This window comes from Amphibalanus amphitrite, unplaced genomic scaffold, assembly GCF_019059575.1.
Source record: "Amphibalanus amphitrite isolate SeventyFive unplaced genomic scaffold, NRLGWU_Aamphi_draft 000833F_arrow, whole genome shotgun sequence".
NCBI classification, from domain to species: Eukaryota; Metazoa; Arthropoda; class Thecostraca; order Balanomorpha; family Balanidae; genus Amphibalanus; species Amphibalanus amphitrite.
The window spans coordinates 102,821-163,768 of NW_024882327.1; the positions used below are offsets into that span (position 1 = coordinate 102,821).

The window sequence follows — 60,948 nt, forward strand, 5'->3', positions numbered from 1 at the left end:
CCCGCCCAACGGCCGGCGTAAGAGCTCGCTCCGTGATCAGGCGCGGTTTACGGCTCCACTTCGGGTGCCAATCACCGACGGGAGGGCTGATACACTGTATACTGGGTCACCGGCGGAGGGCTGACACACTGTATACTGGATCACCGGCCAAAGGCTGATACACTGTATACTGGGCCATCGGCTAAATGTTTCTTTCTCCACTGAAATGTGACTTTTACGCTAAAAAACGCTAAATGCATCAAACTCAAGACCACATATCAAATTTAATGACGTCATGCTTCGTCTTTGAACGATCAATCGTTATTTACTCCCGCCATTGTTTTACGTCTGCAGTATGCCAGTTAGATCAAAAGCAACTTTGTTTTGATAAATACTGAACCCGTAGTCCGGACCTTTGTGAATGTCACTAATATCACAGACTGGAACATTTGCACTGACATTGCAAAAAATTCTGTAAAATGCACATTTATTTATGGACGGGAGGCACCTTTCATGCTTATTTACTAGTAAATACATAGTTAAAAATCTGCTATCTTCTATTCGATGCTGTCTATAAACGAGTGCAAGGTGAGGAATGTGATATTTAACCCGGCACCGCCTGGGCTATTTCCGTACCCACGACAGCCTGGGGGGGGGGGGTCGGATCCGACCCCCCCCCCCTGTTATCTCGAGCACCAATGGTCGTATCGAGCCCCGCGAGGCGGCGTCCGAAAGGTCTCTACGAGACCTTCCCAAAGCACTCTTAAGATTTTAAGATTGAGGTCAACTTTCGGGTCAAGGTCAGGTCAAAGGTCAAATTCAGGGGTTTTGCATGAATCGGCTTACGGACAGCGGAATCGATAGCTGCTGCTCGAAACTCACCAAAAATGACCTCAAAGGCCTAGTGAAGGTACCATGTGCGTATAGGGGTCATACTAAGTACAGGTCAAGGTCAGGTCAGGTCACGAAAGGTCACAGTTTTCACTTTCTGCTACATGGGCGTGCGACACATGTTTTATGGCTTATTTTTCACGCCGAATCCGATGGTAATGGGTATATGTGACCCCAAGTCACTGTGCTGGTGATAAGTGTGCATTGAAAGCATAAAAAATCGTTTATACTATACATAACTAAACGAGGGCTAAGAAAAAAAGTCAATTTTCAACTTTTTATTATTGACATAAAAATGCACTTTTCTAGACGAGCTTTGTCCCAGGAATCTAGTGGTGCCATTTGTTTTCACATGCAATGTTCAGAAGTGCCTCTAATTCACGAAAATGCTTATGACGTCACCATTCCCTATGCATGTTGGAGCTATTTTTTTTACAATTTGGGAGTCAAAAATCAAGATAGAAAGTTGAAATTTGGGGAATCTAATTTCCTAATACAGCTCTACAACATATATTCCGGTTTTTTGGAAATTCCCCAAATTTTGGATTTTATTAGCTGTTTTCCAAAAAATATAGTTTTTTGAATTTTTAGGGGTAAAAAATGCATTTTATGGAAAATCCGAGATAGCCATTTTAAAGAACTCGTTGAGCTGCGTCTTTTCATGTCCTTAATTTGCAATTTGCTTGAAACCCTGATTTTTGGCGATTTTTTAAACATTTACCACTTTTTGACTAAAAACGCCATGTAGTTACATCACTAAAATCGATATATCTCAAAAAAAAATTTGAAATTTTTTCTTAAAAATTGCACAGGAGACGTCAAATTGATGGGGAAGAAGGTATGCCAAGTTTCAAGTAGATAGCGAAAGTGGTTCATGAGTTATTCAAGAAAAACGGAGGGGGGGTCGGATCCGACCCCCCCCCAGGCGGTCGCGGGTTAAAATGTTGCTTCCTTACGCGATGAGAAGGCGAAAAATTAGTTTTATTTCCTTTTGAACTGTTTGTTCAGTTCATCTGTAATCATTTGAAAACTAGTGTTTCCATTTCCATTATCTTTGAAGCATATTGTGCCTACAAATCCTTTTTTTAGTTACGCCGTCGAGCTTCATCAATAAAAAGCATGTGTGTATTTCGAGCATTATTGGTTGCAACACTTTCACGAATACATTTGCTACGGATGGATTATGGGTCTTGGCAAATGAGTTTGCTTTTACGTGATTTTCAAACATACTGAAACATAGCTCGGGCACCAGACAGCATCTCCAACCCATAATCCGTTGGAAAGAAAACGGGCACGGTCCAATAAGTCATTGGATGCGTCGCGTCGCCACCTATCCTGTAGCCACTAGCCATTCTGTATACCTATAGCCAAGCGGTCGATCGCTCGGCGTTGACCTGACCTCGCCAGCCGCCGGAAAGTGGCCCTCAGCGGCGCGAACAGCGCTCCCAGCCGTGTATTGCCGCCGCGCGGCGCTATTGAGCGGCTCAGCCTTGCGCCACGCGCGATTGGACGACGCGATCGAAGGTCGTGTCAGGTGGGACAGGGGCGGGGGGGATCAGACTCACGGCGAGGACCTGACCTCGACCCGGCACGGGTGGACGGTCGGCCGAGCGAGACAGGGGGGGGGGGGGGGGCGATTGATCATGATCAGCGATTAGGGACTGGGGCCGGGGTGTTACTCTGCTGGATGTGAGAGAAATGAGGCTTATTATTGAGTTCTGATGGCGGAAAACAGCTGAGCTCCGGTCTCAGGGAATGAAAAGCAAAAACATTGAATATGGATGGTCCTGCAGGGAATACGAGTTTTGAATGTGATTGTAAAAAAATTCTCTTCATTTTGTTGTAACGGTTTATATGCGATACCATATTGACGGAGCTTACTCAAAATATTTGATGGAATAATATCCAGGGATAGCTTCCTGCGAGGGCTTGCTGCTTGCTATCAATCAAGGGTAGCGACACCGTATTACGGACTATTTTTTACTTAGTTATCTTTCGAGCCAAGGTGATGCTTACAATGTGTCGGCACTTATATTTGTGATGTTAGGTTCTGGTCCCTGATACTTGCTCGTCCTGCCCGTTCCCAGTGGTGAAAGGATGCGAAAGATAAACTTGTTTTTTTCTGAAACAACAATCTACTGGAAACAAAACGATTTTCCAAACCACGTGAATCCGACGGGCTGGTTCAACACCGCGAACGGCAGCCAACACTGGTAATCCAGAGTCCGCCGCTGGTGCGGGCTTGTTTCACAGCCATCAATCATTCAGTTGGCCAATATGAGGATCAATGGCGGATTCCGTGCCCGGCTGGACAGGTCGTATAATACCCTCCCCCTATCCCATCCCACCCACCGAGCGTCCCCTCCCCCCGGCTACACAGCCCTGACCGGGGTAGTTCCAGACTTTCTGACGCAGCGAGCGTGTCGACTCACTGAAAAATGACAGCAGAGGTCGGGTGGGCGCTATTTTCTGTCGCGCTGGGTTCAAAAGATAGATTGTAAAGGGCCCTTCACTAGAGTGGTCCTCTGGAACGGCGCGGTAGTCACAAAAGGCTAATGGACTTTGAACAGTTTGCAAGTATTTTATCTGTTCTGCAGTTCCTCCTCCGCAGAATCATTTCGTGCAATCACTCCAATGACTTAGAATTTAGGAGTCAATAAATGAAAAGGCTCTAAAGAGCTTTGCTTTGTAAACTTATCTAACCAACACATTTACGGGTCGTAGTTCCACCGTAATGGCATATTCAAGAGGCTAGAAAAGAGCAGAATTACGTGACTCTGACAATAAGCAGAATGCAACTTAAAAATCAAAGCTAATGATACTATAAATTATCTTCAAAGCAGCAGTCTACATACTTGTTGCTGACGGGGTCTGAACTTTTTGGTTGATCATTAAAAGCTGTCACGACTAATGGCGAGACTCCAATTTCAGGCCGAAACAATCAACAGGTAGTTGATGTTAAGACATACAATATGGCGGAACAACGGACCTCTTTTCATAATGCTGAAGATTAACAGTGCTGAACAGGTTTTCCATCAATGCTTATCGTTTCTGACGACAATCTTGAATGTTACGTTCAGAAACAAGACAAAGACATCAAAAAGTAATTTAGCAAATTACGTTTGTAGCAATTTTTGTAACTAGTTAAATGAAATTTTTCACCAATTTCAAACGTAACTGAAGTGTCTTTGCCTCTCTGCTCCTCCCCGAGATCTGCCAGTTTCTGCGGAGTTCGTTTTGAAGTCGGGTCTGAATCTGGTCGTTAAGGTGCCTGTCTTCCCTGTGTCTGGCTCCGTCAGACACACATAAAAGACCGCTCCAGCAGGTTCGTCTCCTACCTCTGTGGAGACGACTCGCTTCATCAGACCATCGTCAGCCAAAAACCAATCACAGGCTATTCCCGCACGAACTGGCGTGAACAGAATTAAATGGGACTCCCGTTTTGCTAATCAGACACAAAATCGCATAATGCATAGGTTTACATTTTGTTCGGATGCTACGAATCATCGAATCTTAATGATCGATGGCTGAAAAATCCATGTTTGATGTGTACTTAAAAAGGGAGAAATATGTAATATCATGCGCTGTCCCATAAATTTCACACATATTTTAGTTTCGCGCTGTACTTGGATAAATCAGACGACTATGGTATCATAAATAGAAAGCAAAAATATCGTTTCTATTCTCAGCACGCCAATTTTGATTAATGTGTCACAATACATCCTCTTTTTCCGGCTGTTGAATTTAAAAACCATTTTAGAGAATGCATTTGTGGAATGTATGCGGCCCACGCCAGCATGCGTATTTCACTCCTCCGAAAGCTCAGTGCCAGATGTCAGTTTTGGCAGAACAATGCCAGTAACGGAAGACAAATGTGTCATGAATCTGCAGTTACGTGATTATTTTCCAGACATGATTACGTGCTTACGTACATACGATGCCATAAGTAATCAGAAAACCTATTGAAAAGCGATTTGCTGCGAACAGGATTCCCACCGCGTGGATATTGTGTTTCGGCACGGTGTAGGCGCCTTGATCTCAGCTTATCAGGCTAGATTACGCTTTCCATGATGTCCTGAATTGGGATATAATTGGATGTAAATGAGAGAAAGATGGCATAAGGGAGAAAGGATAGGACAGAAAGAGGAGAGAGAAGAGCAGGCAATTGGGTACGCGATCGAAAGTAGCGTCTATTTACATATACATATCTATCTGATCTGCTCTGTGAGAGGAGACACGTTTGATGTGTTCACGCTGTCGATGCGATTCTCGCCGGCCCGTTTCATCTGTTGCCGGTGCACTGACTCTCTAGAAGTCTGCGATGAGCCGGCTGACCTCCAGGGCCCCTCAGACCCTGCCCTCAGCGGCCTCGGCCGCGGTCCGGTGCCCGCCGGATGTATGGGTCTTCCGGCGCCGCTCGCTCGAGCCGCCGGGACTGTCACAGTCGGCGCGGGTGGGTGGTGTGTGGGCGCCAGGGCGATCAGTAGGGCCCCCAGTGCACGGGCATCCCACCCACACAACAGGCGAGCCTTGGGAGCGGCGGACTACGTCATGGATTGATGGCAGGTCACACGTCGAGCCAGGTCTCCAACTGTCATTGACATGACAGCAGCAGAGCGCATTTAGTGCTGAGTGGATCAGGTTACCGCGGACGATGACAGGCCAACACTTATCGTTACGCCCGCAGACAATGGTGGTAAACACGCGATCAATGGTAGTAAGCACGCGACCTCTTTGTTGTTAATAAATGACCTAATCGCTGAGCAGGCAACTCATGCTCGTATTGTACATTGATGGGCTATAATAATGTGCTGAGTACCATGGGATACTGAACATTCGACATTCATATTACAAACACTTGGCTACAACCTCATGTGTCGCCGACGGCCGATGTGATGAAAGCCATTGCCAATCGAAGGCAAAAGTCGCCTTCTTCAAGCGCTGATATCTCAGTATATTTGCCATGTCCTGTTTTGATTTCCGATTGCCTGACTATCCGAAAATATCTACATCTGTCAAACGTTCACGGTATCCGGTAACTCACATTGGCAGGGCTGACATTTCCATGCCGTTTTCCGGGCCGGCGGCCGCTCCGCTCCTCAGATAAGACACGACAGCGCCGTAAACACAGTGGATTATTTGTGTGACGCAGAGGCACGATCAACGGCCCCATGCATCAGACCTGCACAGTCTGTCAGAGTTTTTCAACAGGCAGCCGCCATTTCCGGCTGGATCGCCCCGGGAGTGGCGAGGCGGCCGGATGGAATGCCAGTAAGATATCAACCCTGTTTTTGTTCCTTAGAACTCTGTTTTCGGAAATGTTTGACGGTTTCCTTTTCTACCAATCACCGATGAAAACTTAGCTTTACTTCTGACACCGCTCGTCCGTTCCCATGAAGGTCCATTGTCCGGCTTCTTTTGGTTCCGTTTCTACCAAGATTGATACGGTTTCGATGTCGGGCCAGGCGTCGAGGGGGTGGGGGTGGGAAAAAGGGGCGTGAGAATCGCCGGAAGCGGCGGCGTGGGTCCAGGGAGCCGGTGAATAAATCACAGTCGGTGACAGGACGGGGCGCTGGTCGGCACCTCGCCGCTGACGGCGGGCACCGCTCCAGCCTGCACGTCACACTTCCGCCGCCGCCGCCGGCGATCTGGCAGGCCGGGTCGGGTTCAGCGACTCTGCAATCGTCCCGGCGCCGCGCAGCCGATCAGCTGACACCTGACGCAAGGTGCTCCCACGTCACACCCATGGGGGTATCCGACCCGGCCCACGGAATTCACATGTGATGGCTCCAACGGGCCAGCGAGGGCGGTCGGTGGGGAGCGGTGTCTGTTGGTGAACTTCCCCAGACTCCGGTTGACAGCTGCCACCCACAGTGCTCAGGTAAGCTGCCCCGAGGCCCGGAGTATCAATGTGCCGCAGGCGTGGTTCTGAGATATAGCAATGGGTCGTTGAGCCAAGATAACAATCTTGGTGAGCTATACCAACGAGTCGGTGAGCTATACGAGCGGTCCGACGAGCTATAGTAAGAGGTCTATGCGCTATTTTACCAATCCAGAGAGCTATACCATCGGGTCAGTAAGCTTTACAAGCAGTGAAGTGAGCTACACCACTCCGTGGCCTGTGCCAAGCTCTGTGCTGTGAGCAGTGTCACCGCCCCACAGCTGAATGGCCGCCCGGCTGTCGTCCAGACGGCCACCGCAAAATTAGTGTCGTCGTACCAGCCGTCCCGGCTGAAATATCTCCTGCCCAGAGGACCAGTCTCGGCTTGCCGGTGGGCAGGGAGATATGGGAGGCTCGACGCACTATTTGTGGAATTTATAAAATTGATAATTATTTAGAGCTCGTAGAATATCGCACTCCGTGTAAGAATACGCTTGGGATTGCAGTTAAGTTGTTAAGTTGGTTCTTTACGACAGAATAACCTTGATGAGTGCAGGCTGCAGCTAGGTGTGGACACAGTTTCGTGAGCATTCTGATATGTAGATATGCATCCGATTCACGAGTGCTACATCATGCACGTACTTACAAAGCACAGTGCTTTTTCTAGCTGTGTGCGACAATGGACTCTAATTATCTTTCCGCTTACGCTTGTCTGAATTATTAAGTCCAAGCTGCAAAATAAATCACACTGTATGCATGCCACGCTCATTTCGATCCTGTCCGATCGCTTCTGCCGTGGCCGGGATGAGGGCTGTTTCTGGCCGACTTTGGGCCACATTTGGGGCCGTTTTACTGGTGAGCCGCGGGTGGTCGGTGGTTCCCTAGCCAGTGTTCTCGTGACGTCGGTCGAGCCGGCAACGGCCCGCCCGGGGCCAGTAACAGCACCAAAAGCGCCGCTCAACATCCGCCCGTGGAAGCCGGTCTGCGCACTGGCGGCGTTCGATGGCGCAGCCACTCAGATCCATTACGATTCCTCGGTAAAATCACCAGACGCCGCCACTGATTGGGGCGTTATTGCTACAATAGCGCTGGGAGTTCCGATGGGCTAATGCCCGTTTTCAATTTCTTTCTGGGTCGGATGCGAATGATGGCACCAATTTATCTGCAAGACAATTTAATTATATTTCAATATGGGACAGATTTGTTGCAGATCAGGTAAAAATCAGTTGCATTGAACTTATAATGTGAACAAGGTCATTTTCAAATGCATAGTTGATGTGTTGATACAGAAAACTTCTTGGGAATACGGGCCAAGCATACAAAAATATGTCCGGAACACAGAATCTATTAGCTGCCGGCGGAAATTCGGGCGCTCGCAGATGTTCCAACTCTCGTTTACCATCCCGTCATTACATACAGTGCGTCAGAGCGCTGCGTTCACCCGACCAGAACAGTTTTACTACCACTGCCCCGATTATGTCTGACTGTGCGCCATACCGCCACAGGCCCCATACGTCATCAGCAGGGTTAATAGTAATTGGGCGTGTCAGTCGGCTGTGAGCGATGACCGCGTGTTGCGGAGTCACTACCGGAGTCGGCGGCCACCGCGGCGTCAGCAGCCGCCTCCGAACAGGGTAACTGTGAGCGAACCTGTTCGGCCGAGAGCTGACCGCCGCAGAGACAGTGAGAACACGGAAACTGAAATAGCTGAAAAGGTGCCGGGAGACACAGAGCAGACATAGCTCAGCGAGTCTCAAATAAGCCGACAGAAAATGATTTATAAAGCCACAGACACGGAACTCTGACCGCCTCGACCGGCCGGGGGGTGGCGCGTGACGAATGGTGCTCGATTTAACCGCCGACTCATCGACTCTCGACCGGACAGGCGCCGTCGGTCGACGATCCACCTCCATTTGTCGCGCCGGCCGGACGCGCTGGCCGCTGACCGTCGATCCCAGTCGCGTCGGTAAGCCGGCGAGCGGCGGAAACCGGGGGGGGGGGCGGACCCCCGCTCTCTGTAGATGGAGTATGGACTATGGTTTGTATGGAGCGGGGACACAGACTTCTTATGGGAACAAAATGCACATAGATAATAGAAATAAGTGCATGAAATGGCTTAGGAACTGATAAATCAGGTTAAGTGGATTGAAGATAGACTTTAGCGGCATGCAGCAAGCAATTGATTTTTCAATCCCTGCTGGCTGACAGAGATTTACTGCAAGATATCGACATGTTAGCACGTTTCCTAGCAACTTGACAGACAAGAATCACCAGCTGTTTAGAGGCTCTAATGCAGGCTCTTCCGGCGGAACATGCCTAGAATACATAAAATGCTCCCAGGGATGCAGAAATGGAGTCAGCAGTAGGAAACCACCTGCGAACAAGTCTCAGTTTCGCCAAGAATGCTGCTCTTGGAACCAGTCCAAGCAAATCTGTCGGCTTTCTAGCATACATGCTCGAACACTGTGAAACGTATAGTTACATCTAAGTAAGCGTAAGAAAACCCGTTATGTAGTAAATGAAATGTAGTATGGTATTGGTAAGCCATAAACCTTTTTATAGTCGTAACGTGGCCCCCTGTAGCCGATGCAGCGTCGTGTCGCATGCAGTGCGGAGTTGGACACAGTTGGTGCTAATCAGGGGCGTGCTAGTCCCATTCTGTCGGGTCACGTCCCACGACCTCTAATTATCACCGTCCTGAGTCACACCCGGCCCAACTCCGGCCCACCGGAGCACGCCCTGTCACTCACTGTTGACGGCAAATAGCTGCATACCGGGACTAGATTGGACAGCTACAGAGCCTGCATGCCTAGACTGTACTGAACTGACGGCCGCGGCTGCAGAGGATCGATATATTTGTCTGAACTATTGTGTCCCGTTTTATTTTTCCCAGTTTTGAACACCCATGTGCATTTTTTAGAAGTAAGATTATAGGCATGCAATTTACATAACACATTGTTCGACATAACAATGTTTTGAACTGAAAGTTCTAAATGCACGTTGTGCACTCTGTTAGTGTCAGTTTTCCTTTAGACTCGAGAACCTCCTATACCTCCTCAGAGTACGGCGTTCAGCCTCTTGGCTCTTACTACCCTACTACGTCCCTGGGTCGGTCTTTTATTGCAACTGGCAACTTAAATCAGTCCCCAAGGTTCTCCACGAGCTCCGACAAGTGTTGGCGACACTTGAGAGCGGCATGCGCCCGCAATAGCCCCCTCTGTGCCGGCGGGATCGGGACGAGAGCTCTCGTCCTCTGCGGCTGCGGGTGCTGAGGGGCCGCGCTAATGCGTCCCGGAGCGGGACGAGCGGCCCACGCCATCAGCGGCCACGCCCACTTCTAACCACCGGGGGGGGGGGGGGATCTGGGAGGGGTTGCTGACCGTACAGATGGGAGGGCACCCCCGTCTGACGGATGGGGTGGGCGGGCTGCACACATCGACCGGTCGTGAGTCGGCCGGACGCCGGGACGGGGCGGAGGGCGAGGGACAGTCAGCCGGGCACATGGCGGGCGAGGGACGGTCGGACGGGTGCATACCTTCATGGGGGTGATGGACAGTGTCGGTAGCCAGCCCTGCCGGCCATTTCGGGTACACAGAGTGGGAACGGCGCCCAGCACGTAAACGCAGAAACCATTACACTGCAGGGTGCGCGTTACACATTTGCAGCGGTTCAGGACAGGCCTCTATTGTGGCGGATTTTTGCCGTCATTGTGTCAAGCATCCGAATGTTTCCAGCCCCTGCTCTTTTCCTTCGCACTGTTCTCGCATTTTACCGAGCGATTCTTTCCTATGTCTCCCATTTTTCAGCCGACCACCTTAGTGGATAGGAAATCCGCACCGGCGCACGGAATCTCGCGGCTTCCATTTCAAGCGGGTCCGCTCATAAATCTCGTATCCGCGGCCATCTGAATAATTGAGTCATTCTCGTCTCAGAGCGCCGTGAGATGAGCTCAGTGGAAGAAATGGGCCGTGCGATATCACGCTGCTCGCTGGTTTAGCCAACAATGTGCTCTCAGATAGTTCCTATTGAGATTCCGAGACCGCTACAGATGGTTTTAGTTCCGGAAATGTGAGCTTCGGACATGGTTTGAATGGCATATCTAGACATGATAAATGTAGCTACCAGGTAACCGAGTTATCGCTGCTCTTGGGCTGGATTAAGAAGAACATAAAATGCTCGCAAATGGGTGAGCTCTGTTCCTTTAGATTAGGTATATGTACTGGCAACAATCCATGATTTCGAAACTTATCCATCTGGAACGCTTGGAAACCACGTGGTCACTGATTGTGATATACGGGGCACAATGACGAGTTGTATTTTAATTCATGTGCTTCCTGCTTCTCTATGCTTGCTTGATATTTGTCTTGCCGTACAGTGGCGTATGTCTGAAATCCATTTGTAGGCATATAAATAATTTACCTTTCAACGGGTCGATTTTACAGCATTGCCGAACGCTTTAAACCTTTCAGCCCCGGCTGTGAATCCGTCTGTAATCTTCCGTGCTATCCAAATATACCCTTCAGAGTGCCATTCGTTATCCCTTAACTGAGCTCCCACTTAGCGTGGTGTGAAACAGTTAGTCTCAACAGAGCTGATATTCCCGGCCAGTTGGCCAAGTCAATTTAAAACTCCAGCACTTAGCGTAAACTTTGCGACATCCAGCGGACGGTTTTAAAGTTGAGTGTAATGAATATTGAACTGGGCGGCGGCTGCTGAGTCGCCTGGCTGGTGTTAGGTGTAGCTGGTGAAATGAGCTGCAGCTGCTAAAAAGCAGGCAGCTGCAGAGTGGCACCAATGCCGAGTAGCTGCAGCACTGCAGTTTATCATTGCATCTTGAATATTTTTAACTCCGAGCTTCTTGAACATCTTTAAATGAAATTCATTATCTATTTTTTCGCATATTTATGTTACAGGGAGTATGCGATTTCAGTTAGTTTGCAACGACCCTAGGGTGGTTGTAACCTCCCTGAACGATCAGTTTGTTTGCAACGACCCTAGGGACGTTACCAAAAAACTGCTCGTTCCGGGACGTTGTAACGAAACTAGGGTCGTTGCAACCTCCCTAGTTAGAATGCAACGAACCTAGGGTTGTTACAAAATAACTAGGGAGTTTAAGAAATCATCGAGTCTCGTTTCACAGGGGGCACATGGGGGGGGGGGGGTGGTTGCCACTCCCCCAGGTAGTCTTTCTGCTCTGCACTCAACATTTTTAGAGCTAGAAGCCTGATTTTTGGTATAGCTGCTCCTCTATCCTTTCTAGATGTTCACTAAAAAATTCAAGTTTTTGTGGTTTTTGGTTTCGGAGATATGATCTTGTTTTTCAGGTCATGTCATGACCCAAATGGCCAATTCTCAACATCTTGCGTTGGCTATGGGCCTTGTGAGCTTTTGACACCTTGATTTCGGCCTTTTTTGCCAGTCTTACCTCCCACCTATCATGGAACATGTTGTTCGACGATGTACAGATGTCAAGGTCAGGGTTAATGTCAACCTAGTTCATCTAAAATAATTGCATTTTAGGCAAGCTGAATTTACTTTTCGTGAAGTTTTTTGACTGCATTCTTGGTGAAAGCTTCTCAGATCATGATTTCATGTAATAGTAACACAAACAATCGGTGCACACATCATTATACACACAGACACACACAGACATACAAACACATATCATTGATCTTGACCTAACTTGACCTGAAATGACCTCAGCAGCAAAAATCTGGTCGGTAGTGTGACAAAGAGGTTCTAGCTAGCTGGGCACCAGAAAACGGCATCGTCATCGGTATATGCTGAGCAGCGCACTTGATATCCAACGGTGACCCAAAACAGCAACATTTTTTAGTTTGACCTGACCTGGAAGGTCAATGACTGACCTGAGAAGGTAAAACTGGGTATCATTGGATTCGTTTCTTCCCAAAGAATCTTTTTGGTCTTTACCGCGAAGCTCTATCTCCAACAGGAACGAAATGGCGCGGGGGGTGGCTCCTCCCCCCCCCCCATGTGCGTTCTAGGACGGGAAAATGGCATGTGCGGGCGAGGGTTAACTCTCGCCCTTATTGGTGTTTTGCTAGCTGCAAACGCACATGGCGGGGCTAGGTTATTGGTTGACTTTCCAGGTCAGGTCAGTGACTCAGAAGTCGGGAAAATCGGGACCTGTTAAAACTTTGGAGAGTTAGTTTGTTACGAGGTTTTTCGGTGCGCTGATCACGAATTTCATGTTAGCTTTGATCACCGATGATGTCTTGATGTTTTTGGGTCAGGTCGGGTCAGGTCAGGTCAGGTCAACCAGTAGGCGTCTTGCTAGCTGTCCATAGTAGGTGTCAACCACCACTGACAGCCTCGTGACATGGTACGAAGGCGCCAAAATTACTTCTTAAATGTTCAAATGGGTGCTAAATTCGAAATCAGCTCCACAAACTAGCCTAAAGAATATATGAACCCAGAAGAAGTGAACTAAGGTCATCAAAGGTCAATGACCTTGACCTGACCTTCACGTGACCTTGACACCCACTATAATGCATGGGACCATCATCATTTCACACGTTTGAACGTTAACAATCACAAAAAGACTGGAAACGAGCGGATAATAACCGTTTTTACGAAGGGCTTCCAGGCAAATGCCCATCTAATTTGAACAAATCTGCACCAAATGTGCACCTAATCTGCACAAAATGTGTACTAGATGGCCGTCGTGAAATACTCCTGAGCTGAATGTTCAAATTTTGTTCTTCTTTTCTTTTTAAATGAACTAGATTGAACAAGATTTTCAATGGACAAGATTGCTGACGGCCCTCATGTGAAATGAGACTCGATGAATTCTTAAACTCCCTAGTTATTTTGTAACAACCCTAGGTTCGTTGCATACTAACTAGGGAGGTTGCAACGACCCTAGTTTCGTTACAACGTCCCGGAACGAGCAGTTATTTTGTAACGTCCCTAGGGTCGTTGCAAACAAACTGATCGTTCAGGGAGGTTACAACCACCCTAGGGTCGTTGCAAACTAACTGAAATCGCATACTCCCTGTAACATTTAGAAATATTTCGAAGCAACAAGCGGATCCTATCATCGACCTTTGCAAACGCTATTTCCTCGCATGTTCTCACAATCTGATCAGTGACGCCAGCATGACACTCACACAGATAGCAGCATCTCCGCACTGCTGTTAATTCCATCTAAACCCCGCCATCCCTCCCGTCATTGAGGACGTATTCCCACCACATGGAGCCCCGTGTGACCCGCCGCGCCAATTAATAACCAGCACGTAGCGGCCGGAGCAGAGATGATGTTTGCTCATGAAATATTCAGCGGTGCCGCGGCGTCATCCGTATAGCACCTGCCGGTGAAGGTTGATGCATTCTATCCGCACCACGGTGCGCCTAACGAGGCATTTTTGTTTGGCTTATCCGTATAATGAGATATATTTGCACCACAAATGCTTTATCAATAACAGAGTGAGGCATGGCTAGCATGACCAGCAGATTAGACGCATGGTTTTCGAATGTTTACCGTAGCCCGTACCTGCATGTGATATGAAGTAACCTGATCAAACTGACGCCATCAGCCGTCCGATTGCTCCGACCCGGCGTCTCGGGTGACCATCGGAGCCCACCTCTGACCGGAGCTGCCGTCTCGCCTTCTGTTTACAACACGCTCGATCTGTCATCATTATCTGAGCCGTGTCAGACGAGTGACATGTTTGTCAGCTTGGCTGGCGGCTGACACAGGCTGGCAGCGGGGCCGGGGAGCGTCGGTCCGACCCGGCTCGGCCCGGCGGCCAACTGTAGACAGCAGCGGCCGGCGGCATCTCGCGGCCAACTGTGGCGCGGCAGAGACCACCGCGCCGATATCGCGCCAACTGATCCGCCGCGCCAGTTGGTCGCCGCAGATGCGCCAAATAGGCCGCCACACCTCGTCGCAATTCCTGGCTGCACGCGACCGGCGGCCAGTGACAAAAGCGGCGCGTGTCTCACGGTGTGTGCTCATTGTGGCGCGCTTCCCTTTCCGTGGGGATATCCGGGAGAGAGCGGGGAGGAATCGTACGCAGGGGAGAGGACATGACACATCAAAGGAGGATAGAACAGAGCGGATAAAAGCATGTTTGGTGGATTAGAGAATTTCTAAAACAAAAGAGAGAGCGAGAGAGAGAGAGAGTGAGATAGAGAGAGAGAGAGAGAGAGAGAGAGAGAGAGAGAGAGAGAGAGAGAGAGAGAGAGAGAGAGAGAGAGAGAGAGAGAGAGAGAGAGAACCCCAGAGCAAAAAAAAATGGGTCAGAACCAGACCAGCCAAACAAATTAGGTTACAGATGGCAAATGCAAAAAAGTTACAAGTTAACCACATGCAACTGGATAAAAACTGACAGCTCGCTTACCAATGACTGCCAACACACACTGCACGGTATCGAGCCGACTGCGCCCACCTCCCCTCCCCCGCACACACACCCTCTGACCCGTCCCCGAGATCTCGTCGCCCCGGCACGGTGTGGGTATACGTGACCGTTTTGAGCAGACCGGAACTCCGCCACGCGCCGGTCAAAGGTCACTTCCGGGTCACACGGCGCCAAAGTTGAGACCTTAGCGACCCAGAGTTCGGATCCGGCATTGAGATCTTTGCTTGCAATAGTTATAAGTCGCTGGAGACACTCTTGTGTTATTTCTAGAAGCTGAAACGTATCCAACGAATGGGCGCTATTAGATATAATCATTATTTTCATGTGCAGTGTTTCCTTACTATTGGTACGTGAAACATTGCAATAAAGAGGAAGTTGAAAATAATTACTTGCGATAAATTACGTGTGCATAAGCAATTCTGATTTATCATCCATCAAAATTAGTTGGCTCTATCCATGTAGAGCATCTGTAGATATCTGACTTCAAGCGCGCCTGAAACTCAGTCACAACACGACCATATGCGCGACTACATACAGGGTGATTTTTTTTAACTGTTAAAAAGTAAACGTCAATGGTGGTCCCTAAATCGAAAAATCGCGTGCAAAAAAGCAATGCACGTGATATATAAATTTGGGACATTTTGTATGGTGTCATCATTTGTCCTTTTTCACCGACGGCCTCAGCCCCAATGGAACCTGAAAATGTCCCACCAATCGGGCACGCATGGTCCACTGCCGTTCAGTAAGCAACGACACAAAACGATAATTTTGAAGCATTGGGGCAGTTCGAAGCATACGATGATCAAAGAGATACCTCAGAAAGACGTTAAATAACGCACGAACAAGCTTGTAGTCATAAATAACCTTCAAACGGTCTATCTGGCTAAGTGCAGACTCTGAAGAATCAGTCTTCAGGGAGAAAGAAAAACAGCGAATCAGACACCACCAGGGCCGTCAGTATCAAAATCCTCGACCTGCCCTCCTTAGACTTCTAGTTTTTGGATCCATCTATGGCAGCTATAACCAGAAAACAGTGGAAATATCTGGCAGAGCTGAAAATGGGCAATAGAAGCCTTTTCAGTCCGCCTAATGAGTCATGGAGTCCATGGTGCTGTTCAACACGTGCTCAGGCGGACTGATTCGTGTCGGTGAGAGAGGGGGTAACTTCAAGCACAAGTAAAATACACGATGGACGTTCCTTCACATCGTGTCTGCATGAAATCAAAATGTCCCAGAATGCTCGTCATCCTGGTATATAATTTTGCAACATATATTTGCATTTTAACGCCACTAGACCTCATTACTTTTTAACAAGTAAGAAAAATCACCCTGTACATATGCGCAGCTGAAACCAGCGGAGTTTTCAATAGTGTCACGGAGCGAATGCAGACGACGCGCCGTGGCTCAATCGATCGCATTAACTGGTGGTTTGGTGGGCGGTGGACGGTGGACACCACAGTCGTCGGCGAACTGTCGACGATGGGTGGTGGACGGTGGACGGCTGACTGTGGACGGTGGACGGTGGATGGTGGACGGTGGACAGGACGGCTAGGCCTTTGGCGGGGGATATTGGATGGCTCAGTTTCAGAGACAAATGCCGCCCATTTCCTGTCGATTTGTTCAGAGTTCGGCACTAAGGTCATTCTCTCGACTGGAGTCGCCCTGAGGCAGTGCCCTCCCCATAAGCACAGTCGAACGCGGCTGGAATTACACCAGCACTCGCACCAAACTGCGCCCAGTCGGTAAACAGGGAACCGAGACTCGAATGGAAAACAATCGGTCTCACTGCGCCAGAATGGTAACACTGGCTATACAAAAGGCCTACAGCTGAGCACAGATGGAAATGGAATTTACAGCAGGCTGAAAGGTAAAATATTTTATTTTATATTCCTTTCACGATTACAGCGAATATCTATATCAAGAATCGTATCAATTACCTATGACGTTAGTCGATATATCATTTAAACATATGATTATATGATATATTTCAGAGACAGTTTATCGACTACACATTCTAGCTGTCCGGAGTCAGGGTGGATTTATTTCAGCAGGAATGCAAAATAGATTCCATCAACAGGCCTACGATTTTGCGGCAACCTGCATGTTTTGGCCATAAATCTACGATAGTCGCCGTTTTGGACCCGGGAATAGACTGTCCGCTTCCGAGACTGTCTCAGTTTGACTGATAGCTTAGAGAAGACAATGAACCACCCAAGTCTCTGTCCATAAAACCTGGAAATGACACCTCCAAATGACACTTAAGTTCGCCATAAGTAAGGAGTTTACTTCTCACAGAAGTATTCATTATGCTCAAGTCTCAACAAGTTTGTGAGTTATGACTACCTGAAAAAAAAAACAATTTAGCCACCTACCACGTCGAAGCACCCATCAACTGTCTTTATTTCGAGGCAGGCCTTGTATGTATGGCTTTTCAAGTATTATATTATGTATGTATTCAAGTATTATGTTATGTTATATTATGTATGGTTTGGGCATGCTGGGTAAAAAAGCGTGGTTAGCGGACGTCGTTAGGTCAAATCACCATTGACTGTGACGCTCATTCACATCATGCCGGCCATTTAATGGGACCTTCATTGATTCCAGACGTGGTGGCTATTCCGACAAATTACTGTACCAAATTCAATGACTCACGAAAAGGAATTCAATGATTCACGAGGCAAAAACTTTGAATGGGCTCTGATTGAAGTAAGGCTGCTGTCGAAAGACGAGCACGCAGGCATTCACCGAATGAAACCAAACTTTGGAAGAAGTTATAACTCGTACAGCCGCGCCGGACAGGGGCGGATCCAAGGGGGGGGGTCACATGGGTCATGCCCCCCCCCTTGAGGCCCGGGGGCCCAAAGACCTGCCAGGGGCACCACCGGCCTATCAGGGGTATCACAGTCCTGACAGGGGCACCACAGGACCGCCAGGGGCACCACAGGCCTAGCAGGGACACCACGGGCCTGGTGCCCCTGGGCCCTGACAGGACTGTAACGCCCCTGACAAGCCTGAAGTGTCCCCGGTAGGCACGTGGTGCCCCTGACAGGCCTGAGGCGCCCCTGCAAGGGCGGTGGTGCCCCTGGCAGGCCTGTGGTGTCCATGGCAGGCCTGTGGTGCCCTTGCTAGGCCTCTGGTGCCCCTGACAGGCTTGTAATGCCCCTGGAAGGACTGTGGTGCCCCTGGGCCCTGACAAGCCTGAGGTGCCCCTGACAGGCCAGTGGTGCCCTTGCTAGGACTGTGGTGCCCCTGGCAGGCCTGTGGTGCCCCTGACAGGCTTGCGGTGCCCTTGGAAGGACTGTGGTGTCCCTGGGCCCTGGCAAGCCTGAGGTGCCCCTGACAGGCCCGTGGTGCCCTTGTTAGGCCTGTGGTGCCCCTGGCAGGCCTCTGGTGCCCTTGCTAGGCCGCTGGTGCCCCTGGCAGGCCTCTGGTGCCCTTGCTAGGCCGCTGGTACCCCTGCGCCCGGAGAGGACTGGTGCCCCTGAAAAGTCTGAAGTGCCCCTCGGCAGGCCCGTGGTGCCCCTGACAGGCCCAAGGTGCCCCTGGCAGGTCTGTGGTGCCCCTGGCAGGTCTGTGGCGCCCCTGGCAGACCTGTGTTGACTGGTGCCCCTGCTAGGTCGCTGGTGCCCCTCACAGACCTGTGGTGCCCCTGGGCCTCGACAAGCCTGAGATGCCTGGCTATGACAGGCTCGTGGTGCCCCTGATAGACCAGTGGTGCCCTTGCTAGGCCTGTAGTGCCCCTGGCAGGCCTCTGGTGCCCCTGCTACCCCTGCGCCCGGAGAGGACTATGGTGCCCCTGAAAAGCCTGAAGTGCCTCTCGACAGGCCCGTGGTGCCCCTGGCCCCTGACAGGCCCAAGTTACCCCTGCGAGGTCGGTGGTGCTCCTGGCAGACCTCTGGTGCCCCTTGCAGGTCTGTGGTGCCCCTGGCAGGCCTGTGTTGACTGGTGCCCCTGCTAGGCCGCTGGTGCCCCTCACAGGCCTGCGGTGCCCCTGGAAGGACTGTGGTGCCCCTGCCCCTAGGGGTGCTCATGGGCCCAACAGGTCCGTTGTGCCCCTGACAGGCCTGTCGTGTATACTTGCTAGACCTTTGGTGCCCCTACTTCCTGGCAGGCCTGTGGTGCCCCTGGCGGGCCTTTGGCGCCCCTACAAGGCCGTAGGTGCCCCTGAAAGGTTTGTGGTGTCCCTGGAAGGACTTTGGTGCCCCTGACAAGCCTGAAGTGTCAAGGACAGACCCTTTAGACGCCAGGGTCAAGTTCGTCGGACTGACAACGATTTGCTTACCTGATAACGTTCCTGGTAAGTACTCACTACTCAGCGTCCACAACATATATACACATAGCATCTATGCACATAGCACATTCATATATACTTGCTTACAATTGGTAAATGTGGTTGTGGCTAAGAGTTAAGATACTGACTAAAAATAAAAAATAAAAAGAAAAAAAACTGAAAATGGGGGCACCACCAAAATGAAGTGGACGAAATCCGTTGAGTTTTTAATTTTGGGTATAGGTAGGGGCACCACTTCGATTCATGACCCTCCCCTTGGAGTTTTCCTGGATCCGCCCCTGGCGCCGGAATAGGTTTTCACCTCAAGTTTGTCAATCCTAACTCAGTTTTGTTTTTCAGGCTATAGCTTCCATAGAGATCTTATATACATGATAGCTTCGATTTGGTACCTGATGAAATACTGTTTATCGATGTGATCACTGTCCATGGGAGGCCAATTCCATGGACACCTTCACCGCAGCACATAACGGCTCCTCGTCTGCTGACCATTTTGAGCATAAAAATCATAAATCCACTTTGCAAAAAAAAAACTATTTTCGAGAAAGTGAACTATTCCCTATAAACAAATTAGTTCCAAAGCGTCAATTCCAAAGCGTCGTAAGATTTATTAATTACTTCCTTCTTTCGTCGATGAAACTTCACTGCGAGTTTCTCTGCGAAACTTATTTCATATGGAGCCGGCTATTTTTGCGGCGCCCTTCCGATTCTATTGGCGCCGACGGGAAGAACGCGGTCAGCTCGTCCGAGGCTGGCTCCCGTCAGGAGGACGGCTGCTGAGCGGTGCGGCTATATAGGAACCTTGCTTTCTTTTTCCGACTTACGGGTGTGTTTTATTGTGGGGTGAGTAGAATGTAAGTTAAGTGAAGTAAGAAAGGTGTGAGTCATTTCGGTATTCACAGGGTTCCGCTCATTCTCTTTAGATGCCTCTACAATAAAAAAGAAGCTTACGTTAAAAAAGGAAACATGATTTTACAAAAGGAAATTAAGACGGTGCAAAAAGTGACGAGGTTATGTTTTTATGCCAAGCATGTATCAGGTCTGACAACATCAAAATCTTCCAAATCCGAGGCACGCACCAAAAGCCAAAATTACCTAGCACGCATACCTATAATCCAGAACTCCACAGCGCTCAGTGTAACTCCGTTTCTATCTGCTTCCAGATGTTGCGGTTGGTGGTGCTGGTGCCGGCGCTGGTGACGGTGGTGCTGGTCGGCCCGGCGGCCGGCCTGGACCGGCCCATGCAGCGTCCGTGCGACTTCAACCCCATGTGCTCGTGTGCCGTGCTGGCCGGCGCTGGCGGGGCACACACACAACAGGTGCGCTGCGTCGGAGTGCCCTTCGGAGTCCTGCCAGGTGAGTTCACGGGCCTGAGTGCCCCTAGGAGTCCTACCAGGTGAGTTCACGGGCCTGAGTGCCCCTAGGAGTCCTGCCAGGTGCATTGCATTCCGTGGTATTATAGATAGAATCTCGTTAGAACCCTTCTGGTAAAATAACATGATAACTTTCCTATATTTTCAAATAAAACTAACCCTCGCATGTGTAGGGGGGGGGGGTCGGATGGACCCCCCCATGGTTTTTCGCGAATAACTCGCGTAAAAAGCGGCCGATCGCGACGAAACTTTCAGTACCCTCGCATTGATCAATTTTACACCTACCTTGAAAATTTCATGACCCTGACCCAAATGACCTTTGACCTGTGACCTCTTTTCCGAGACCATGTTTGGCCGGAATCGCGGTTTCGCGTATGTCGGCTCGCACTAGCCGCGTGTTTGCAAGCTTTTCGTGGTTTCAAACGTTCAAACATGTGATTTGATGTTACTCCCGTGTGTGTCAAGGTCACCTGAAGGTCAGGTCAGGTCATTGACCTTTGGTGACCTCGGGTGACCTCGGGTCACTTTTTCGAGTTTTACATGTTTCTAGGCTAGTTTTTGGAGCTGAATTCGAATTTAGCAACCATTTGAACATTTACGAAGTAGTTTTGGTGACTTCGTAACATGTTACGAAGCTGTCAGAGGCGGTTGACACGTACTACGAATACCCATCACGACGCCTACTGGTTGACCTGACCTGACCTGACCCGACCTGGTCTAAATGCTTCAAGACATCATCTGTGATCAAAACTAACACGGTATTCGTGATCAGCACCCCGAAATACCCCTTAGCAGCCACACTTTACGACTTTCTAACAGGTCCCGATTTTCCCGACTTTGGGTCATTGACCTGACCTGGAAGGTCAACCAATGACCTAGGACCTTAAAATTGGGTATCATCGGCTTCCTCTCGTCGCGGGCAACACGCTCGTTTTTTCCGCGAAGCTCTAGCTCGATCAGGGGCCAAACGGCAAGGGGGGGGGGGTCCAACCGACCCCCCCCCCCTACACATTAGAAGCTGGCAAACGCCGAACACATGCGAGGGTTAATAATGACGTGCGGAGTAAATATGTATTTATTATGGCCTTGCATTTATTTTCATATCCTAGTAAACTGAAGCGCCGCTTGCGTGACTGCTCTTATAAGACAAATTTCACAATAACGTCATCCAATCACGTCATTGTTTGACGATGTCACTTAAATAAAACATTTTAAATTAAAAAACCCATTTTGGAGGGCATTGAAAACACTTTGGTGAACTCCTCTTTTACTTAGCATAAAACCGGACACATTTCCGTCAGGCGAGTTGTAGCGCAGACAGCCGTTCCGTCGTTTTTCGTCGACAGCGCTGGCCAGATTCGTCATTCTTCACTTGACGACTCGGTAATTCCGCGCCCACGAAGGGACAACGGCGACAGTTTGACCATCGAGCGAACTCATAACTGCCAAACCGGGTCACTGCAGTATGCTGCTGAGCACATGGTGTTCACGCGGCCGTGGCGGCTACAGTAAAAGGCAGAGTTGGGGTGTGTAGGGGCTAGAAAAATGAATAAAAAACACAAAGAAGTTGCTGTGAAGTGAAGGCAGCTGGATTTTAGCACATTCCAAGAAGAAAACGGCAACACTGATTACAGTCGCGTTGATACCGGATGACTGGGCTGATTGGCTGTCCCGGGCTGCTGATGATTGGCTGGGCGGCCATAATGCTCCGATCGGTATTGTATCACAACATGGCCTTCCCCTCCCCCCCCCTCCTCACTGCAGCCCCTATCACCGTAGCGCTACTCAGTACCTCCGGGGGGACGTTCGATGATGGTGCCCTGCCGGCCTCTCAGATGCTATCAGTCGACTGGGCCGAAACAGGGCATTGTGCGCACCCCATTGCCTTCGACACTTACCCATTACTCGGGGCCTCTCAGCAGATAACTGCCCCATTCTGAGCGACGGTAAACGAGCGACCGACGCAGGAAAATCACCGATCTCTCTCTCTCTCTCTCTCTCTCTCTCTCTCTCTCTCTCTCTCTTTCTCTCTCTCCCTCTCCCTACCACCGTACTTGGAATGCTAGCTGATCACAGTACTAAAAGATCAGTTGTCCTACTACGTCCTGCTAGCCTTGTTCCATTGAATTCCCAATTAGGACTTCTTCATTTCAGACGCACGTTTCCCGAGCGAACCCTATACCGACTTCTCTCATGCCTTTTCTGGTGTCGCCGCTCTCTCCCAAACAGATGTGCGGTACGTTCTATTTGCTGTGCCAGTTTTCCAAACAAGAGTTCCGGCGCGGCGCGGCTCCCCGGTTCCACACTCGCCTGCCGGGCTGAACCGGTGCTGATTGCTGATTCTCGCACACAAACTCCGGTGACGGGGAAGTTAGCGGACGCAGCCCGGCCGCTCTCCGCGGGCGCCGCCGCTCGTGAGGATCGTTTGGGGACGACGTTTCACCAGGGGGTACGCATGAACTGCAGAGGGATACTGCCCTTGGAAATCGTGCGGCGCTCTGGAGTTTGTTTTGACATTGTTTTGAGTCGGAGAAACTCTGAAAGCTCTGCCCAGATTGGCAATCCGTGAAGTGTCGTCGGAGGGCCGAGTGCATCCTTTTCCCGGGGTTAACCCGCGCGGGGCTGGGGGGGGGTAAATTTTACCCCCCCTCGCGAATTTTTGCGATATCTCAAAAACGGCGACGCGCAGCGCCGCCAAACTTTCAGTACCTTTTCTTACATCAATTTGACACGTTCCCTGAAAATTTGAGCGAAATCCGTCGGAAAATTTTTGAGAAATTGACGTTTTAGTGACGTCATGTTCGCCATTTTCGCCTCAAAAACGGCAAAAGTTAAAACGCCGCTAACATCTTCATTTTTAAAGGAATCAAGACGTAACAAAAAAGGTTATACGTAATTTTACTTTGTCTATCAAATGGCTATCTCGGTTTTTTGAAAATTTTGGATTTTGGCCTAAATTTTTTCAAAAAACTGACTTTTTTGGGAAAATCATTATAAAATCCAAAATTTTGAATCTATCGAAAAAACCGGAATATATGTCAGAGAAGTGGTCTATGTGCATCTACATACCAAATTTTAGAAGAATCGGTTCAGAAATGTGGGAGTTATTCAAAATTTTATGACGTCACGACACGCAAATTTTTTGAAAAATGAATTTTTTGGAAGTTCTAGACCTCGTACGGAAACAAAAATAGCACCATTCGATTCGCCGTGAAAAACTGCATCAGATAGACACCTTTTTAGGCCTTAACAACCAACTTCAAAATTTGACCTCACTTGACCTGACCTTGACCTGACCTCGACCTGAAATTCATCCAGAGGTGGTCCATATCACTTATTGAGTGTGCCTATTGAATTCTATGAGTAAAATGACCCATAAAACATGTGTCGCACATGCCCTTTTCTATATTTTGTTTTTTGGTGACCTGACCTGACCTGACCTGACCTTGACCTTGACCTCTGAATGATATTGTATGCAACGAATATTGTCTTGGTAGCCTAAGAACACGTTTTGGGCGATCAGTCTCAGTCCATGACTCCATTCTTCGGCAACTACGGTGCAAGGCCGATACTGTAGAAACTTGCAATTTGTACCCTTGACCTGACCTTGACCTTGACCTCAAACTTGAAATTAAGTACATGTTTTTAGTAGTTCGTGATGAGAGCTTTCGATTGGCGTTGGAATTTTCCAAATCGGACCATTAGTTCGGGAGATAACAGGGGGGGTAAAATTTACCCCCCCAGCCCCGCGCGTTCGGCTGGCGACCCCAGCCCCGCGCGGGTTAAGTAGACATTTCTCGGGCTGTGGTGTTGTTTTGCAGCGGTTCCAGAGCCATTGTAGCAAATTTTAGCGTAATGTCGACTGTTTGTAGCACTGTGTGGCTCCACGTTCCTAAAACAGCACCACCGTAAATTCCTAATTCTATGTGTGGGGCAACCTGGATAGGTTTTGCCTTGATGCATTTGTTGGGAATGGTGTTGATTTTTTGCAGATAAAATATTTCAAGAATCTCGAACACCTCTGACAATGCTTGCATTTCGAATAAATAACAGCTATTGTTTAGATATTGTAAACGGCCTAAACCATTAGACGTAACATTGTATATTCAGATAAAGCACAAATTATTAACTAACACTTTAAAACAACCTAAATACGACCAAACAGCCCAAACTGATGCCTGGTGCTGTCACATTGTCACAAAAGTTGCGAGAGCAGCAACATAGAAGGAAATTATGAGAAGCACCGTCCTGTGCTTGTTCCAGACCTACCTCTGGGTCCGCTGGCGTCCATCGAGCTGATCAACTCTGGCCTGGAGCGGCTGGACGAGGACAGCTTCCGCGGAACCCGGGTCGAGACGCTGCGCCTGATGAGCAACCACATCACCTGGATCCACCCCGCCGCCCTCAGGTAGGTGATCTTAATGTCGACCCGTCGCCCTGAGGTCAGTGACCCTGGGAACCACCCCGCCGCCCTCAGGTAGGTGACCTTAATGTCGACCCGTCGCCCTGAGGTCAGTGACCCTGGGACCCACCCCGCCGCCCTCAGATAGTGACACCTTTCTGTCTACCCGTCGCGCTGAGGTCAGTGACGCTGGGGCCCACCCCGCCACCCTCAGGTAGGTGACACCTTTCTGGCTACCCGTCGCCCTGAGGTCAGTGACCCTGGGATCCACCCCGCCGCCCTCAGTTAGGTGACCTTAATGTCGACCCGTCGCCCTGAGGTCAGTGACCCTGGGACCCACCCCGCCGCCCTCAGATAGTGACACCTTTCTGTCTACCCGTCGCGCTGAGGTCAGTGACGCTGGGGCCCACCCCGCCACCCTCAGGTAGGTGACACCTTTCTGGCTACCCGTCGCCCTGAGGTCAGTGACCCTGGGATCCACCCCGCCACCCTTAGGTAGGCGTTATCTTTGGGTTAACCTTGACATCAGCGACCTAAGGGGGTGGGACTTCTGGGGGCTTTCGCCGGCATGTCGTCGTTGACATGGCTATCATCTGAAGTTTGTACTTCATGGAGTGCGAATGCAAACAAGTTCTTTCTTAGTAAGCCGTAGGCAGTTGCCAATTGCCACATCCAGTCCACGTATAAAAGTTTCCAACATATAACTAAACTTTTGAAACTTTTGAGGCTATACATTATGAAACGATTAATCTCCTATAAATAGAAGTTTCTAAGCTTTTATTGTCATTCGTGTGGTTGGTTCCAAGAATGGCCGGTTCTCTTCACGCCTCATAGTGCCAGCAGAACCTAAAAGTTCCACAAAAGATGAAGAACTTTCAAATTTTAGCATTCTCGGCTACCCTCGAGCGCACTGGTGTCAAGGAATTGAAGTATATATAGCAGCATCCGGGCCAAAAATGGACACCTTTTCCGAGCTCGAACCAATTTTAGCCAGCCAGGAGTCCCGGAGTTCCAGACAAAGGTGGTGGGTCAAAAGTACGCACTCTTCGTGCTTGTAAAACCAGTAGATGTATTATTCATAAATCGACGATAAAAAAAATCACGCAACATATTGGGTAACAGCTTTTCTGCACCGACGGCATTGATCACCGTTGTCTCCATCCATCACAGATAGGTAAAGCAGCGCTATATTGGCTGCGCTGTTATGGCGGTGTTACGGTTTCCTGCGCCGCTGTACCGCTGTTGCCGGCTCCTGCACGGATAGCAGCTGGTGTGCAGACCCGCCATTAAAGGCACCTTTCGGCGCCCAATCGCTGACAAGTGGCGCGCCTTCCCCATCAGTGCCCCCTCGAAATTCGCCGGTGCCGTGGAAGCGACCGCCGTATAGCCGTCCGTCACGACCAGGGTTAATGACCACCCAGCGCCAACTGCAGGCCGAAGTCGGGCGCCGCGACTTTCCACGAGACCGTAGTAGCCGTGATCGGAAAACGACTCCGCTGCAATGAGTGACATCCGTGATCTTTCTCCTAGCCCGCGCCGTGCTGGTGGCCTGAACTTTCCGCCGAGTGCTGGGGGGGGGGGCGTTTTCACGCCCCCCCGTCTAACTCGGCTCCTGGGCCACGTAGCGACACGCGGTAAGCGGCAATCGAAAGAGCGTCAAAAATAAGGACGAAAACACTTCGGTCATTTTTTGGGTCAGGTCAAAGGTCAGGTCACCAGAGGTCACCAAAGGTAAAATGTTGACTATTTCAACATTTTGGAAACTGCCAACGGCTATCTCGGGAACCGATAGAGCTACAGCGCCGCGGAAAAGCGCATTCGATAGCCCTTTTACAGACCTTTCTGAGTAATGTCCTCAGATTTGACCTCAGGTCAACGGTTTAGCCTCCAGAGGGCAAAAACTCCAAAAATAGCCGTTTTTACGAAAAACGTTTTTTCGTCAATAACTTTTGACTCATAAGCGCCATGACATTACTTTTGCCAGCATCGTGTTTCTCTCGTCGAGACGCGTCGAATGAACTATTCGTTGACCTTGAAAGGTCATTTTGAAAATTTGACCTCAGGTCAAGGTCATGACCTGACCGAAAAGGGTCATGTTGCATATCAGTCGATCCGTATCGTCGAGCTGAACACATCTGACGTGTTTTCACCGCTCTAGCACGTCTCTATCAAAAGTTATAGCCAAAAAACTGCTGGCGACCGTTCATGACCTGAGATGACCTCAGGGGCACACAGAGGGGTCACAGGTGCATTTTTCCTATTCAGTGTGTCATGTTTACCTATGAACCGATGTTTGAGAGCGTTTTGAACGATATTCGTCCAAAAGAGGCGCATTTCAATTTTCTCCCATTGACTTACAATGGAGAGGTCGCAAAATTGACCTGACCTTAGGTCACAGATATCAAAAATCCGAGATATACATTTTATACATACTGTTACTCATATCAATCGTTGAAAGTTTCAAAGTGATCGTTCAGTCGGTGTAGCTATAGCGAGCCTTTGAACTTTTTCTGAGGTAAGGTCACTTGACGTGACCTGGTGACCTGACCTTGAACGGCCTAGGTCTGAAATTTTCACAACATGTGCGGAAATGATGTAGGAACACGTGTACCAAAAACGGCGGCGCTGCGCGCCGCCGTTTTTGAGATATTTGCGAAAAACCTGAGGGGGGGGGCGTAAAAACGCCCCCCCCCCAGCACGGCGCGGGCTAGAATACTGTCTCCCCTTTCTTTTGAAGGGTCTTTGACGATGCAGGTCGTTTTATTATCTCGGTTGAGAAGAGGTACAATGTATTTAAATAGACAAGGGCGTAAGGAGTTTATCGACATCTGCACGGTTCCATGTAGGATTCCAGAAAGGTTTGGTTGGAGCTCCACAGCTCCGATAAAAAACATGAGTTTCTTCACCTATAATACTACTGCATTGTATCTGCATGCACATTGCTAGGTGCTAATCGATATCGGATTCGTGAATCGTCCGCGTTTTACCTGGTGCCAGCAGTTCCATTCATTTGATCAATACAGTATTGAACCAGCTCGTGCGGTTAACTCACTGCTCTTTCTCAGGTCGGTGGCCGGATCTCTGATTTCCATCGACGTCAGCTTCAACCGGCTCTACTCGTTGCCGTCCGAGATGTTCCGCGCCATGAGCAACGTCAGCTTCGTCAACCTGCGCGGGTCAGTGACCTCAGTGTCTCCAGGGTGTCCCGAGAGAGAGAGAGAGAGAGAGAGAGAGAGAGAGAGGGAGAGGGAGAGGGAGAGGGAGAGAGAGGGAGAGGGAGAGGGAGAGAGAGATGGGAGAGAGAGAGAGGGAGAGAGAGAGAGAGAGAGAGTGAGAGAGAGAGAGAGAGAGAGAGAGAGAGAGAGAGAGAGAGAGAAAGAGAGAGAAGGACAGACGGAGAGAGAGGAAGGAGAGTGGCTCTAAGCTACAGGTGTGGTCCGACACTGGTACAGTCGCCGTCTTTATTGCCTCAGCGCCGCGGCCGACGGTGAGCCTTTTCGGCGGAAAAACAACACGCCCGGATTAGCTGACCAATCTGAGCCAATCCGCGGAGGCAATCAGAGAGTGCGCCATTAGCAAAAAACAAGTGATCATCGGAGTGCCTTTTATTTGTTTTGGTTTCTTGCTACACTGTTAGAAATAGCTGATCGCAGGGATTTATCAATGTACGACTGATGACCAATTGGTGACTTGCAAACGAAATCACGGACTCCCTGGCTGTTATCCCTGAATGCCTCTAAAGGCTATCTCTGTTTCTGTGTCTTACCGGCCATTTTCTGACGCGAAGGAACTTTCTGAGCGAGCTGCGGCCGTCCGACTGGCGGAAGATGCGCCATTCGCTCACACAGGCCTTTGTTGGTGAGAACGAGCTGTGCAAGCTGGAGCTGGGCACCTTCGCCGGCTTCAGGCAGCTGACCACGCTCAACCTGGACGGCAACCTGCTGAAGGAGCTGCCAGCAGACGCGCTGCCCGACACGCTGCACATGCTGAACGTCAACAACAACCTGTTGACCCGGCTGCCGACCGCAGCGCTGCACAAACTGCGGAGACTCAACTGGCTCTACTTTCAGGGTGAGACGCGTGTCGGGAAATCGGAATTTGGTAGGCCCGACCTAATTTGAAGTGGATTGGAATGGGATTTGATCTAATGGGAAGTGGGAAGATGGCAGCTAAGTGGTCACATGCGATAGGGTTCCCTTTTTTCCTCCTTCAGGTCCGTTGTTAACCTCCGTTCGTCTCCCGCCGCCGCAGGTAATCACATCACCGAGCTACCGGCCACCTCCCTGGGTGGCGCTCGCCGGCTGGTGGAGCTGCGGCTCTCCCACAACCTGCTCACCGAGCTACCCGGCCGGCTCTTCAACGGCTCGACGCGCGTGCACGACCTGCACCTGCAGTACAACCAGCTGAGCGCGCTGCGCCGCTCGGCGTTCGCCGGCCTCCACCTGGCGCGCCTGTTCCTCGGCTACAACCGGCTCACCTGGGTCGACGCCGACGCCTTCCACGGGGTGAGTGGACCAAGGTCCACGTGGTGAGTGGAACATCGCATGTCTTCCACTGCGCGTGGCTCATCACTCCTGGCTCTTGGCCATTGTACCCGTTTCTGGGCGATACCAATGTTGTTGTTTTTGTTGATGATGTTGAAGTACCATCGCAGTAGGTTACAGAAAGCCCGTTCTCCCGTGCAGGTGGGCCACAGTCTGACCTTCCTAGATCTGGAAGGAAACCAGCTGATGGAGGTGCCGCCCGCCCTGAGAACGCTCCGGAAGCTGCGCTTCCTCACACTGGCCAACAACGGCCTGTCGGAGGTGCCGGCGGGCGCGCTCATCCCCTTCCAGGACTCGCTGGAGTCACTCAGTCTGGCAGACAATCTATTGGAGAACGTGCCGGCAGCGGCCCTGCGCGGCTGCTCCCAGCTCACGTCGCTGAACCTCGACGGAAATCGTCTGCGCAATATCAGCGACCAGGACTGGGTGGGCTGGGCCGGGAAGCTGGTGCACCTCCTGCTACGAAACAACCTCCTGACGTGGCTCCCTGAGCGAACGTTCCAGGCGGCGCCCAACATCCGTAAGCTAAGTCTCTCTTTCAATCGGCTGCGGCACTTTACTTCCCAGTCACTAGCGGATCTGGCCAGTTCGCTGGTCAATCTAGAAGCAAGTTTTGCTGTTCAGGGGAGGGAGTTCCCCTACGAACTGGTTCAACCGCTCGCCTCGCTTCGATGGCTGGTGATGGACAATAACGGCTTCCGCAGGATAGGCGACAGCGCGTTGTACACGATGCCTGAGCTGGAGTATGTGAACCTCGAGTCGAACCGGCTGCGCTCATTACCGACTGCACTATTTCACAAAGATGTGCACAAGAAGCTGAGCGACGTGCGTCTCTCCTACAACGAGATCGCTCGGCTAGAGAGGGAGACGTTCAGCGGTCTGGAGGGTCTGAACACCGTGGTGCTCATGGGAAATAAGATCTCAATGGTCGACAATCTGGCCTTTAGTAACCTCGTCAGACTAATCACAGTGACGCTGGACTCCAACCGAATCTCCGAGCTCGGCGCCCCGGCATTTCACGGACTGCCAAACCTCCTTCAGCTGGATCTTCAGAACAACCGGCTCCGGGACTTCTCAATGAAGACTTTCTTCAACGTCACCAACGAGCACATGCCGCTGACGCTGAACCTGAGCAGTAACGAGATCAACGCTCTGTATCCGTATCCGACGGGCACCCCGCTGTTCGTGAAGACTCTCGACCTCAGTCATAACCGTCTCATAGAGGTCCCGACAGGCTTCCTACAAGGTGTGTCAGTCTCACTCCGTCACCTCGACCTCAGCTTCAACGTCATTGAGCGATTGGATGGCGGCGCGTTCTCGACGCTAGATAAACTCCAAGTTCTAAATCTGCGAGGAAACGCTATCCGTCAGCTGGACGAAAAGTCGCTGGAGGGCGTCGGCGCGGTGCAGATCCTCGACCTCAGCCGCAACTCCATAGCGCAGCTACCGGAGACGCTGCTGCGGAGACTGACCGCGCTGCGTCACCTCACCCTGGCGCACAACCAGCTGGAGACGCTGCCACAGCCACTGCTGCAGAACGCGCCGCTCGAGTCACTCGACTTGAGCGGTAACCGGCTGCGCGTGCTACCCTCGGCGGCGCTGGCGGCCGTCGGCAGCTCGCTGGCACGACTCGACCTCTCCGACAACCGTCTGGACCAGTTGGACGGCATCATGTTCGCCCGTCTGCCGCGGCTCAGCCGACTCAGCCTAGCGCGCAACAGGCTCTCGGTGCTACCGGACACGGTGTTCCTCAGCCTGCCGCGGCTGCTCAGCCTGGACCTCAGCGACAACCCGCTGCGCACCAACTACAAGGAGCTGTTCCACTACCTGCAGCAGCTGCAGGTGAGAGCCGCTGCGCCGGCGCCGATCGCCTTTGGTTAGTGGTAGCAAAGACATACCGATTGGGTCGATGTAACCGCACTTACTCGTATTTCCAAAGTTCCATTTCACTGACTTTACAAACATAATTCCCTCCGTAAGGTGAAATTGGATTGTGCAAAAAAAGATTGCCTGTAACGACTGATAAGAAGCTGTGACCCAATTATGAATTGATTATAGGTACTGTTCAGTCGAAAAGCTCTATCTTCACATAACTATACCAGTCACCGATCTCTGACGTCAGTGGTCTTCTGGCCACCCCCTTTCCGTTTCAGGAGTTGCGTCTGGCCTCCGTAGGTCTGGAGAAGGCGCCCGACCTGCCCCTGCCGAACCTGGTCCACCTGAACCTCTCCTCCAACGGCATGACGCAGATTCCGTTCGGATCGTTTGGAATGATGAGGAGCCTTCGGGTGCTCGACCTGAGCAACAACGCCTTCGCAGAGGTGAGGCTTCATTGGCGCTTAGCGTGTGGAACAATAGCACAGTGTTATGTTATGAAGTCACGATTCCCACTCAAAACTGCTTTTTTATCAGCCGCCTGTGTTTGAAATAAGGGCTCATTTTGATAAATGTCGACTTTATGGACGACGAAATGACATCACACCCAGCATTCGTCTCTGATCTCCTTATCTGTCACCGACACTCTTGAACAGCACTCAGTAACACTCGGAACAGACTTATTCGGTCGATTGAAATATAAGTTGAACGGAAGCTTCCGCGGCACTTGGTGACAACTGTTGCCGAGCAATCAGTTTCTGAGGGTTCCTAGAAAATATAGCCTCAGTGAGTTGCTGTCGTCATCCGAGTGTCGCGTTAATACCGCATATGACAGCCGTGAGCCCCACGTCATGTTTTCGCTAACCCGGTCAGACACTTCCGTGGGCTTTAGAGCGAAAATGATTTATGGAGACTGACGTTATTAGCATGCTCCCAGCGACCACCACGAGTTGTATTGAGATACCGTTTTTTCAGGTGCCCAGCAAAACCTGGATGCATACGCCTTTGCTGCACACACTCCACATCTCCGGGAACCCGGTGCAGATACTCAATGGTCAGTTGCCCGAGAGCTTCGGGATGATTTGGTGGTAATAAGTGCGTTGGGGTAATATTGTTTTGTCTTCTTATCTATGCAATTATATATCTGAAAAACATCACATGAAATTTCATGTGAGACTTAAATTATTTTTCACGCTTGTCATATGATATTCGACATCCATTTCGACTTAGCCCCTAAAATGACAGTGCACCTACATATAAGCAAAAATTCTGGAAATACTCGTTACGTACTAAATCAACCTGAGTGAACTAAGCCTGTGATTCCATGAAGACTGCACCCGGACAGCCCAATAAGCCGGTCGTCACTGCCGGGCCGGGGATGAAGCGTACCCCTTGACCTATCGCCTGACCTCTGACCCGCCTCAGGCGACTCGTTCGCCGGGCTGGACCACCTGCGTGACCTGGGGCTGGGCGGACTGCACCAGCTGATCCGCTTTGACACGGACACACTGCTCGGCATGCGAGAGTTGGACACGCTGCGCATCACCACCTGTCCGCAGATAGAAAAGTACAGGTGAGAGATGTTCGCTGCGTTTACCTGCCCATAGATAGAAAAGTACTGGGGATAGAGCAGTGCCCTGCGTAACACCATCCGATAGCCGATCGAAAAGGATAGGCACGAGATATATCCCGGCTTCAACTCTGTATCCACATATATCTTATCTTTTCTTTGCTATCATTCCCAAGGTCCTCTCTCCCTTTCGTTCATTATCCGTCCCTCTGTGTCTTTATTTTCGCCTTTTCCTCGCCGCTCCTCCGGGGTCGCCTATCATCTGGTCTCCCGACCAATCCATCTCCCTTCTGCGGACACTGGTGGGTTTCCAGTCAGATACGGTCACCTCCCCTCCCCCGCGCCACGGTTTATCGTTCGCCGCCGGTCCCGCAGGGCATCGCCACTCGGGTCAGGTCAGCCGTCCTAACGGCCGACCAGCCTCGTACAGAGCGGGCGCCGCCGGCCGCCGCGCCTCGCCGCCCAATGGAGCCGCCATCGGGCAGATATGCCGACCACGACGGGCACTCACCGGAGCTCTACGACCTTTTCATGTCCCAGCTCGGTTGGTTTGATCTTTATGAACGTTTTATTTTCCCACATTCAACTCGAATGTGGCATGATTTCGCCTCAAGTGCCCATGAATGCGATGCTTTAAACGGCTCCAAACCGCAACAATTCTCACTCATATCTAGGCTCAACCCTTGAAATAGATGGCTGTCAGAAACCGTCAAAACATCCATTACTATGAACGATGCGGCAATCATCATGCAGCTATGCGGCCACTATCTATTAGAAGAACGAAACCAAGCGTTGGGGCCGGATGGAAAAGCTCAATAGCCCATCTCCGGAACAGGACGACCTCAGAGGGACGCCCGTCGGCCGACCGATACAATCAGCCGCTGTTTGATATTCTCCGGCTGACCGAGAGAGTCACAGATGGGGGCCGCTGCTCCCTCATAAGGCACAGATGGAATATTGCACTCCGTTATACTGTGCCGTCCACATGGCGCATAAAGCCACACAGCCGACAGCAAATAGCGATTTATATGGTAATCGGGACGCATTATTTGGCCAGTGTTATTGTTCCCAGTATTTCGTCATCATTTTATTGGTCAGTGGTGAGAACGCGCGCCAGCAGTGGATGGATATGATCAAAGGTCGTGCAATTGTGTCATGCGTTGACGTCTTCCTTCTTCATCACTTCTCTCCTAGCTCATGTTCATCAACTGCAAAGGAATAGCCGCAGCATTATCAGTCACTTCAATGGTCCCAAACGACCAAGTCTTTCCCACCGTCCATGTCGTCTCTCCAGGTTCCGTCTGGGAGGTGTCCTGAACGGCCTCCAGTCGGTGCGGCGTCTTCACGTGGAGGTGCGGGAGAACAAGCTGGACGACCAGCTGTGGGGCGGCTTTGGACCGAAGCTGACGGAGCTGCGACTGACCGGCACCAGCCTGCGACAGGTTGACCCGGAGGCCTTCAAGGTAGGGGCTCTGCTGAGCGGGCCGGTGGCAAGTGCAAGGGTGCAACCGGTGAATGGAAACAGGCGTGATATAGAATATAGATGTAATTCATCATACGACTAACTGATTTTCGTACAGCGTTTCGTGTAAACAGCGTTACAACCCAGGCCGTAAATCGTCGGGAACTGACAAGCAGAACCTGCACTGTCTGCGTCGCTGACGGCTGTCGGCGCTGTGCTCCCGCAGGGTTTCCAGGGCCACCACGAGCTGGTGCTGCAGCTGACGGACACCTCGGTGTCGGAGCTGCCGGACGACCTGCTGCGCCACCTGCGACACGTCACGGCGCTGACACTCGACCTGCGCAGGAACCGGCTCATCAACCTCAGTCCGAGCACCCTGTACCGCAACGGCTCCGACTGGGAGACGCCCGGCACACAGCTGGTCAAAGGTGAGACACCTGACACACAGCTGGTCAAAGGTAAGAGCAACGGCACGCAGCTGGTCAAAGGTGGGACACCTGACACACAGCTGGTCAATAGTGGGACCCCCGAGACGCAGATGGTCAAAGGTGGGACCCCTGGGACACAGCTGGCCAAAGGTGAGAGCTACGACAATCAGCTGGTCAATAGTGGGACCCCCGAGACGCAGGTGGTCGAAGGTGTGACCCTCGGGCCTCACAACACAACTGGCCAAAGGTAAGAACCCGGCATATGTTGGTCAAAGGTGAGCCTGCATTCTGCAATGCGCCGCACATGCGGTCGATCGCGTCTCAACTGCCCGAAGGTCAGCGAAGACAGTGTGGGCAACTGGCAAGTAACAACGAAGTGAACTTTCAGAGAAAAACAGCTCGGCGCCGCGTGGGGAAATTGTGTGGGAGATAACACATCGGGTGAACTATCAGATATAAAAAGCACAGCAAAGTGCATCCTGATCGTTTGTCGAGCAGAGGCACAAAGAAGATCTAAAGTGCAAAGGTTAAGAGGTAAATGTCTCTCACGGTTCTGGGCAAGGACAAAGGTCAAATGCTGGCCGTCGACGTGTTCAGGAGACGTCGGAAGCACCCACACAAGACGAGCAAAATACCAAGGCGCCTGAAATACCATTCTCGAGAGAGGAAAACAAAAAAGTGATGGGTAAATGCCCGGGTTTCTATTTTCAGTAAACCAACATACATGCCAAGAGTAGATTTGGTCTGGTACGATGCAAAGTATTATTCAGGCTCATGATTCCCAAACAGTGTTTACCGGGCGATAAACCAATAAGTAGTGACCGCGCTGATACTGGAGACAAAGGCTGAGAGTGGCGGATATGAATTCCGCAGCGATCCTACCAGTACCATCCTCCCCTCCCCCTAACGCCTTTCGACACCTCTGTAACCGCCATTCGCCTCACGCCACTGCTCTCCGTCTACAGTTTTCGCCGCCGGCGTCCACCACCAACACCACCATCCACTCCCCCGTCCACCACCTGTACACAGCCCTAGATTTTCCACCCCCTCTCCCCCTCCGCCCCCTCTACGGGCGACTACCGCCCACTCTGGCCGGTCGAGCGGTGCCAAATGGCCCCAGGCCATCTGCTGTCACCGCCACCAGCCGATACAAATGACACCCCGATCGCCCGCCTTGTGCGACGGCAAGACTCGCTGACGTGAATGGTAAACAAATCATTCAGGTGCTTTATTGAATGACGTGACGTCATCGATATCTTCTCTATCGGGGCTACGTTTCCTTTGATAAGTTTCATTTGAGAAATGTAACGAAGGCACAGCATCGTCTTCGGCCATATAACAGATTGCACTCATTAGTTTCAACTTGAACGCTGGACATCCCTGAGACGGTATCAGTCGATCCTCGCCTGCAGTTGACGCCGACCTGCGGCGGAAGTGACGCAGGACCACACCTGATGACGTCACGGGTGTTGTTGTTTGCACCTGGCCACTGACTGATGGCCGCCAGGACCAGGTGATGCTGTCCCACTTCGGGAAGGACGCGTCAGTCTGGTGTAATGAGTTCCGCCGACCACCGGAAATTGTAATGCAATCACTGCCCAAATCAACTGCGGCGCCTTGAGTAATGAGCGCCTCCGTCTGAACTTTATACAGAAGCTGTCACGCTGACATTGAAAGGTCAAATGTCGATTTAATATTCAATTGATTGCACCAAAACTCGGACTGCCTTGCGATGCAAATCGAGCAAATTCACAACACAGCCATCTAAGTACATAAGTAGTAAGTTAAGTACATCCTCTTGTTCTTTCGGCATTTGTATAATAACACAAAAACGACAATTCGCAGCACATGCGATTGCATGATCAACGTACTGGCTACTGTCATATGCTGCTAGCTTTATAAATAAAGATTACACGATTGCATCGTTCTCCGTGCTATAGTTCATATGCTGAAACGTAAACTTCAATCAGTGATCTCAATGTGAAAGGTCAAATAGGTACCTACAACACCGAGATGAGAACTTCACACGGCTGACTTCTTCATTGTTCATTAGCAATCACAGAAGCAGAGCATTAAACTGACCTAGATCGAACGTATGTCGACTGTGTGTTGATTTCATAAACATTTTCGCGGAAGACCCAAAACAGCGCCGTTCCAAACAGTGTCACATGGAAAAAGGTCCGCGTGCCAAATTTTCTCGGATTCATTCCACCTCGTTAGCGATTCATGGTGTGTCAAAAGTGGAAATAGCCACCCGGCTTTAGTTCGCCAGCCTTGTCAATAGATGGCAGTACCACAATATGGGCAGCGGATCGTGCAATTGACGTCAAATTTTCGTTATCTGCTAAGAATTGAATGGCGGATCTTTTCATGCAAGAATCAAGTAAATCGGTCCACAACTTTTCTAGCAACAGAGATATGAAGTCAAACACCCTGCCAGAGCGGCGGCGCGGCGGCCGGCGGCGGCCGTTACGCGCCGCCCAGGCGCGCCTGGGAGCCTGGCGGCGCTGAACGGTTCAGACTTGGCACTGCACTAAAACCTGTTAACTGCTTGGAATAGTTATTTTAGCAAAATTTTCATTCAAGTGAGGAATAACCAAGGGCAGGAAGCATGCATGCTTGTGTGCGTACTGTGTAATTCAAGAAACTGCATTAGCAGATACTCGCTAATATTAGATCCAGCCAAGTCCAAACGCATTCAAGGGGATGTGATTCTGATGGGTCAACATTATTTATCGTTCGAGGGCGGATACAGTTTTAACAAAACACAAAATATTTTTGCACAGCTCTATTCCTTGAATAATTCTCTTCAACGCCTCATTCCTAGTTAAGCGAATTAGCCCACCCTGGTTGAATAAATAAGGCGATTTCGCCACAAGGTCGCGGAAAACCGACCGAAAACGGCCGCGCTCAACGTTAATTTGGGCATGCAGACTCTTAAAAACTCGCATTGGGCGGGTAGGGTTTCCCAGGTATTGGCTCCAAAACACCGTATTCGGCTCCCGAATACGTCCAAGTGACCCGCTTCGTTCCTAGTTAAGCTCTAATTAGATCAAGTGACTCATAAGGAGCGAAAAAGCGACAAAAAGCATGAATTTCCCTATGACGGCGGGCTGCCGGGTTGCCAGACGGCGCACCGGCTATTTCCACTTTTGACACACCATGTTAACGCTCTGTTGGAGCCCCGGACGGGGGTGCCCCACACTAACATATGAGACAGCCAACGGAACGACATATGTACAGCCCTCAGCAGACTGCGTGGTAGGTATTCTTTATTCGACAAAACCGATAATAACTCAAAGGCTATGCTATCAGTCGGTCGGAACTCACTGCAAATAGATGCGCCATGCTCCACTCCTTCGATTAGGTCTATCACTAAACAAGGTGAACGCCTTGTGTGGCAACAAAATGCAAAAGTTTGTTTTTGGGGCAAATATAAACTTTTGGGTCTTGTTGCCGAACTAGATGGAAAATGAATACGGCGATGATGCCAATTTAAGGTGCGGAGTCTCGCGCTTCTTACTGTCACGATTTACGAATGACCAATAGCATAGTGTTTGCGTTATTGTCGTTTTTGTCGAAAAAAGAATACCTACCATGCAGTTTGCAGAGGGCTGTACATTATCGGCATCACCCGTTCATTTGTGCATGCGTGCAGAGGCTGAAAACATTAGCTCGGATACGTTTGCACCTAAGAGTGCTAAATTTTCTGAAGCTGACTGCCGACATTTTGGATACCAAAAAAGGTGACTTAATGATCTTGGTTTTTAAAGCCGTGAAATGTGTGTGTGTTGTGCAATATATACGCATTATTTTCCAGCCAGGGACGAGTCGTGTTATCAGTTACACCAGCCCCCACCGGTTATTTGCCCATTGCCTATGAAGGAGCCCCCTCTGTAGCTTCATCATTTATCAGCAGTAGTCATTACGTCCCTGCATCAAACACTACAGTCCTGTCAGTGGAGTGTCGGGTGGCACAGCAGTACGGTTGGTCGCACGGCTAGGGACGAGAGCTGACACAGAGCCGGGCGTCTCTCTCAGGTAACGAGCCTAATTTGGCGCCGGCCGGCAGCGGGCATCATTAGACGGCCGGCCGGCGTCATTGATTTCCAGACACCGTGCTCTTCTTGGCCGGCCACGGACGTCCCCTAGTGTCCGGGAAGGGGAGGGCACGGGAGAGCAGAGGCAGGAGGACCGGGTACCGAGTGAAAACAAAAACTCAACGAGGGTAGAAGTGGTAACTTTGCTGTCACACTTTGCTGTGGTAAAGCAAAGTGTGAAGCTCAGGAGGTAAATTGCAAATCCCAGCCTGTTCCTAATTCCTGGGCTATCTATCGAGTGACGAGCGTCTGAAACGGCTGACGGCTGAGCCCGTGGGCCGCTAGGGGTCCGCCGCTGTGTCCAGCACCAGTGACCTTCCCTCTGTCCGGTCGACCCGGCGCTGACCGGCTCCTGATGACCCCTGACCCTCCGGCGACGGAGCGGCGCGCTGGCAGGCCAGGCGGCGCTCACTCAGACCCCGACAGCCCATCCCTTTCCCTCCCGGCCCTCCCACAGAGCTGACGGACGACCCCCATTAACGATGTTGCCGCCGGCAAAAACGATCGCGCTCGATGCCGCTCTGCCAGAGCGTTCTTTGATGACGGCACGCGCAAGAAGTGTTTGATCTTATTTATATTTTCTTTTTCAAAATACGTTCGTCAGGTGAACAGAAAAAGCTAACCGCTGTTAGCAACTTCTGCAGCCTGCATGCAAATATTTGCCAGTTAAATAAAGGATTATGAACCGAACCTCCACGCAGTCTGCGAATGTGCAACCGATAATACCAACTATCTTTGAACGGTGGGCTGCACAAAAATGAGTCGATAGGACGAACCTGCGCCTACAAGTATCGATAGGACACAACCTCACCATCCAGACCTGCTCAAAATCATTCGCATGTGCGATACGGGGGCTATTTTTCACTCCTAATTCCGTTGAAAGCTCCGAGGCGGCAATCACAAGTGTTGTGGCGTCCGTGGGCGTCGTCACCGCCGTCACCGCCCCCGTCTGCCGATCCCCACCCAACGCCATAAAAAAGAGCCGGGTCGATCGTCCACATGGCTGCCCACGGGCTGTCCAAGTTCCCTAACACCCCAGTTTCTGGCTAACCCACGCAGGGGCGAGGGAGGCTGATCAGAAACATTACGTTAGAAACAGGAGATATCTCTTGTTACCTGAATCATACTCTCTTTTCGTAGAACTGAATAAGTTTGATTGAGGATAGAAAATTATATTTTACCACTGGATCGACTTCTGAAAAAGTCATGGAAACTCCCACCGCCGCGCCGCGCCGGCCGATCTCAGCCGGTCGAGCGTAACCTGGGAGGTAGACTGCGCCGCACGACTCTCATGTACTGCGGCACAGCCTACCCTCCAGAGCCGGAGCAGTCGGCGGCGGGCGACACAGCAGACCGACTGAGAGAAGGCAGCGCGACGAATCGCTCACGCGGAGGCCGCACACTGGTGGCGGACGTGCATTTGGCACGGCGCCGTTCCCGGCGGTGGCGACGCTGTTGATGCTTCCGGTGGTAATGGCTAGGCCTCGACCCTGAGCGGGCGATAACGGCGGTCAGGACCGCTCGGCTTTCCGCGGGATCGATCAGTTCTGCTGCGGGGATGTTTCTACCGCAGATCGGTAGATGTAGGCAGTAGGGAAATACATTGAGGGGTGAGAGAAGCCGTCATCTTACATCGTTAGAAAGAAGGGAGACGGTGCCTGGGCTTTGAAAATTACATCGAAGTTCTGTAGCTTTGTGCTCGGTTCCGGTAACCTGTTTTCACTTTTCGTTTGCCGTTTTGAGATAGTGCTATGCTATCTCATAATAAAGAAACTGAAATCGATGAAGCCAACTTTGCCTCCAGTTCTTTGTCTAAATGTGTCATGCTTCCAAGCCTGCTTTCAGCGAGCCTTTCGTTCCCAGTTCCAAATTCACGTGGCATCGGTCACGGTATCCGTGTAACCATTGCTCTGTTTGTTGCAGGTGGTATAGCTCTCAGCCACAACCGGTGGGTGTGCGACTGCGGCCTCCTGTGGCTCGGACAGTGGCAGCGGCGCTGGGTGCGCGAGAGCCTCCGAATTCACACGGAGGTGCCGAGAAACGCGCAGCACGTGCAGCGACTGGTGCGGCAGGCCACCTGCACCGACCTCAGGTCAGTGACCAGTCACAGACCACAGACCACAGACCAGACCACCTCTACCGACCTCAGGTTACTGATCAGCCCAAGTCATCGACGACAAGAGACAATAGCCCAGACCACGCATAGGATAGACTATGCACAGGCCACACCATAAACAAGACCAAAAACGACCAGACCATAAACAGACCACACCACGGGTCAGATTACAGCCCAGCCCAGACGGCAGGCAGGTTATTGGCCGTCCCCGCAACGGGATTACGGCTGCCAAATGATATTGGACGTGGGCCCTGATGTCCGTCTCATTAGCACTGTCTAATCATTGTGCCAGAGAGCCGGGCGAGCGCGGCCGTCCAATTTATCCTGCAAGATAACTAGCTGCTATTCTGAGAGATTTTCTGCGATGATAAATGCGTAGCATATGGGCTTGGGCCATCTTGCTTGTTTGAACAGTGAACTCAAGCGTTCTCATCACCGATGCTTAGCTGCACAGGCGTCATTCGGTGCGCGCTTAGCCAACACTTCCAGATCAACTTCCACCTCTGACATTGAGCTGAACCCCTCCCCGCGTCCACAGGACCGGTGCCGAGACGCCCATCATGGACCTGCGAGCCGAGAATCTCCACTGTCGGATAGGAGCCACAGACGCCGGCGGCCGGCCGGCCGGCACCGGCAGTCTGCTGCTGCTGCCGCTGCTGCTGAGCCTGCCGCCCCTCCTGCGCCGCGACCTCCTGGACGTGACGTAGGACCGGACGTCGGACAGAGGTGTGACGCATGCTGTGACACTGGCGTGACCGTGACGCCCCGTCACAGGCCGTCACAAGGCCGAGCCATCCCGCTCGGGGGGCGGAGCGTCACCAGAGTAGAGGCGAGGGCAGCAGTCTCGCCCAAACCGGTCCAATGTTCCTCGTGTTGATGGAAGGAGTTTTAACACAACGCAGTTGTTTATAGTGTGGACGTGCCGGCAATGTTTTTACGCAAACACTGTACTACAGCCATGTTGTAAATTAGCTGCTATTGCTGCTGAGTTTGTGCGCAATGTATTGAGCAGACTAGGCACGCCAGCGAATTATATCCCGCGCCGGGCCGGGGGGGGGGGGGGTGTTTGAACACCCCCCTGCGGTTTTTCGCAGATATCTCAAAAACGGCGGCGCGGAGCGCCGCCGTTTTTGGCACACCTGTTCGTACATCTTTTCCGCACATGTTGTGAAAATTTCAGACCCAGGTCGCCTTAGGTCAGGTCACCAGGTCACGCCAAGTGACCTCACCTCAGAAAAAATAAGAATGCTCGTCATAGCTACACCGATTGATCGATTGCCTTGAAACTTTCAGCGATTGATAAGAGCAACAGTATCTATAAAATGTATATCTCGGAATTTTGATATCGGTGACCTAAGGTCAGGTCAATTTTGCGGCCTCTCCATTATAAGTCAATGGGAGAAAATTGAAAAGCGTCTGTTTTGCACGAACGCCATTCTAGACACTCTCAAACATCGAGATGTAGGTAAAATTGACACACTGAACCAGAAAATGGCAACTGTGGCCCCTCGTTATGTCCCCGAGGTCATCTCAGGTCACGAACAGAATCTAACAGTTTTTCGCTAATAACTTCTGATAGAGGCGTCCTAGAGCGCTGAAAACGCCTTAGATGTGTTCGGCTCGACGTTGCGGATCGACTGATATGCAACATGACCTTTTCCGGTCAGGTCATGACCTTGACCTGAGGTCAAATTTTCAAGTTGACCTTTCAAGGTCAACTTATAGTTCATTCGACGCGTCTCGACGAGAGGAACACGATGCTGGCAAAAGTAATGTCATGGCTCTTTTGAGTCAAAAGTTATCGCCGAAAAACCGATTTTCGTAAAAACGGCTATTTTTGGAGTTTTTGTCCTCTGGAGGCTAAACCGTTGACCTGAGGTCAAATCTGAGAACATTACTCAGAAAGGCCTGTAAAAGGGCTATCGAATGCGCTTTTCCGCGGCGCTGTAGCTCTATCGGTTCCCGAGATAGCCATTGGCAGTTTCCAAAATGTTGAAATAGTCAACATTTTACCTTTGGTGACCTCTGGTGACCTGACCTTTGACCTGACCCAAAAAATGACCGAAGTGTTTTCGTCCTTATTTTTGACGTTCTTTCGATTGCCGCTTACCGCGTGTCGCTACGTGGCCCAGGAGCCGAGTTAGAAGGGGGGGTGTTCAGACACCCCCCCCGGCCCGGCGCGGAATCTCAGAGCACCGGCCCGGCGCGGGATATGGTAAGGTTGAACAAACTCTTCAACTCAAAGGCCAATACTGGAATTATTCACAAAACATCGCGCAATAGTCCGAAACGCACAGTTTTACTTGTCCTGGATAGCCCAAGCGTTCACGTCCTAATCGCGAGGTAGGTCTGACGGCTCCCGGGCCAGTCGACTCAGTCCGAACTCGGCGTCCGCCCGATGCCCGGTGCTCGGTGCGCGTGTATCTGTGTGCGTCCGTGTCCGCCGGCGGCGCCGCCAGTGGAGCCGCCGGCCGCCGGTGTCAGTATTGATCCGGGTGACCTGGCCCGTGTGTCCGCCGGCCGGCCGGCCGCGCCGCCCCTGGCCCTTGTGACGGTCAGCCGGCCGCCGCCCGGCACCGCAGTACGGCCGGTACAAAGGGCCAGAGCGGCGGACACCGCCGGACACGCAATCAAATGTCCCGCGGAGAGCACGGACACGGTGATAGCCGTTTATTTTTGTCGCCGTTGAGTGGCATGTGATCAGTGGACGCGCGTTGTTTGTTCATAACATGTCTGGATGCGAGAGACGGGTGAATTGTGATGCCGATGCTTTCAGCTAGAGGATGTGCTAACCGTTAGTCCAGCAGCGCTGATGTCCCGCTATGAGAGGGCTCTGTCGAACGCAGCCAGTATAAGACCGGGGCCGATTCCGTGTCCAGCTCGGCCCGCCCGGCCGGACGGGCGTCATATGTTACTGCCGCGCGCTCCGGACAGTACGCTGTTAGCCTGATGGGGCTCATGTGATGCGAGACGCTGATGATTAGGGTGATGCCGCCGCTGATAGCGGTGCTCCTGGAGTGTCTCGGGGCCGGGCTGGGCGATCGGACGGCCGTGTGCGGCTCGGGCGGAGTGTCGCCGCTGCCCCGGGTGATGCCTTGTTGACGGGGAGGGCGCCGCCGCGCTGGCTGTCCCCCGCACCACATATCATTAGTGTAAGAGCCGACAGTCCCGCGGACCGGCTGTGATCGTACCGCAGCGTTCAGAGCCCGCCGTGTCCCCGTCTCGAAACTCCCGGACTGTGAGGATCCCCTGCAAACATCGTTCGACCTATCCACCCTCACAACCCAGGGGTAGTGGCGCAGCCCTATCGGTATCGGTCCTCCCCTCGGGACCAGATCCCGTGGGACGGGACCACCGCAGACCATCTGGGACCGGCCCGGTCCGGTCCAGCCGCCGTCAGTCAGGGTCGGCTCTCGGGTAATCTGCAGCCCCCTCCCGGGGGTCCGCCATGTCACCACGAGTCACCGCTGCTGCGTTCCTCCCGCGTCATCCCCGGGGCTGGGAGGGAGCCGCAGGGTGTATGAGGGCAAGTTGTCAGTCCCTGGGTTCCACTGGATCCCATGGAGGGAGGGTCTGGTATAAAATATCGCGATGTGCGGGTCGAACCAAGCCTACCCGTCACTCAATACACGCGGCCAGTGTTCGGCGTTCGTTGTGCGCGCTGCTGACGATGTGTGCGGTGGTTAACGGACGCAATGTTAGCGTCACTCAGACACCGTCCCTATGCTGTCCGGCTTATTTAGGTGCTCGCGAGGGTACAATAGTCGCATTGGTGCACCTCTGTGTCCGCTAAGCGCGCGCTGCGGCCTGACCCCTGTGACCTCTGAGGGGTCACCCTTGTTGACGTCACGCTGTTGTAACGCTTCGAATGGGTGTGCAATGGAAATACAATTTGCATATTTTCCAGCCCGGTGTGTGATGTCAGAAACCTGTTCGGTGTGAAGCCACACACCAAGGCCCTATATCCACACAGCGCTTCGTAAATATTCTGACGAAAGAAGGAAAGAAATACACAAGCCATTCGCCAACAGAACAAAATGAAAGCATCGCAAACAGCCAAACCAGTTGAGCGGGACTGGCGGGGAACCATGACTACGTGTGCAGAGGTCGACTATCATTACGGGCCAGGAAAGCTGTGCCAATTGCGTGCCGTGCACGGGCTTGCGAAACAGCGCTTACAACCATCGTCCATCGTCCAGGGGGATTAATTTTCCGCGAAAAACGTCCGGATGGTAGCAATTTGGCCATCGAGTGATACGCCGCACAGTCCACCAACTAGTCATTGCAGTGCTAGCGAGTGACGTCACCACGTACGCTAGCGTCCCCGGATCTATTAGGTCGGGCGGCGAGTCTATATCGGGCACCGGGACGCCAGAAATAGCCTGCCGGGGATCGGATGGCGCGTATAACATCATTCAGCGAAGACCTCAAAGTTCAGCGCTCACTAGTAACCGGAAACGGTGCGAGCGACTTTAGCGAGTGTCATTTGAGCGAACGTCATTTGAGCGAACCATTTTCAGCGACTGGCAACTTAGCGAATATCAAATTGAGCGATTATCAAATATAGCGATTATCAATTAAGCGAAAGCTATGTTTCAGCGACATCTTTTTCGTCGACTACAGTTTGAGCGACTGTCATTTCAGCGAAACACTTCATCGTCCCGTAACGGTGTATTTTTTCTTCTTTCTTTTGCGAGCGTTCGTACAACGAATCTTTCCGGAACTTTTCATGGTTATCCGGAACTGGATGGCGGATGTCACGTTCAAAGTTCAGGCATTAAGCTCCAAATTTAATGCCACATTTCTCAAAAATTACAGAGGTTCGATTTCACCCCCCCCCCCCCCCCTGCTGTTTGCCAATAATGATGACCAAACGTTTGTTCAGAGATTCATATTGCTTGTGCTGTTTTTCGCGAAATTCCCCCGCTTGAATTTGGATCAGTTCCCCATGTTGTAAAATTTGTTCTTGCCCCAAGCACCGTACGAATTTCCAGATATTTGGGTGAGGTCCCTGAAACATAGACTGGATCCCCCTGTGCCATCCCTCGAGTTTATTATTGGTTCTTGGCATTCCTTCAATCTTCCTATCTCTCACGTTCCACATTTCCAGATCAAAGTTACAGAATGAGGCCAGATATTTTTGTGGTTTCCAAGCTTTAAAGAAAATTTTTAAGTTGCCGCGCGCAGCTTGAAGCATGACACATACCAAGCGGGTATTCCAAGGGCAAGAATTCCCGAAAAGAAGCAAATGATTGACTTCCGTCGCGTTCGGTTTCGCTGTAACTGTGTTCGCTCAATTGGTCCCCCATTGACCTCCATATATTCGCTCAATCTGGTTTCGCTTATTCTGGTCCTCGCTTAAGTTGATAATCGCTGTGATTGAATTCGCCGACTTGACAATCGCTGAAAAAGTCAATCGCTTAAATTGATAATCGCTGAAAAGGCTTCGCTCAAATGTCCTTCGCTGAAATGACGCTCGCTCAGGTGTCGCAGAACCAACCGGAAAGCCGCAATGCGAGCGACACAATACCAGCTAGGTGGGTTTGAACCATTCAGTATCAAGTATCTTCTATCCAAGACTGGTTATTTACAGGTCTGGGATCGTATAACAAAGGTGACAACGCGTCCGGCGCGATACGTGTCGGATGCACACAGACGACCTTTGCAGCACGTAGGGGTGGGGGAGTCAAGTTATAGGAGAACAGGCAGGTAGGAAGCCAGAACGCCCGAGCTGTCATTATTTTTAATTTTTATCAGTCAGCCTCCGTGATCGGTCTACGGGTGCCGTTACAGGGTAAGATAGACACACAACTACACTACGACAACTTCTGTGAATTGGCCAGCCTCCGAGGAAGGGACCGAGGCTGGGCAGCCATACGTTGTTATTTCCCTGTGGCTGCAGCGTATGCCTACTCATGCTTCAGATTCTGCCAGTTTTAGCAGCCACCAGTGCGGCATATTGCTATCTCCCTCTAAGTTTAGAGTATGCAAGGAGCCCCCTTGGGCTCCCGGCTCTTGCACTCCCTATGGCTACACCCGGTCGCTCGGTCTGCCGTACTACCCACAACTGAATCTCCTGTCAGTAACTGGGCCAGTCCAACAGCTCAGTTCCCGGTCCCGACTAGTCGATACTCCGTACCACGCCGCCAAGGAACACGCAGATTTCTGCTCCCGGCCGACGGCGTCTCCAAACAGGATCAATGCAGCACGAATAACAATAGTCTGCGATCCGGCTTTTGTCTGAACCGACTATTGGAAGTGGTATTGTGGCCGCCACCACTGTAGGTACAGTGTTAAAAACAAGATGGAAAAGCATGAATATCTTTATTTAACATCAGCAGCCATTACTGGATATGTGCACTGTTCTAACTCGCATCCGTGGGATAGCCGTTCGCGACACGTATTTTACAAAACACATTCGTTGACACATCGTTGTGCCGTGCGACTAGACGTCCTTAACCGAAGAAGATAACAGCCGAAAGTTGGATACAAATGAGTGCAATGGAACATGGCGCGTACCTGCAGGGCGCGCGCGGCGGCCGGCGATGTATCACGGGCGGCGGGAGGCGGCGGGCGGCGCTCAGCGCCAGGCGCGCCCGCTCCGCTGGCGCCGCTTGGGCTCGGCCGTCTGCGGCGCGCCGCCGTAACCGCCGCTCGTCAGCTGCGATTGGCTGGATTTGGCGCGCCGCACCGGATTTGGCGCGTAAATGTTGGCCAGCTGAACCAGACTGCGCGCGGAGCGCGAGGCGCGACCGGCAGCGGCTGGAAGAGAAACAGGGAGTCGGTACAGAACGCCGACAAAAATCACGAAAAAGAAGCATCGAACGGAAACTGAATATAATGCAAAGAATACCATAAAATATATTGCAAAGAAAACCATTATTCTTCAAAAACCATACCTAGTTAGCATATTCATCAGCAGACTAAAATAAGCTCCAAACACCAAACATCACGTCCAACATAACCCACAACTCCATTGGACCGATTCGTCTATCCAATCAACACAAAACCCTTTCAAAGCAAGCAATGGACAAGACCGTTCCCGACTGCGGCTATACCCACAGCCCCCGGTCAGTCGGTCAATCAGTCGGTCAATCGGTCGGTCGGTAGGTCGGTGGGTCCCGGTGACCGACAGCGGCCTTGGGCGACACGGCGACACGGGTCGGGCCGCTGATCAGCACGGCAGACACGTCTCACATCAGGCCGACGGGCCGGCCGGCCGCACAGCGCAGCCGGCCGACCGGACGGGCCCGCCCGGAGACAGGGCGAGCACGGGCTTCCGGAAAGGCCGCCGTAAATACTGACGGGTGGACATGTAGACAGACCCAGAGACAGGGGAGGAGACAGGCTCCGGGCACGGCCGCCATTTCATTGGAGGTAGCTAAAAGTTAATTGCTCTTCAAACAGGTTCCCTTTCTAGCTAATGCAAAAAGTACCTAACGCGCCGTCACATCAAACGGCCAGCACCCGTCGTCGCGCACACCGTCATAACAGCGGCGGCGCCAGTGACCGACGACTTTGGATCGTATGTGGTTGGCGGCTCCGAGTGTGTCTGGTAAGGCTGGACCAGCCGGCTGTGGCGGCCCACCGCCCCTCCGGCCCCCTGCCATACCCGGTCATTTCGGCCCGCCTGTGGTAAGGCGGCGCGTCTAACGGCCGACACAGTCGCCGGCACCGACCCGCGCCTGGCCAGGGCAGGTCTAAAATCGATGCCGCCAGCCACCCCCCCCCCGCAGACAGGCTGCACGTGCAACACCCCTCCCCCTGAACCGGGGAGGTACCGGCGGCGGCGGCCGGCCGGCCAGGTGGGCCCGCGGAGACCCATCAGCCGCTGCTCCCGGCACCGCTGGCTGAGCCGAGCCGGGCTAAGGCTGACCCGAGCCGTCCCCAGTACAGCCCTTACGAGCGAGCTACGGATAACATCTTGTGGTTAGTGCCCCAAACTACGCATAATTGATAATGTTTCATCGAGTGGCTCACTTATTGATGGAAGACCACTACGATCAATTCATAGCAATACTGCTTTGAAGAAAAGACAAACAAAACCTTAGGAAATAATCATGGAGTCGTGACATGAGTGTTTTCCTAGGACAAGACCGTGATTCTTTTAAGTCGTGACCTGTCACGAGATTATAACTCAGCAAGAAATACTCATCCATTGACCAGCACGCGGCGTGTCAGTGATGAATCTCACCGGGACACTGGCGGTTGCCATAGTCCACTGTAAATACAGCCACCAGTGACATCAAACGGCCCTTCGCTCCTAACTACCGGCCGGCGAGGGCCATCCACTCCGCCGCCGACTCGTATAAAGGGCCACCTATCGACCCGGCCTGCGTTCTACAGGCGCCGTTTTGGACTTCACGGCGGCCGGCGATGGCTCTTAGTGGATTACTGTCCGACAGGTCTGAGATTTCCCGGGAACGGATATAACGATGGTAGCATTCACTTCACGAACAGCTGTGTAGGGGCCACCGCGCAGGTGAACCAGAGACGTAATACCGCCAGCTATTGGCTGTGATCGGCTGTAGTGGACTGATGAGCTCGGCGGCTGAAGGGCCATAATAAAGCGGGCCGCATACAGCTGACAGCCCTACAACCTCATGACTTTCAGACTTACAGGGCCAGCGGACAATACGACAAAGATATAATTATGTCTTTGGATCCAATCGTGATAACACAGGCGTGCTAACAGACTTCGTACAGACGTTTAAGAAGGGGCGTCCCTTTGCCAATTCCCTCCCACATCCAGTCTCTGAGCCCGCCGTGCCCCCACTATACCTGTCCTCTCGGAGGCGAGGCTGCTGCGGCTGGCCGAGCGCGGCGAGTGAGCCACCACGCGGCGCGGGCGGCCCGACGGCGACGAGCGCGTCTTGGGCGACACGGAGACGGCGCCTGAGGAGGGCCGGGCCCTCAGCCGCGGCACGGCGGACCCCGGCCGGCCCGACATCGGCTCCCTGTGCGGCAGAGGCGAGGCGGTACCGTCAGACATATAAAGCGAAATCATGAGACTTAAAATAATCTAATTATCCATAAAACATCACAAATCCAAGTCAAGATTAGCCATACATCCGGAAACGAATGGACTTGGTCAAGAGCTGAACACTACGAATGGAATAACAGACGCAAAGAAAACGCATGGACCGATAAAAGTAAGGGGTTCCTTGCGCTATCACGGGTGACAAACAAAATGATAGACGTCCGTAAGCTCTCGTAAGGCAAAGCTGACACCACCATGCGGCGGCTTTGTAAAACTGCGCTGGCAGAGCGACCCCCCCCCCCCCCCCCACGACAATACTAACACATCCACGTCTCCGACACATTGTGACAGACACTGCTCTTCTCACCAAACTGGAATCCCACTGAGCCAATTGCCATAATTGACCATCTGCCTAGTAACCCCCTTCCTACTAACCTTCTCCAGTTACCGGTTGCGGTTGCCTCACCTATACTTTCTGCGCTGCTGTGAGACCAGCGTGGCATGCGAGAGTCGCAGAGCGGCGTCCCCACTGCGTCTCCTCTCCGCGGCGTGCGCGCGGGCCGCCCGGTCGGCGGCGATCACCGCCAGCCGCTGCTGCGGGGTGGAGGCGATACACAGCTGGTGCAGCGAGTAGCACGCGCCGCGCACCTGCCGGTAGGGAGGGACAGTCAGAGGGTGGAACTGGTGCAGCGAGTAGCACGCGCCGCGCACCTGACGGGAGGGAGGGACAGTCAGAGGGTGGAACTGGTGCAGCGAGTAGCACGCGCCGCGCACCTGACGGGGAGGGAGGGACAGACAGTCAGAGGCTGAAGCTGAGGGTGACACATTCTACTGCCCTGTACAAACTATACAGTAAAGTATCAATATTTTTGTCAAATATTTGCATCACACGTAAACAATGATAATCTTACGAACAACAATTACAGACAAAGCGAAACAATACCAGCGAAAAGAAAGTATAATTACGAATCGACTGAAGACGCAGCCGCCATTCTCACTCGATCACACGGCAGACTCTGTCAATGACCACGATTTGATATCAGGAGACCATCCCTGCCACTGACTGATAGCCGCCGGTCGGCCTACCTGGTTGAAGAGTCGCTCGTGCAGCTCCAGGTCCTGCTTGGTAATCTGTTTGGTGAGGTCGACTTCTCTCTGCAGTCGGAGCGCGCAAACCATCGACTCTTTGACCGCGGCAATCAGCGACTGCACCTGGATGAGGCAAATGGAGAGAGAAGCGTTCATATTAGTGACATGACGGAAACAGAGGCAAAGGACGGTAAGAACACTAAACATATGCAACTGACTGCCAGTCGGAATATTGGAAATAATGAATTTTACTACACAATATTGCTGCCTGAACATGCAAATTAGAGTCTCGTTGATTTACGATGCAAATGTGATGAAATCATGATTCTGATAAGGCCTGCAAACCAGGATATGACACCCGATGCAGCATGCGCCATGCTAACAGCATGCGTGTCGCGACTCGCGAGTTACTGACCTTCTCTGTGCGCATCAGTCTGCGGGTGAGGAAGCCGCGGGCGGCGGCCGTGACCCGAGCGTAGCGCGCCTCCATTCCCGGTGCGAGCGCCTGGTGACACGGACCAACAGGGGGTCAGATGAGTCAGGGGGACGTGGTGGGGTCTTGGACACGGCGATACTGCACAGGGGGACAACCTAGAAGGCAATTTACAGAGAATAGCTGAACGAAGGGAATGTCGTGTTGATTAGTGAAATCAGAACAGCTCTCGGTGGGAAAAAAGGACAAGTTCCAAACTTCAGGCAGCTACCTCTTGTTATAATCGATGCATCAATTACTGCACCGATAGCACACAAACATCCTTGATATAGGCCCCTTCCAATACATTAAGCTCTAATAGACCTCTGCAGCGCCCAGAGTTCATTTCCTCCGTACATTTACCCTACAATCACACTACCTCTCCCCTCTCCTGTCCCTCTCTTCCCCTCCCTCCACTATTCGCCCGCTCACCTCCGGTGGCACACAGACGGGGTGTTCTGCAAGTCCGGGTGACGCCGCCAGCCGGCGGGCCACCGGAGTCGGTACCGGGTCCGAGGCCGGCCGCGGCGGCCTCTCGCGGGCGGGAGGGGTGCTGGACTGCGCCTCGTACCGCTCATACGCAGACGGCTGGTCGGACTCCGACTGGGGGTGTTCACAGTAGCGCAGGTCAGGTGAGGGTTCGGCTGTATTTCACGGTTCAGCACATGATTAGTCTCGTTAGAAATCAGACAACCAGCGGTGACAAAAAGAAGCGTCTTTGAGCTGGAATCAGTACAGAAAGTATGAAAAGAAGTTTTTGGCTTCTGCAGAACATTATGAGGCGCTTAAAGCTATAACGATCGGAAGCAAATAGGACACATATCAGCCACGCCTTCTCAGCATATTTTCACCAGCAGCCCTTTCTCCCGTGGTATAACCACCTCACCCCTCCCTCGTCCACTGACCTGGCGGGTGGCCGGCGGCGAGTGCGGCTCACAGCGGTAGGTCAGCTGACCCGACTCGGGCCGGGGGTCGGGCCGCGGCGCCCGGCGCCACCCAGCAGCCGCCGGGGACGTGGAGGGGCCGTCTCCGCCGGCCATCGGCGCCTCCACGGGCGGCGAGGGCGGCTGGCTGTCGGCCGGTGGTGCGGCCAGCAGCTCAGCAGCGGCCAGCTGCCGGCGCAGCCGCTGCAGCACGGCGTCCTCGCGGCGGCGGCAGGCGGCCTCCAGGGCGCGCCGCTGGCGCCGCTGCTGCTCCACCAGCGCCGCCATCTGCCGCTCGTGGAGCGACAGCAGCTGGCGCAGCTCGTCCAGCGCCGGACTGAAAGGGGCTCAGATGGGTCAGTGACTGACAGCTGAGGATGTCAGACGAGATAATCACAGACTAGCAAAGGGACTGGAATAAAGCAAGATAGTCAGGGGTGCACTGACGGCGATCGGAAGTTCGTCAGTCTTTTCTCAGCGTACAGGAGTGGCTCACAGACATAGCCGAAGAAATAGTGGTATATGTAAATCCACGACCTTCTGGCGGGGCTCAATCAGGTTCAGTAGCGTGTACTGCCATGTAAAGCATCCTACGATGTCCAGTATAAATATGTGAAAGGTCAGTGGATCTGCGTCCTCACCACCACAAACGATAAAAACCACTTAGCGACTCACAGCCTGAATACGTCCTGAAGCTCAGCGGCAGCCGCGGCCGGGTCGGCGGCACCAGTGGCAGTGAGGCGGTCCTGGGCGGCAGCGGCCGGGGCGGGGGCGGCCGGAGACCGCCGGATCGGCCCCCGCGGCGGTGGGGAGGGCGTGGCCCAGCCGACGTCCGCGCCCGGGCTGCGATCCTGAACTATCTCCTGAAACAGCATATGACAGCATTGAGTATCATCAACGATTATTGAGCAGCAGGTAGGGTAGGTTAACCAACTACACGCTCGGTTACAGTGAACTCGAACACTGGGCAATGATTCGTTCATTTTTGTTGTAAGGAAAACGTCTATTTCACACGGACTATCCAAATGCATCAACCATAGGAATGAAATGAAACGAAACTACAATGAAACGACTAAAATAATTTAATGACTAATCAGGAAAAATCCCTCTTCTTCACAAACAATCAGCCAGATATCACTCCTTCTCAGACGGTCCCTGAGAGCCCAGAGCCTGTGCTCACCTGAACCGCGTGCGAGTCAAAGTTGGGGGTGGGCCGCCGGGACAGAGCGAGAGGGGAGAGAGCGGGTGGCGCTCGGCGCGGCCGGGGGGAGCCGCGCACACGGCGACGGCGGCCGGACGGAGACCCTGCGGAACGGGGAGACACATGGGGCGGTCATAAGTCAGCAAACGGACGGACGGGCGGACGGCACAGTCACTAGTCAGGTAGGCGCACTCACTACTCAGACACTGTTGACACCCACTGCTTCAGTGACTGGTGTGTGAAGATCAGTATAAACCACAGGTGGCACCAGTTAGTTAGCACCCATATTATCAGCGAGACACCAATAATCTACCAGCATTTCGACTAGACCCTAACATCAAAACTTCCTACGCACCATAGGCCAAACTATCATAGGGTACGATTAATGCACGTCACCCAGCAGCCCCTCACCCCTCCCTGAACCAATGACCCCCCCCCCCACTCCTCGGAGACCCACGCACCTGCCGCCTGTCTGGGAGACATCTCCAGGGTGGCTGGGGGCGGCGGCGGTGCAGAGACCCGCCACCGGGCCGGTGGTGCCGCCGGCTGGTGCTGGTGGTGGTGATGGGGAGGTGCACTACCCTCCTCCGTCGCTGAGAGGTTTCGCAGCACGCTGCCCCAGCCCAGAGGTATGTCTGGGATCCGGGCGGGGGCGGCGGCCGGGGCGGGGGCGGCGGCGGGCGGCTCCTCAGGGCGCGGTGAGCTCAGCACCGTATCCTCAGAGGCGCGTCGTCCGGCCAGCGCGGCGCGCAGGTCGGCCGCCGAGGCCGCGTCGTCCGCCCAGCGGCGCCGGGGCCGGTCGCCGCCCGTCTCTGCCGAGAGGGGCGGCTGCGGGTCGCCGTCGCGGGCGGGGTCCACGGCCGGCCGGGCCGGCGGCTCGGGTGACTCGGGGTCGACCGGCGCCGTCCCCGACAGTTCCAGCACGTCGGGGTCCACCGCCGCGGCGCTCTCCAGCACCTGGAAATGGGGGCTCTGCTGTAGCGACACGCGGTGGCGCATTCAGGCTCACAAGGGATCTTGAAAGTGAAATTCACGCTCATGAGACACAAAATTATCACAGTGGTAGCTGCGATAATTATCACAAAATAGCGGCTTTCCGTTGCAGTTTTGCGAACGAGCCGGACAGCAGAAATACTGGCAATGTGAGCCCTTATGATAACGGCAGACCATGTAATAGGCCTAAATAACATCTCTGCTCACTTCAGCCATCAGCAGAGTGACTAATTAAACCATCCTCCCACAGTCCAGATAATCCACCCCTACCCACCTTGAGCCGTTCCTCGGGGTGTTTCATGTAGTACTCCACCAGGAGCGGACTGGGACTCTCCAGAGTAAAGGACAGCCGCCGCGCCGGTGACCGTTTGAAGGCCCGGCGCCGGCTCGGTGAGCCGTGGACGGGACAGGGCGGTGCTGATCCCGCACCGGCGACGGGAGTCGCCGAGTCGCCCCGGCCGCTGTCAGAGGACTCCACCGGCTGGTCGGGCTCCAGAGAGGGAGCTGGAGGGGCCGGTGAGACCACTACGGCCGGCGGGAGTGGCGCGGGCGCTCCACGGTCCGGCGCCGTGACTGCGGCCCGGGTACCATCCGCTGAGGTCACATTAGCACTGTGTGGTCCGTCCAGGTCGCCACCACCACGCTTCATCACCGGCCCAGCAGCGAGACTCTGCCGATGCTCCCCGTCACCTCCCTTAGGCAGGTCACCAGACTGCGACACTATCCCACCCTCCATCCTATCCGCGCCTCGGACCGAATGCGTCACCTTCTCTGTCATCACGAACGACGTAACCGTGCCGCCGCGACACGACTCCTTCAGCATGGTCAGCCCGCCGGCAGTCACCACCTCCGTCCTGACCTCACCCTGCTCCAGCGGCCGCTGGAGCGTCACACCACTCGTCACTGAGATCACCGCGTCCTGTCCTGACGTCAGACCTCTACCGTCAGCCGGCGATCGGGCGGGTAAAGTCGGGAGGTAGCCGTAGGTCTCCGCACACCGGGCGCGGGGTTCCTGAGGTTCTCTGTCGGATTGGTCCGGCTGATCACCCCATGCCGTGACGCGGCTGGTAGGGTGGCTGGCGGCCGGGTTGGCAGTGAAGTTTGCGGTGTGGTTCGCCGATTGGCTGCTGTAAGGTGCAGTGTGGCTGGCTGGTTGGCTGGCAGTGAAGTTTGCAGTGTGGTTGGCAGTGAAGTTGACAGTTTGGCTGGTCGGTTGGCTGGTATGTTCCGCGGTGTCCCCGGCCGGCCGGCTGGCTGCTCCGGCGGTCTCGGGGCTGCCGGAGCCGGTCGGTGACGCGGACGGCGCCGGCCGCACGGTCCGTCCCGTGTCCACCAGCTCTGCCAGCTGGTCCAGCGTCTCGCAGTCGGTCATATCGGCCGTGAGGTCGGCGGCCACCGCCGCCGGGTCCAGGTAGCTCCGCAGAGACACGCTGGCAGTGCCGGCCACCGAGCGAGGGCTGACGTCGGCCGAGGCGGCGCCGCCGGTCCGGTCCGCGCCGCTCTCGTCCAGGCTGAGCTCGGAGAGCCGGCCGGGCAGCGGCGGCACCTCCCAGTCGCCTCCGCCCGCCGGCACCGGCTGCGGCGCGGCCACCATCTCACTGAGCGCCAGCCGCGGCACGGCGGCGGCCGGCGCGGCCACCACAGTCTGCAGGGAGCAGGCGGCGCCCTCGGCCGGATCCTCCTCGTCCTCCGAGCCGGCAGCGTCCGAGAACTGGCCGTCCTCGTCGCGCGCGGCCGGCTGCGGCGGCCTCCAGAGCGGCGCCACCATCACCGGCAGCGCGCCCCAATCGTCACAGCCGGACATTGCGGGTGGACCGGCGCCGGTAGAATAGCACAGTCACCGGGAGGGCCGGGCGGGCACTAACAGAGCTCGGCCGTCACCAGGGGGCAGCACAACCACTGGTGATGTTGACTAGTGCTCAGACGCGGGCAGGGCACCACGATTCAGTCTCCACCTGTAGGAAAGGTATGCACAATGTGGCAATTGACCTGATGACTACCCAACTCTGGCAAAACACATTTCCAATAGTTACCTAATTTGTCATACAATTAGTGAAAGTACCTAGATACTAAGAGTAGGTCTAGGATTAACATTTAACAGAACCCTGACCCAACTACCCACACCAAACAATGATAGTTTTTTACCACCATGAAAAAACTTAACTAACAGTTTCTGGTAGAACTGAAGCTGAGGTCCACATGATTTTTCAAGAATAAATTTTGCTCCTTTCTATGTTTTACAACCCCCTGAATCCATAAATGATGTTTATTAGTGCAACAAATATCATGATACAGCGAGTTGAGAGCACCTTACTTTTGCTAATCTGACTTCATTCATCCTGATCTAGCACCAACTACTCTACCTAACTCAACTCGGCCTAACCTGAACTAAACTTACCTATACCTACCTAACACCTTACACCAGCCTGTGGCAGAAAAACAGGCTGGGTTGGGCCAGATAAGGTTGGGTCAGGTGACCTACCCTCAATGGATTAGGTGTCATGATATTAACTGCACTAATCAGCATCATTTTTAGATTCAGGACATTGAAAAACATGGAAAGCAGCAAAATTTATGGTTCAAAATTATGTGAACCTCAGCTTCAGACTCAGTAATACTGAGTTTCATTTGCCAAAAGGTTATTTTCCTACTGAGATAGGTGGGTACCTCAGTTGCTTCATTAGACATGTGGTAAAGCAACAATCTGTTGAGACTTGAGGCATCTTTATAGGAAAGCCAGGGACAATGCAATTATGTGTGTCTATGTGTGCATGAAAAGCTCTATCTTAAATCACAGAGACCACAGCCACTTTATTTGTAGACCAGGTTTGAGGATACTGATATGCTCCATTGATATACAACACAGTTAGCTTCCGGTCCAGTACCTACCTGACTTTGGTGTAAGATAATATTGGTAATGGTATTTAGTAGGTGTAGGTGTTTACCTGCAATAGGTAGGTACCTAGCATGTCATTGATAACTCTGTTACTGACTAATGAACTGGGAAGCTAGAGCTGGACTTGTAGGAAGATCAACAGCCAAGAGCTGACAAGATACTGAAGGATGGATAGTAGATTACGTTTTGAGGATTGCTGTCATTTGTCAATTACGGTCAATTACAGCTCTTGGCATGATAAAAATAATGGAATAAGAAATATTGTGCTAGATAGTAGATAACATACAAGCAAATCAAGTGTGAAGTGTGAATATAGCATGTGGTGTGTTAAGTCAAATTTTCATATTTAGTTTACCTATTAAGTTATTAAAGAACACAATTTTAGAAAGGCTAACTATCATTAGCACTAACAGATTCTTATTTCTTATCTCACCAGGCCTCACCCTAATTTTGTAGGAGATTCTAATGTGATCACAAATGATCAGTTCAGGACTACAACATTATTATGAATTAGATGAAAAATCCCATTTATTGGGCAATTTTACTGTTTACAGTCGTGTCCAACCACCAGTAGCACCAAAACCTACCTAGTCCTACAGCACTATCATACGACTTGACATTTAAAACCCAAACGGAGTTAATTGTTTGTAGGTTTATCGTAAATTACTGAAAATCTGAATTATCTTTAGCTCTAGCTTTAATTCTTAGGCTTTCAATCAAATACATGAAGCTATGCAGCCATAACTGTGGGAAAAGAATAAGCAACTTATCTATATTTTCATTAATGTTCATTCCTGTAGTTTATTTGGTATTAGTATATATTAGGTCCGAGTGGACAATTGTGACGCTGTTGATACAAATATGTAACAGCAAAAATTTTAGGCTTTAGGTTAGGTTAGGTTGTAGGTTTGTAGGTTTTAGGTTTTAGGTTGTAGGTTTGTAGGTTAGGTTAGGTTAGGTTGTAGGTTTGTAGGTTGTAGGTTAGTAGGTTGTAGGTAAATAGGTAAGGTTAGGTCAGGTTTGAATATGTTTTTCTTTTATTTCCAGGACATATAAGTATCATTTTTGGATTCAGGATGTCAAATAATGTAAGAATATGAAAACTTTATCTTTTAACAGTCACTCGGACTTAATGTATACTTTTACCGTTTATTTTGCTTTGTTTTTTCTTACAAAAAAAATGTGGAAATATGACAACAATAGTAATAATAAAGGCATGGGTATGGGTTATTTAATTGCACTGTAGTGAAGTTCAGTGTGGCAAATGAAATCTTATATTCGATATAAGGAAACATTATGAGGCATTAACTGAATGAAAAACACAAAACCTGGAAACTTCAGCACTTCAACACTCTGAATAATTCAAAAATTAAGAATTTCTACAAACACGCCGACGGCGACAAGCGTGTCGACTTCAATTATAATCACCGCGCATATTCCGCGGCATAAACCGGCGCGCGCGGTGTGAATGTAGCAGAGTACCTACCTCCTACTCCATCCGCCATGTTGTGATAGTCACTAAAAAGTCATAAGCAAGGCAGTGTCATGTGGTGTCATGGATGAAGGAGAACCAAGTGGTGGCATATGAGTGTACCACAAGTGATTGCGAGTTTTTAACCCGCGCACCGACGGGGGTCTGCGCCAACTTAGTTCCGACGGGGGGGCGGATACCGATAACCGCCCCCCCTGAGATCTCGAGAACGAAGCAAGATAGCGACAAGCGGTGAACGGCATCGGATACGCACGGTCAAGATCTACAATTTTTACTAAGGTCATTTTCAGGTCAGGTCAAAGATGACGTCACAGGGGTCGAAAAATGCAAAATGGCGGCGCTAGATATGGAGAGAGTTTTTCTCGAATAACTTTCGAATTAGTCAAGATAGGAGCAAACTAAGGGCATCATCGTGATCCTCTCGTCAATACGCATCGAATGATATATATGTTGACCTCGAAAGGTCAAGGTCAAAGGTTGACCTCAGGTCACGTGACCTCGAGGTCATCATGTATATCATTCGATGCGTCTTGACGAGCTGAACACAATGAGACCATCCACGCGGCTGTATCTTGTTCCTGTACGGAGTTATTGGCCAAAAACCTTTGGTGACCTTTGATGACGTCACATGACCTTACAGCTGCTCAACAGCAAAACAGACCTCAAGGTAGTGAAGGTTGATCGTATATGAAGTCATGTATGGTATATGGGGCTATTCCGACCCGTTTTAGTGGTAAAAATAGGGAGTTGATTTTTCCCCCATTGACTTATAATGGGGAGGTCGCGAAATTGACCTGACCTTAGGTCACCGATATCAAAATTCCGAGATATACAAATTGTAGTTACTAATGACCTTATAACATCCTGCGACTTTCAAAGGCCTCCGACATCTACTGTAGCTCTGGCACGGTGACAAAGTTGCAAAAAAGTGACTTGAGGTTGGGTCATTCAAAGTGACCTGGTGACCTGACCTTAAAAGGTAGGAGGTTCAAACTTGCACACCATGTGTAAAATTGATGAGGGAATAGTCATACCAAATTTCGCGGCGCTACGCGCCGCGGTTTTTCCGCTATCCGCGAAAAACCTCAGGGGGGCGGATATCCGCCCCCCCCGTCGGTGCGCGGGTTAACACTATAGTGCTGCACACAACAGCTTGCACAATACATTATGGATATTTTCAATGAAATGAGTGTTTTAAAGAAATCAAAATACCTAAAAGATTATCGACTCTACACAAATTTACCAGACTTCAATGGTGGTATGTAGTGGGAAAGGCTTTAAGGCAATATTCTGGTCCTAATTTTTCTCGCGCGTAGCGCTATTGGTTTGGTCTGCAGAAGGGGTGCCCGTCTTACCTACCCTGACCGTCTTACCCCACTTTCCCCTACCTACCCCTAATAGCTACGGCCTTGGCTGTATTGTATATACTAGAGATGGCAAAAGATGAAAATTTTGGGAACCAGACTCGAACCAGACCCGGCTGAACATTTTTGGAACCAGTCGGACCCGGTCTTAGTTGGAACCGGAACCAGTTGGACCCGATCCCCAAAAGTCAATTAATACAAACTACTTGTAGGAATCATTAGCATCATGTAAAACAGCCTATTTCCCA

General features: G+C 51.8%; 2 protein-coding genes and 1 long non-coding RNA gene across 3 annotated transcripts; 1 reads left to right on the forward strand and 2 right to left on the reverse strand.

Moving 5' to 3' along the window:
• Positions 1-20,661: 20,661 nt before the first annotated feature.
• LOC122366832 (chaoptin-like) lies at positions 20,662-42,320 on the forward strand. The gene is made up of 13 exons (XM_043339447.1): positions 20,662-20,776; positions 25,057-25,201; positions 28,261-28,371; positions 28,983-29,266; positions 29,447-29,700; positions 29,881-31,581; positions 31,893-32,060; positions 32,590-32,668; positions 33,040-33,187; positions 34,479-34,647; positions 34,873-35,074; positions 41,098-41,266; positions 41,829-42,320. Exons 1-13 carry the CDS (start codon positions 20,662-20,664, stop codon positions 41,995-41,997), a joined length of 3,714 nt encoding a protein of 1,237 aa, XP_043195382.1. The 3' UTR covers positions 41,998-42,320.
• A 5,277-nt stretch (positions 42,321-47,597) lies between these two features.
• On the reverse strand, positions 47,598-53,509 carry LOC122366833. The gene is made up of 8 exons (XM_043339448.1): positions 53,430-53,509; positions 52,718-53,091; positions 52,264-52,475; positions 51,775-51,864; positions 51,357-51,482; positions 50,737-50,918; positions 50,072-50,247; positions 47,598-48,052 (listed from the first exon to the last, which is right to left on the reverse strand). Exons 2-8 carry the CDS (start codon positions 53,040-53,042, stop codon positions 47,871-47,873), a joined length of 1,293 nt encoding a protein of 430 aa, XP_043195383.1. The 5' UTR covers positions 53,043-53,091; positions 53,430-53,509; the 3' UTR covers positions 47,598-47,870.
• Positions 53,510-53,545: 36 nt separating this feature from the next.
• LOC122366823 lies at positions 53,546-54,579 on the reverse strand. The gene is made up of 3 exons (XR_006253953.1): positions 54,417-54,579; positions 53,935-54,059; positions 53,546-53,617 (listed from the first exon to the last, which is right to left on the reverse strand). It is a non-coding gene; the product is annotated as an uncharacterized LOC122366823 (long non-coding RNA).
• Positions 54,580-60,948: the final 6,369 nt, after the last annotated feature.

Excerpts from the sequence above, each read along its gene's own strand:
- LOC122366832 (XM_043339447.1), top strand. The coding sequence starts at position 20,662 with ATGCAGCGTCCGTGCGACTTCAACCCCATGTGCTCGTGTGCCGTGCTG. Across the intron at positions 25,202-28,260 it reads ATCCACCCCGCCGCCCTCAG|GTCGGTGGCCGGATCTCTGA; the intron begins GTAGGTGATCTT and ends GCTCTTTCTCAG. Across the intron at positions 29,267-29,446 it reads CAACTGGCTCTACTTTCAGG|GTAATCACATCACCGAGCTA; the intron begins GTGAGACGCGTG and ends CCGCCGCCGCAG.
- LOC122366833 (XM_043339448.1), bottom strand. The coding sequence starts at position 53,042 with ATGGCGGCGCTGGTGGAGCAGCAGCGGCGCCAGCGGCGCGCCCTGGAG. Across the intron at positions 51,483-51,774 it reads GACTGATGCGCACAGAGAAG|GTGCAGTCGCTGATTGCCGC; the intron begins GTCAGTAACTCG and ends TGCCTCATCCAG. Across the intron at positions 48,053-50,071 it reads CCTCGCCTCCGAGAGGACAG|CCGCTGCCGGTCGCGCCTCG; the intron begins GTATAGTGGGGG and ends TTTCTCTTCCAG.